We start from the raw sequence: 72,089 nt of genomic DNA on the forward strand, positions 1-72,089 counted from the left end.
AGCAATTGCGCGTGCAACAAGGAAAATGGTTTCGCCCAGAAGTAGGCCTACAGTGTAATTCGAAAAACGTTAACCTAAACATGCGTATGCCCAGAACGAACGTTATGAAATGCCGTGAATAACGTGACTTTTCCAGTGACACCATAAAAATGTTGAAACAAACAGGTTGCCTCTTTCACTGAGAATCAAGCGGGGATTGGAGAGGTGCATATGCCCAGACGAACGCTGTGAAATGCTGTGAATAATGTGACTTTTCCTGACACCACAAAAAATATTGAAGCAAACAAGTTGTCCTATCACTGAGAATCAAGCGGGGATTGGAGAGGTAATTCGAGCACGAAATACAAAAGAGCCGTTTTTTATCGGTAGCACGTACTCTCTAATGCATGAGTGCGCGTAGGTGGAATGGCTTAAGTTTTCTGATTCCGACAAAGCAGCGGTATGAAAGTTCTAACTAAAAAGAAATTACCGTCGTGCAAATATATCTCACCCTTTCACTTGTCAATAAGGTTTCAAAACAATTGCGTATTTAAATGTAATTTAAATATGAATAAGAACAATGCATAATTACACTGTGTTGCTTGTGAATAGACGCGTGGTCGTAATTACAATTTGTTAACAAGTTTGATAAGATGTTTAAAGGCTGATAGTTTCGAAAGAAACTGTTTGAGGTTGCGTCGGTGGGGGTAACAAAATAATTTGGATATATCAACAAAGTTGAAATGGTAAATTGGCCACCGTAACGATTACAAAAGCTGACGTTTCGAGCGAAGCTCGGACGAAGGGGTAACGCTCGAAACGTAAGCTTTTGTAATCGTTACGGTGGCCAATTTACCATTTCAACTTTGTTGATATATCCAAATTATTTTGATAAGATGTTGTTAGCCTTTTGTCATTTAACTGGCCAATGGAAAAAAAATACGCCCCCTTTTTTCAGTATAAAAAGGGTTCATACGTATACCGATCATGAGAGTCATTCGATCACAGATCGCCCTACAAACCCACCATACAAAATTTCTCGTCTCTCTCGTCCTCTAAAAGGCCTTTAAACGGTACTTCCAACGACAATTGCATAACTTGCAAACAACCTGTGCGACCCAGGCAAGAGGGTCTCCAATTTGATGGGTGTCAAAAGTGGAACCACAGAACCTGCAATACTGCGGGTATGTAATTGTTGCCACCCATTTACGTATGTGTTTTCGTGTTTTTATGTTGTTCAGGACCTGGTCCGGGTTGTTCAATTGGAAATCCTTAGTTGATGACAAATTATTGTTATTACCACTAATAGGGATATCAAGACAAGCATACCGTACTGCTGTTCAGACTGACACAGAAATAGAATGGCATTGTGAATCCTGTGCTTAGAGTGGAGCATCCCTGGAGAGCCTATTGCTGCGAGCTCTAGACTGGAAAATTCATTGTCTACCAGCTGCAGCCCTGAACCCCTCCACCCACTGACAATCGAGGTATCATGAATTTCGGGGGGAAAATCGCTCGGGCGCTTAAACCCTTTGAAAACAAGGCTTCCACCCTTGTCTTTCTTTTATGCATTACATTGACGACGAACTCAGACTTATTCAAAATCGCTCAAAAAAAACATTTTTGAGGCAAAAGGACGACTATACACCACAGGTAAAGTAATTCAACGTTTATTTATTAATGATTTATGTACATAGTCAGCAATATATCACTATAGGTGAGGCAAACGGTAAATCTGGTACATTCACTATAAAACAACAGTCGGCTACACAAACAGATTGTATGGGCCCCCTGTGGAGTCGCAAAATATAAATTGTTGATAACCTATCGACTAAACTAAGCGGCCTCTGGCAGATATTGAAAAAATTTTGTAGGTTTTAATAACAATATATAAATACATACGTACTGGTAGACATTCTACAACAATGTCAAAACGCAGATTTTTTGTTTTCCTCTTCGATACGAATTAGCCACCTATTTCCCTCAGAAGATGTGTATCAAGATAATTTGCGGAAGCAGAGCGCCTATAAATATAGTCAGCGCGAATCTTGTATTCGTCGATTTCGAGAGCAAAGCGCCTAAAGAAATTGTCTGCGAACCTTTTTTCGCTTCGTTTCGTTTCGCAAACTACCATAACCCGGCCGTTATTGGTATTTTGCGAAACAAGGTGTAGTGTCGCAAAATCTTTAACTGTAACGGAACAGACTCAGATATACAAGAAGACTCAGTTTACACCGAAAGTAGACCGATCCAACGTATCTAAAACGTCATTCGGCTTAGCAGCCAAGCCTGCAATATCCATGGATACCCGGATATAACATCCCATCCTGACCTATTTAAAGTGCAAAGTCCACTATAACAACGCAACTTAATGTACAAGAACTAAAACAATGTTCTAGTCATAAACAAAGTCAGCATCTCTCTTTGGCTTGGGTGTTCGAGTTGAACGTCTCAATTCCATTACTGAGTCGGTAGGACCACTATCTGCGGGATTCCTATCATCTGAGAGTGTAGATCCGAGTTGATCCAAAGGAGGCATTGCTGCCCCAGCTAACTCTTCCAACTCCAAGCAGCCGTTGTCATTGTCAGCATTAACTGGTAGCTCTATGCGTGGAACTCTACTAAGAAACTTCATATTACGAGTGAGATGTTGTTGTGCATGTTGCTTGGCATCAATATACTCACGTAACTTCCTCTGGTATTCCTTGTACCTCTCTTCAGGGTTGTTCTGATCCATTTCTGTTACTGTTGGCGACTTTGTTGTTATCTCTCTGTTGAGAAACAGTTTAGCCGGGGTCATGTTAGTCCCTGCATGAGGAGTGGATCTGTAAACTTGCAGGATTGTGGGCAGAACCTCTATCCAGGATAGACCATCTAACTCTGCTGCTCTGATACTGTGCTTTAGGTACCTATCAAATCTTTCGACCTGCCCATTTGCTTGTGGAAAATAGGGTGATACTCTTCTGTGCTGTATTCCATTTGCCTTCATGAAGTCTTGGAATTCCTCAGCTACGAACTGACATCCATTGTCAGTGATCAGAACTTTTGGATTTCCAAATCGTGCAAATATATCTGCAAGTGTAGTGACTATACTCTCACTTGTAATACGCCTCGGGCCATTTACTTCTGTAATCAACAACAGTCATGATACAATGAATATATGAAGTTCATATATTTTGAACCGCCGTATTAGATACGTATGATGCACGATCCTCGCAGTAGAGAGCGCTATTTATGCAATAGCGAAAATCAGACCTGTACGGGATTCGAACCACTGACCTCTGCGATACTAGTGCAGTGCTCTACCAATTGAGCTAACAAGCCAACTGGGAGTAGGCCGTTAAGTTGATTCGTAATAAACCCGTGATAATAAATCAGATACAATGAATATATGAAGTTCATATATTTTGAACTGCGGGATTAGATACGTATGATGGCTTGTTAGCTCAGTTGGTAGAGCGCTGCACTAGTATCGCAGAGGTCAGTGGTTCGAGTCCCGTACAGGCCTGATTTTTTTCAGGTCTGATTTTCGCTATTGCATAAATAGCGCTCTCTACTGCGAGGATCGTGCATCATACGTAACAATCATGATGTAGATCTCTCCAGGAAATGGACCTACCAGGTCAAGGGCACACTTCTCACAGCAGTAATCGGGAAGAGGAGTTGCTGTATTAGGTGTGTCTCGTCGTAGTGGCTGAAGGCGCACACATGTCTCGCAATTTCGGCAGAAGTCTTCAACGTCAGAGTCCATCCCCGGCCAGAACAGGATTCTACGAAAGCGTTGCTTGCAGGGCACAATACTTTGATGAGCCTCATGTGCCAAGGTCAATGCCTTTTTTTTCTGAACTTCTCAGGAACATAAATTCGTCGACCTCACCATCGGTAGGCCCTGTGCAAAGCTCAGTTCATCTTTAAAATGTTTCCATTTATTATCTACCAGGTTCTGGGTTCCATCAAGTACGTTCACCACCTCTAGTAATTCAGGGTCAGACTCTCTAGCCTCTTTTATTTCATCAATTCAGAGCAAAGCATCAGCAGTTTTGACAAAGTGTACATGCTCCTCAACAAAACTTGTTTCTGTAACAGTAGTGTTCAAAGGTGACCTTGACAGTCCATCTGCAATGTTCTCAGATCCAGGTTCATAAGTGAGTGTGAAGTCATAGTCCTGACATCTCAAAGCAATCCGTTCAAGGCGAATTGATTGAATACGCCAAGCAGTGGTTTATGATCAGTCGAGACGACAACGTGGCGACCATAAATGTAGGAATGCATCTTCTGCAATTCGAACAGCACAGCCATTGTCCCTCGTTCGATCTGTAAATATCTCTTCTCTGTAGCAGTTAGACTTCTGGACGTATATGATATGGGTATGGGCTGCCAACATTTTGCAGCAAGACACACCCCAGACCGACTGGGCTGGCATCTACTACAAGTTTGGTCTCGGCTTCCAATGAGTAGTGTGCAAGGCATGGTGCTTTAATCAGAAGCTCTTTAACTTCCTCAAAGGCTTTGGATTCTGTTGTACTCCATTTCCACACCCCACCCTTCTGCGTAAGATATCGTAAGGGAGTGATCACTGTTGCAAGGTTGGAAACAAACTGTGTAAGGTATCTAATACTTCCCATAAATGATCTCAGTTCAGCTTGGTTTTAAGGTAATGGTGCATCTGCAATGGCTTTTACCTTGTCAGGGTCAGGCTTAATGCCCTCAGCAGAGATGACGTGTCCTTGAAATTTCAGCTCAAACATGCCCAAGGCACACTTGTCTGCATTGAGACGAAGGCCACAGTCTTGAAGTTTATCCATAACTGCACGAAGATTCTTCCAGTGTTCTTCTGGTGTTTACCCATACACCACAACATCATCAAAGTAGCTAAGCACACCTGATAAGCCTTCACACACTATGCTCATGACCCTTTGGTACACCTCTGGTGCTGACGCAAGTCTGAAGGGCAGCCTTTTGAACTGATACACTTCACCTGCGGCTATGAACGATGTAATTTCTCTCGATTATTCCGCTAGGCGAACCTGCCAACATGCTTTCCTTAGATCCAGAGTCGAAAACATCCGAGCCCCACTCAGTTGCCGTAACAGGTCTTGGATTCTAGGAATTGGAAACCGCTCTCTTATCACTGCTTTATTAGCTTCCCTGAGATCAACGCACACTCTCAATTCTCCATTCTCCTTGTAGACAATCTGCACAGGTGATATCCACGATGCTCCTGCCGCTTCTTCAATCACATCTTCTTGGATCATTCGCTCTATTTCTTGTTTCAATCTCTCCTCTAAGGGTGCTGGGACTGGCCTTTGTTTTTGTACCTTGGGAGGGACATCTGAATTGATTTTAATTTTGTACTCATAATTCTTAAAGTCTCCGAGCTCTTCCTTGAAGAGATTTTCATACTCCTGATAGATCTTCTCCCTCTCCTTGGTTGGGCTCTCCCCTATTGCATGGATTTTTACAAGGTTGAGGGTGGACAGGGCGCTTCTTCTCAACAGGGGGGACCTTCCACATCGATCACATACACTGGCTCCATTACTTCCATCTTATTGCATCTCAGTTTAGCATCAAATACTCCTAAACACTTGAGGTCTCCTCCACCAAAAGCTGAGAACTTGACATTGGATGGGTTAAGAGGAATGTTCAGGTTGTTTCTAAACCATTGTTTAGGGATCAAGGTCTTAGCACAGCCAGTGTCAATCATCATTTGAACAAGTTTACCCTTGATTTCAACATCAGTTTCAACACCCAGCCCCTCATTATTAGTAGTATACCAAACATATTCAGGGTTAGACTTATCTGACTGTTGCTGGACTGGCTGGCAAAACGTCGTTCGGCTTAGCAGCCAAGCCTGCAATATCCATGGGTACCCGGATATAACACAAGGCATCTAGCGAGGACAGTTTTCGAAGAGAGGGAATAATTTCTTGTCGCGTCTGTAAGCCTGTCTTTGCTTTATCTAGCAAGACAATTTTCGGGAGCAGAGCGCCTAAAGAAATTGTCTGCGAACCTTGTTTCGCTTCGTTTCGCTTCGTATCGTTTCGTTTCGTTTCGCAAATTACCGTAAGCTGGTCATATCATCACCAAGAAAGAAACAGCTGTACTCAACAATATATATGAGAGGCGGCTAATAGCACAGCTGGGAGACTTTTATCAAGCGATTCCGGCTGTCGGATTCCATCAGCTCTTACAGAAAGTTCTACAGTTGCGAGACGGCGCTGCTAAAGTTAATTGAGGACTGGAGGGCTATGCTCGATAAAGGGGAATTAGTTGCGGTAGTCTCAATGGATCTTTCTAAGGCTTTCGATGTTACGTATGATGCACGATCCTTCGCAGTAGATAGCGCTATTTATGCAATAGCGAAAATCAGACCTGAAAAAAATCAGGCCTGTACGGGATTGGAACCACTGACCTCTGCGATACTAGTGCAGCGCTCTACCAATTGAGCTAACAAGCCATCTGGGAGCAGGCTGTTAAGTTGATTCGTAATAAACGCGTGATGATAAATCAGATACAATGAATACATGAAGTTCATATATTTTGAACTGCGGTATTAAATACGTATGATGCACGATCCTTCGCAGTAGATAGCGCTATTTATGCAATAGCGAAAATCAGACCTGAAAAATATCAGGCCTGCACGGGATTCGAACCACTGACCAATACATTCATTGTATCTGATTTATCATCACGGGTTTATTACGAATCAACTTAACGGCCTGCTCCCAGATGGCTTGTTAGCTCAATTGGTAGAGCGCTGCACTAGTATCGCAGAGGTCAGTGGTTCCAATCCCGTACAGGCCTGATTTTTTTCAGGTCTGATTTTCGCTATTTCCTAAATAGCGCTATCTACTGCGAAGGATCGTGCATCATACGTATTTAATTCCGCAGTTCAAAGTATATGAACTTCATATATTCATTGTAGCTTTCGATGTTATTCAGCACAATCTACTTTTAGCAAAACTGAAAGCTAATGGTGTGGGAGAGAGAAGTTTAGTACTCTTCAAGGATTATTTTTCGGGGAGATAGCAGAGAGTCAAGATTGGGGACACCTTTTCCAGTTGGAAAGACGTTAGAAGAGGAGTTCCGCAAGGAAGTGTTTTAGGGCCTGTGTTTTTTAATATATTTATCAACGACTTGTTTTACTCGGTTACGCAAGGTAAATTTCACGCATATACGGACGATCATCAGTTATACTCTTCTGATGTCGACCCAGTAGCTCTAGAGAACTCTATTTGTCGGGAAGTGAGAGTTGCAAATAAGTGGTATCGCAGCAATGGAATGATTGTAAATGAGACAAAACACCAGGCTATAGTCTTGGGAAAAACAGGCCACTCCTTCTCTTTTCCATTAAAAGATTCTTTGGATATATTTGGAATAAATATTGACAATAGGTTGCCTTTTGATAATTATATATGAACTATTTGTAAGAAGATAAATGGCCAGTTCAATGTAACGCTAAGATTTCGTAAATTTATCTCTAAAGATACTCTACTAAGATTGTATAAGGCTTTTATTATGCCACATTTTAACTATTGTTCGTCTGAATGGCACTTTTGTGGTGCGCGTAGTACTGAGAAGACAGTTACTTTAAACAAGCGAATTCTTTGAGTTATCTTGCAGGATTACATCCTCGGAGACCCAGGGGCAGTGAGTCGATTTCAAGTTAAGGGCAGAAGAGCCCCTGGGGACATTGTCTTACAAGACTAGTTCCAAACGGTCGCAGTCGTTCTGGCATCTGATTGGTGCCAGAAAATCTTTGTGTTTTTCTGCCCAATCAGAGTGAAGTGTCGTTTGGAGTCCCTTCGTGTGTTTTAACACGCACGTATACAACAAGCTCTGTTGCACGCTATGTTTGTCTCGGCCGTGCGACGAAGCTTTGCCCGAGGTGAAAAGTTTCAGTCTCAGCACGCAATGTAAGAGAAATCGATCAGATTGTCCGCGAAATCTTACCAGAAATTATACTGAATACTTTCGCAGGTATCACAAGAGAACGTGTTCAAAAGTTTGCGAGGTTCGTATAAAACATAATGGTTGCAGGCATTGATATGTCGCTTTAAACGTTACATGAGATGTAAGCTTAAAGCTTTCAAGATTTTTTGTGCAATTTGTTGTGACTGAAACTTTTCCAATCCCGTGAAGTTATTTCGTCGCACGGGCCACGTAGGTATGTCAAGCAACTGGCGCTTATGCTTGCGTAGCTTTCTGTGCGCGCCAAACTCTAATCGTTGCCTTTTAGTAAAGTCTTTACAATATGGCCAAACTTGCAGATAACGTCAAGTACGTGGACGACCTTCAGCAAGCGCTTAAAGAAAGCTTAGTTGTGTTTCCGGTTATCTAATTAAAATCTGAACAAAAACTAATCATCGAGAACATCGTGGAAAGGAGATATGTTTTCGGACAGTTACCGAAGGGGTTTGGAGAAAGTTTAATCTTTCAACTGCTGCGTTGAGTGTTCAAATTCTTGAGCTCGAAAGGCCACGGATTCTCTTCTAGTCCCTTGGTCATTGTCATTTCACCTCTTTTATCGATTGTTGAAGACTAAGTTAATTACCTTTGATCATTTGGAATCGATGCTGCTTTCATCGGGGAAAACAAAACCAAAGACCAAGAAATATTGGATGGAAAGGGTGGGCTTGCTTTATTGTAAATGTCAGCTTAGTACAGGGTTATCTACCCACATCTAATAAACAAAAGTTTCCACGTTTAGCTTTTATTTTTAATTTTTCAAGCGACGATTAGATTAAATTTTGGCCGGGCGTGCACAAAAAAATGCGTAAGCGCCAGTTGCTCGACATACCTGCGTGGCGCGTGCGACGAAATAGCTTCACGGGATTGGAAAAGTTTCAGTGACAGCAAATTATACAAAAAATCTTGAAAGCTTTAAGCTTACATCTCATCTAACGTTTAAGGCGACATATCAATGCCTGCAACCATTATGTTTTATACGAACCTCGCAAACTTTTGAACACGTTCTCTTGTGATACCTGCGAAAGTATTCGGTATAATTTCCGGTAAGATTTCGCGGACAATCTGATCGATTTCTCTTACATTGGGTGCTGAGACTGAAACTTTTCACCTCGGGCGAAGCTTCGTCGCACGGCCGAGACAACCATAGCGAGCAACAGAGCTTGTTGTAGATGTGCGTGTTAAAACACACGAAGGGACTCCAAACGACACTTCACTCTGATTGGGCAGAAAAACACAAAGATTTTCTGGCACCAATCAGATGCCAGAACGACTGCAACCGTTTGGAACTAGTCTCGTAAGACAATGTCCCCAGGGGCTCTTCTGCCCTTAACTTGAAATCGACTCACTGCCCCTGGGTCTCCGAGGATGGCAGGATTATAATTCTCCCTATGACTCTCTACTTAGCAAAGTTAACTCTATATCTCTGTATAAAAGACGCCTTCAGACTTTCTTAATTACATTGTACAAGAGCTTGTTTTTTAACTGCTATCCAGGCTATCTAAGGAATATGTTTAGTTTCCGGTCTGTATCCTATAATCTACGCGGAAATTATATTTTGTCTCTACCCTCTACAAAAACTACTACTTATGGTCTTCACTCCTTTTCATATATGGCTTCAAAACTATGGAACTCTCTTCCGGACTCTTTTAGAACGTCTGACTTTTCTGATTTCAAGCGCAAGATTCTACAGTATGACTCTTTTTACAATTTTACATTTTACATTTTAGTACTTTAGAATTATAATTGTAACTCAAAGATACTAGCTTATCCTTTAGCTACTCCAAATTCGAGATTAAATAAAGTACATGTATGTATGTATGTATGGATGGATGGATGGATGGATGGATGGATGGATGGATGGATGGATGGATGTATTAAGAAGTGCCCAGCCTCGAGTAAGGGCCCACCGCCCTTGAGGACCAAAAATCTAATAAGGGCACAGAGTGCTTACCGTATTCGAAGAAATACGGTACTTACATTGCCGGAAAGCAATGTTTGAGAACACACTTTCCTTTTGGGGTGGAGTTCCTGTTAGTGTTTAGAAAAGATTCGCAGTTCACTTATTGCATCACTTATGATATTTTCACTTACAAAGTATGGTTTGAAAATAACTTTCATCGTTCGATAATGAAAGTTCTCTATTATGCTATCGGCTTCTGTAAAGAGAATCAAAACGTTTTTATCTGAACAACATGCAACAAAAAGAAACAAGAATTCAAAGGATTAAATGGTCGACAAATTCAAACTCACTGTCGTCCATTTTGTACGCCCAAACCCAATGCAGATCTGTGCATGTGCATGGATTTACTGCTGGACAAAAAACTGTGGAAAATCAGGACTGAGCCACCGGGCCTCCATTGCGCAGGCCTTTGTGGGCCGCTGGGCTTTTGGACTACCAGGCCGCTGGGTCGCGGGCCTGCTTTTGGCAAAATCCCTTCCACAATATAATTCTTTTTATGGCCAATACATCACTGAGGGTGTTGAAGAGTTTTACCAAAAAACAAATACAAAACAGTATACCTTGGCACAGTGTACAGTATTTGGTGGAAGATCACACAAAATCTACACTCCTGTATGTCACAAGCCTACATTTTTTCATCAGTTAGTCATTTAGGACAGATATATACCTGCATAAACAAAGACAGAGCTCTGTGAATGAGCATTAAAGGTTTAGATACAAAGTAATCTATAATTACGTATATATACAACTTGCACAATCCTTTGAAAAATTATTACTAATACTCTGTTGTAACATTGACTTTACAAAGCCAAATATTTTTATGTTTTTTTTTTTCATTCATTGGTAAACTTCAGGGTTATAAAAAATTAAAAATTAAACGTGTTCAATTACATTGTATAACAATCAAAATTATTGAACAATGAATGAAACATTCAAACATTGTGTTAACATAGTATTTGAGGTGTACATCTATTTGCTTGTTTCCAGAAGATACCCTTTCCCCCTCCTTACCCATGGAAGATCATTGTGAATTGTGATGAAGAGGGGGTTCTCAAAACCCTAGTAGGAAAGTTTCAAGCTAACCTAAGATTCTTTGGGGGAAGGTCGGTTCAAACCAAAAAAACCTCCTATTGGAGGAGCATGAATATTTTTGGAACAACTCATAAATTATCACAAAATATCCAACTCAGTCTTTTAATTATCTAATCAGGTTGCATTAGCCTGGTTGCTTCCCAAGGGCAATGGGAGAAATTGAATTACAGTGTAGTGTGACAGGGAAGAAGCTGGCTGGTTATAACAGATTTAAACCTAATCCACATTGTATGCAAACAAAAGTTACTCATTGAAATATTTGGTACTTAATTTTTTTTTAATTACATATTTTTGCTGTCTTTTTCAATGAGGTCTCATGTTATCAACGTGAAATGTTCATTTACTGTCAAAACACACCCACACCGTAATAATTAGCAACCAGTTTCCTTCCTCGCAGAGAAAATTGAAAGTCCTATTTCGGCTTTTTACAGCGTAAAGAAAAACGAAAATAAAACTTGAATTTCATTTTCCTACGCAATCACTGTTAATCAAGGAGACTCGAAAATCAACTGGCACTAAGGAACACAGATTCTACAGCCACTCGGAAAATGAAGAACTGATATACAGTACAGCAAAAATCTGTGGATGGGTAACGCCCTATGCTCACTTGAAACACCTCATTCTCCTCGTTTGTTCCAAAAAAGTGACCATCTTAGAAGAAAAATCAATCCCGGGGGTAGGACTCCTATATGAATCAAACGGGGATACCCGTCCTCTCACTTTGGGGTGTAGATTTCAGATTTTGGCCTCGGTTAGGGATTTCAGGAAAAAGCGCCATCATTTTCAGCGTTTAAGGTTTCATTTAGGATTGCAAGCGAAGAAACTGCCTCCCGGTTAGCTCAATGGATAGAGCGCTGGACTGTTGTGCGGGACGTCGAGGGTTTGAGCCCCAGCCGGACCAACACTTAAGGTCTTAAAATAATTGAGAAGAATTTGCTACCTTTCTATAACATCAAGAAATGGTTAGATATTCTACTCTTCTCGGATATGGATGAATAAATGGAGGTTCTGTCTCCTGCAGGGTTGGGGTAGGAGATGTTAATTTCCCACACACGAGATTACTGTGTGATGGATGTCCTCCCCTGGTGTGGGATGGGTGGGAAGGTGAGATCGATAGACTGAAGCGGCTGCCAGAGGCGCCTGATATGCTGACGTCTGTTCTCAACCTTACACTGCACCCGTAATTCAGCCTCTGGGCTGCAAGTGGTCAGATATAACTATATTCATATTCAAACATGGTTAAAAATTCATTTTTAAACCAGATTTTTCTCTTAGGGGTAAAAAGAATGTGTGACATTGGTATCGTTCTGGAATAAATTTCAAAATTTTCATTTAGAAAAATTTTGAGGGACCTACTTGCAATTAAGAGAGTGTCTCTGTAAAAGCGGTCCGGTCGATTTTGCTCCAGACACAGATTTCCCTCATTTCTTGTGTGCTGTAAGACATTCATGTACCTATACTAAAACCACAATCCGTTTGATCGGATCTCTTTATTTTTCAAAGTTTTACGGAAATGAAATCTCACTCGAGCGTAGGCCTGTCGTGACACTTTTCAAGACTTTAATTTGAGACAACTTTGGAGGACAATTTAAAAAAACTACAGAACTCAGCAAAAAACAAATACCACAGCCATGTATATTAATTCTATCTTATCCATCGAGGCGACTTTCGTGAACATCACATTTCAATCAAAGTAACAGGAAGACTTGAATGACACCTTATCGGTTCGTTTAAGTCACACACGCGAAAACCAATAAAATTTAAGGTAAATTTTTGAAAAAGTGAGGCGTTCTTAACTGATCCAACTAACATAGCTAGGAAGAACACGCCACAGAAAAGGTAACTACAGAAAAAAAACTTTGCGGCACGACCTTTGGGAAAACTTTATAACTCCACGAACTTACCTGATTTTTGGCAATCTCCGAGTTTGGCCGCCATATTTGAAGGACTTGTCAACATGAAGCGTGACAGATATAAACCAAGCAGGTAGATCTAAAACCGTCTGAAATACATACGGAAGCAATTCAAATGAACTTTTCTTTCAATTCAAGCGGTAAAATTTGCAATTGTTTGTTAAACTTACCATTCCTACATTTCCAAGAGACCATTTCTTCCAACAATTCAAACACTACAACTAGTGTTCGAATTCCCCTCGTCGATTCCACCATAAGAAATAACCTGTGTCACCCAAGCTTCGACTCGAATGTGAATTACGAATCACATAACACAACTGCTTCATCTTCGAGGCAATATCAGCCTAGTTTTTTTATTTTCTGATCGACAAGAACGACGATCACGAAGCGATTGCCATGTTTACCGAATAAACGAACCGCTGACCAGCCGCTAAGTGAAATCAGTACGGCTCAGTAGTGAGGGGGAGGGTGTGGGGTGGGTGCGGGCAGATTATCACAAGATTTTTGGGAACATTCGAATATATACTTTAAAGCATCATAATATACATTACGATTCTCAGTCTTTGTGCAAAAGCATGCTTTGTGTTGCAGATCTAGACAACTTTTGTTTTGCTCCGGGTTTTTGAAACGAAATACATTTCGTTTCAAAAAGGATCGGCATCAGTTCATATATTTATAAACAAATCTTTACCATGTACGGTAAATAAATGTGTTCAGATAATCGAGATAACAATTGAACCTCTTGTATCGCATCAGTGGTAAAGTTTCTTGTCTTTGCTCAACTCCGAAGAGCGTGGAGCGGCAAAGACGCGACACAGGAGTCACCAATCTCGCGGCTTCTCCATGCTCACAGGATACGCGTGACCTCACTATATTAAAGAAAAATAAGAAACTGCTCGCAGTCTTTATTCTGTTTAACTATTTCATAGGAGTGACGCGAGTCTCTTCAATTGAGTGAGAAAGTCACAAACCCATTCTTTGCCTAGCGAGCGTAACCACAGACCACTCATGAATTGCTCCCTTGGCGCGGAAATCAGTGAAATCGTATCGAGTATACAAAGTTAGAGCGAGTTCCTTTAGACCTCCCGAACTCGTATCGCGTTTGCATCAATTATAAGTACAGGAAGAAGTCTTAAAATCTGCTAGATAAATTTGTTTCATACTTTCTGAGAAGTTAAAGAAATTCGGGAGCTTTCCTACAAAGAAACTAAAATGGTAGGTAACCGACTTAGTTTTTGAGATAATTTACAATAACTGAAACTTGAGTGTCTGTTTGTGGACCTTACGTCTTGCCCAACAATATAGTTGCAAAGATGTTTATAGTTTGCCCACACGATTAAGCTCTTTTCTTGTAACCTGTCATCGTTTCAAAAACACCACGGCAACGGAAAACCTTCCCAAGCCTCCTTAAACACCGTTGTTGTCCAACCACACCTGCATTGTTTTAAACAGAGAACACTTGCGTCCCATGTATTTGCCCAGTGGTTGTTTTGATGACATTCAGGCCACACCTCATAAACTTTGTGATCCCTCATGGACCCCAGGTCAGCCAGGTTAGCGGAGAAAGTTTGCTCCAAATCTCAACACGAAACATGCTTATAAAGAATTGTAGAGGGTAACTGAAATGAAAAAGAAAAGGCGTCCTCCGCAGTAGTCTTTCAAATTTCTTTTTAGCCAACAGGGAGTCGTGCAGAGGCATGGGGCGAAAGCAACCCAAAATTAGAAGCAGGCCGAGGAGAGGAGCTTATTTAGCCGGCCTTTACCATGTTTTTGTATATAAAAGCGTGGTACACCAAACATTCGGTTTACTTATAAAACTCTTTGTCGTTGTCGTATGAAAAAAAAATGGACAATAAATTTGAAAATGAAAACGGAATAGGAATATAGAGGCAGGACCGATACAACGTAGATAAGTTTTAAGACGGAGCACTATATTTCGGCTGGCCAAACCAGCCTTCTTCAGGTGCCTGAAGAAGGCTGAAGTTCTTCTGGTGCCTGAAGACGTTGTAGCGGTCTTGCCTCTATATTTATATTCGTTACTTTGGGCCGATTAGATCATGGCTGATCCAACGTACAAGAGTAGGATTATCGCTCACGGTTGCTTGCTGAACATTTCAAAAAGAATAGGGTTTAGTGATAAAAGGTCAGATCGATTAAAGGTATTAGCTGAGACTAACACGACTCACTTAACAATTTTATGTCGAGCTTATAAGTGGAAAACACTAAAAATTGTACATTGCCGGCTAGTTTTATTAACACCTTACGTAAATGACATTGGTTACTGCCGCGGAAAATCAAATTTTTTTAGAGTCAGCTTTGTATATAAAGCAATGATTTTGCATGCATTCTCGGGAACAGCAGAAATGACTTAGAAAAGACATTCTAAGTACAGTGTTCATTCCGTGCAATGGGGCATAAATAAAAGGTTCTCGTAAAATAGACACCTTATTTTATACCACAGAAGACAAGCAAAAAGTAATGTGGGTACTCCGGTTAAAAATACATCGATAACTCTATTAATTAATACCAGTCCTGATTTAAAGGAAAAAGTTATGTGAACAAAATAAAAGTAGTCTGTACCACTAAGCATGCCTTCACGGTTTAGACTGGGAGTCCCAAAGTTTTTTAAGCATGTATTCTAATATCTTATGACGATAAGCCTCCACCCACCCCACCCCACACCGTTCTGTTTTCACTCAGTGGCTGGCCAGCGGTCCGTGTATGACGTAAACATGGCGATCCCTTACTGAACTCCGTTCTTGACGATCAGAGAATCAAAATACCAGCATGATATTGCCTCGAAGAAAAAGCAGTTGTTTTATTTGATTCGTTCTTCACATTTGAATCCAAGCTTGGGTGACACAGGTAACTTCTCATGGTGGACTGACGAGGGGAATTTGAACACTAGTTGTGTTTGAATTGTTGGTAGAAATGGTCGCATGGGAATGTAGGAATGGTAAGTATTACGAATAATTTCACATTTTGCTGCTTGAATAGAAAGTAAAGTTTATTTGAATTGCTTTCGCATGTATTTCTGACGGTTTTAGATCTACCTGCTCGATTTGTGTCTGCAACGCTTCATGTCGATAAGTCCCTCAAAAATTATGGCGGCCAAACTTGGAGATTGCCGAAAATTAGGTAAGTTCATGGAGCTATAAAGTTTTCGTAAAGGTCGGGCCGCAAAGTTTTTTTTCTGTAGTTACCTTTTCTATGGCATCTACTTCCTAACTATGTTAGTTGGATCAGTTAAGAACGCCTCACTTTTTCAAAAATTTACCTTGAATTTGATCGGATTTCGCTTGTGTGACTTAAGCAAATCGATAAGGTGTCATTCAAGTCTTCCTGTTTCCTTGATTGAAATGTGATGTTCACGAAAGTCGCCTCGATGGATAAGATAGAATTAATATACATGGCTGTGGTATTTGTTTTTTGCTGAGTTCCGTAGTCTTTTTTAAATTGTCCTCCAAAGTTGTCTCAAAATGCCGCTGTACATGCACTGCAGGCGCAAATGTAAACCTGAAATCGAGGCTATCCCTGTATAACACTTGAAAAAAAACAGCGCGAAAGTTTCGTTTTAGATTTGTTGTTGGCTCTATAAGCACTATGAACGAACCAAAGCTCCACAGAAAACATAGAAGTCGAGGGAAGCAGTCTTCAGTTGTAGCTTGTAATAATTTTGAATATCTAAGCGACGGAACACCATCGAAAATTCACTTCTTTAAGTTCACTTCTTTAATTCACTTCTTGAAGTTTCCAACCAAGCCATCGCTTCGAAATCGATGGTGCAATTTAATTAAGCGGCAGCACTGCAGAGACGACTTTTACGTGAAACCTTCAACGGTCGTATGCGGCCATCATTTTAAGGAAAATGACCTATGCAAACCTCCGCGAGGAACGCGGTACAAGCTACGACTAGGTATGTTTTTGTATGCCCATAAGACTGCCCATAAAATGTGAGCTTTTAGTGAGCTCTTGAGTTTTATGTAAGCTATATAGAGCGTTTGCACATGACGTCACAAATTTCGCGGGAAATTTGAGTCGCCATGTTGGTGTTCCACATCTTTTAACATGGCGGCAAATCCCCTGAGCGATTGTGCTAACAACTTCGATCCACATGTGAAGAAACGTTACTGTGAAAAGATATCTTGCATTGGTATCGATCCTATTTTAATTCCAGACAAAGCATTTGATCCAGACTGTTTGCCACGGGTCGAATCCATGGATTTGGTATCATTTTTAGTGCTTGAGACAAGCTACTACAGCAAGGATCAATTTAAAGCTTTTCGGAGTTTGCAAGCGTATAATCAGCTAGTTTCAGGGTTTGTGAGCTGTGTGAAAGGGCACAAAACAGGAAAAAACTACATTGTCACTGGAAAAGTCAGGCACTCGCAAAGAATGAACGATCCGTGTGTTACATTGTGGATTATAACTGAGGAAAATGGTACTGTTCTCTTCACACACTGCGTTGGATGTATGGCAGGACAAGGAGAGTGCTGCTCGCATATCGCGAGTGTGCTCTTCTACATTGAAGCATGGAATCGTATGAACGAGAAGCTGTCATGTACACAGGTGAAATGTAGCTGGTTGATGCCTAAGGCCATCAAAGAAATTCCCTACGCGCCCGTTTCGGATATTGATTTTCGGTTAGCAAAGAAACTAAAGCAAAATCTGGATCACACTATCAACAGTTTCACAAGCGATGGAATTGCAAAGAGTGGGGAGGCGGCAAGAGTTTTGATTCCTGTGCTAGACGAGACCGATCTCAGCAATTTTTATACTGAGTTGAATTCTTGCAAAACAAAGCCTGTGTCTCTGAGCTTGATTCATCCTTTCTCTGAAACTTTTGATTCAAGGAGTAGACATATACCAACCATTCCCGATTTATTTGACAAAAAGTACTTAGACTTAGAATATCACCATCTGTTGGAGGCATGTTCAAATGTTAACATTCAAATCACGGTTGAAGAGAGGAAACTCATAGAGGAATGTACCCAAAATCAATCCCAAGGTTCCAGTTTCTATCATTTCAGAGCTGGTAGAGTTGGGGCATCAATTAGTAAAGCAGAAGCTCATACCAATCCAGCACAGCCCTCACAATCATTAATAAAAACAATATGTTACCCAGACATTTTCAGGTTCAGCAATGCAGCTACAGAACACGGTTGCAAACATGAGACCATTGCAATTAAAGCATATCGGATGGTCATGAAGGAAAAGCACACCAACTTTCATGTTAAAACTTGTGTTGCATTTATTTAAAAAATATCCCTGGTTGCATGCTACACCTGACTTTCTTTGTTATTGTGATTGCTGTGGTGAGGGGTGCGGGGAGGTGAAGTGCCCCTACTGTTTGAAAGATACAGACCTTCAAGTTTACCCTGAGAAGTCTAACTCATGTTTGAAGTCAGAAAGTGGAATCACAAGTCTTAAAACAGAACATGCATACTACTACCAATCACAACAGCAAATATTCACTACTGGATACAATTACTGTGACTTTATTGTTTGCAGTTTTAATGAACAAATTTCTTTCTTTTGTGAAAGAATTCTACCAGATATCTGTCACTGGAATTCTGTTGTTCCCAAACTAACTCACTTTTGGAGATATTGTGTTCTGCCAGAAAAGAAATGTGTCTCAGCCATCATCTGTCCTCAGTTCTGTTTGCTTTTGCAGAAAGAGTACTACCGATGCTGTTGTGACATGCAGCAACCAAGCATGTCTCATTTCTTCTTTTCATTTAACCTGCTTGAAAGTCCAAGAAGTACCCTACAAGTGGTTTTGTCCTCTGTGCCAAAAAAATGCTGCAGCCAGAAATGAGAAATCGAAAGGCAAACAAACAAAGGAAATTTTGGATGAAGCTCTCAGACTGGACTGCATATGTTTATGCAAAAGGAAGCCATTGCCTTCAGATAAACTCCTGAAATGTCATAAGCCAATGTGTGAAAGTGGACAGTTTTTTCATTTGGCTTGCTTAAACTTCAAAAGGATGCCCAACAATGCCCTTACAACATGGGAATGTATGGGTTGTAAATCAGGGAGCAAAGTCAAGCTAAATAGCAAGGAAGGTAAAGATGCAAAGGCTTTTTTACATGAATGCAAGTTGGACGATGATCACTGGAATTTCAACAGGCCTTACTGAAAAGTCAGCATCCCTTGCAAATCTCAATGAGGAAGATTACAAACTGATTTTGTCCCCACACGGCTGGCTTGATTGCAATATCATTCATGCAGTACATGTATGTCTTAGAAAAAGTAACCCTGGAGTTGAGGGACTGCAGAGACCAACTTTGGGCCCCTGCAGAAACTTTAATCAGGTCAATGGTGACTTTATTCAGATTTTACACACTGGGCAAAATCACTGGGTGTGTGTAGCATCGGTGGGGTGTGGAGATGGCACAGTGAATTTATATGACAGTCTATACCATAACATCATTTATAGTGAAATAGAAGATCAGGTTATTAATCTTGTTGGACAGGCAAATTTTACTGGCATTCAAGTGGTTCCTGTTCAGCAACAGCAAAATGGCAGTGACTCTGGGGTATTTGCTGCTGCCTTTGCAACTTGCCTAGCCTATGGTATACCTCCCCAAACTATGCAATTTCATATGAGCAAAATGAGAGCACATCTGTATCACTCCCTAAAGAATGGTCTATTGCAAATGTTTCCAACATTGTAATGACTTAAGATATGAAACTTCTTTTAGAAACAAAGTCGAACACTTTGACTGGTCTGTGGCAAGACTTCTTCTAACATTTATTTATCTTGGAATGAACAGAAAGTTGAATCAACAGTGAATCTCCCCAAGTTGTTCAAATTACAAAAACATAGGGCTAAGTTAGTAAATTTTATGGGAGGAATGGTTTGTTGTAAGCTGAAAAGTTTCAGGGGAATAAGGGATGGATTATTTTCCTCACTTGCAACTTCCGGCCACTTTAAACCTAGCATACTTCCCAATTAAGCTAAATTAAGCCACAGATTTGTTAATTACATAAAGTTGAATTAATAAAGCTTACTCGAAAGGGACAACAGATGGGCAAAGATTAGTCAGAGCTGAGCAAACCCTGATCATCCTGTCAATCAATGGACAGTTTGCAGCATTGTTAGAACAGGTGAGGTAATCCAATGGTAGAGTTGACTGCAAAATAGTATATTTTTGCCTCAAAAGTCCAATGACACGCTCCACGTGTATTCGCATGTTGGCAATTCCCCGTGTCCTTTCTACATCGAATGGGTCTAGTTGGTTCTTGCCTTTTGTGAAGGCCGGGGTACCTGACTGTGCTTGGTAGAAAGCAACACTTTCACTAATTGTGAACCCTCTGTCAGCCAACACTACGTCACCGGGCTTGAGGTTGTCAAGAAAACCACACCTCTCTGTTAGGTATTTATCAGAAGTCCGTCCTCCCCATGCTTTTGAAGTAAAACATACTGATCCTTGAGGTGTGATTCCAATAAGTACTTTCACTGTATTACGATGCTTATAATTCGAAAACGTCTGTGCTCTTGCAAGCAGATTGGAAGGGCGTTCTATAGAAATTTCAAAACAGTCTATTATGATTGTTGTTTTCTTTCCGAAAGAAAACTGGAAACACATTGGCATTGTACGCCACAGCTCATCTCTTTCTGGCCACCTAATGAGGGGAGATAACCTTACATCCAAAACAGTCATCCATGTAGTAAATTTTCTTGAAATAGTTGAAAGAGAGACCCCAAACCGAAAGGCGAGGTCCTGTAGCGGAACATTCAGTCTTAGTTTGATTAAAACCATAACAAACTCTTGAAATAGTGTCAGTGTTTTGCTCTTTCGACTTACAAGCGGGCTAACAAAACGAAAAGTGATGTCAAGAACATCAAAACCAGACAAACCAGTGTAAAACCGCACCCTATCTTCATTGTTTACAAAGTACTCTTCTGTAAAAGGCTGGACGACTGTCTCCTTCATTAAGTATTCAAATTCATCAGTTTGTGTTGCTGCATGAGTTTGGGTTTTTACATTAAAATCTGAGTTTACTGTCTGAGTTCCAGCGTCAGCCGTTGTTTGTTCACGATCGAGCGATGCTTCTCTTCCATCTTCTATTTCACTGATGGCTTGCCCAGCATCTGTTGCTCCATCTTGTAGGAGGTTTTCACCCAGCACAAGCTCCTCGTAAAAAGGTATTTCTTCAATAATCTCCCCCGGCTCGTCAATTTTGAGCATTTTCTCTGTTATCGTTGTTTCAAGAAACTCAGATCGACGTTGTCGTCTTTCGGCAGCTCTTCGAGACCGAGCTTCTGCTGCCTCAGAGTCTTTCAGTTGTTGTTTAGAATGCCCAAGGCACAAAGTAGGGCACCAACTTGATACTTCAATAGTTTAAATGATACTTCAAGATTACTTTAAGCTTTGGTGTTTATATTTTTCAGGAGCAGAGCCATCCATATTCCATAGTCGTAGAGTTGTGCGAGGTTGAACGACGATATATTTCGCAAGTCCTTGCTCCACTCACATCCCCGAGAGGCTTGATCTCTAGACAAAACTTCGTACGTTATTTCGTGGTCACTTTTGGTGTTCGAAATCAACGATATCAATGGCTGTTCTTGTTTTGAAACGTTGTCAGGCTCGACGCAGACCACTTTTCTTTGATAAATAGCTTGACATCTTAGGACAAGATCAGCCTTCTTGCCGCCACATGGCTGGTTTTCTACTTTCAATATTTCTCTTAAATATTTCACTGTAAGCTTTTGAAAGTCCTCTATCTTCTGAATTGTGTCCATCAGGCAGCCTTCGCCACATTTTTCGACTTAAATATTTACTAAAAAGAGCTCTTATAAGTTAAAAAAATCAAGATTTTTACACGCTCGCACTTGGTTTGTTTGTATACTACGATGATATGATACAGGGTTAGCCTCGTTTTCACGCTTGAAAGTATCTGCAAACATTCGAACAGCGGTTATCAGCACAGAACGCGAAACTGGAGTATTTAAGTCTTGAAAAGTGTCACGACAGGCCTTCGCTCGAGTGAAATTTCATTTCCGTAAAACTTTGAAAAATAAAGAGATCCGATCAAACGGATTGTGGTTTTAGTAGAGGCACAAGAATGTCTTACAACCCACAAGAAATGAGGGAAATCTGTGTCTCAAGCAAAATATACCGGACCGCTTTTAGAGAGACACACTATTAATGTTCAATTTGGTCACCAAGATCTGTCTGTTAAGCTCTGTTAGTAAGCATACTGCAAAACAAGGTGAAGATGTTACACCAAGTAACATCAGTTAATGACCTCGGTACTCTTTCGCCATTGAATGTTGGTTCAGCTCTCGAATAATTTTTCCATTTCTTACACGAATCATACGGGGAGAAGTTGGTGTGCGTGTGCCAGACTGTTCGGCGAAACTCAGCTGACGATTTTAACACAAAGGTCGGCATGTTAACACGATACCTTAGGGTTGTGTTAGACCCTATACCATATGCCATATTCTGGGGCCATAGAGGGTTTTGGAAGGCGAAAGACAATTTTTATACACCCGATGGCGTTCAGTTGAACTCTAGGAGTCAGCATAAGCTGCATCATAGTCTCAGAGGGGCAGTTCTGCGATCGATACGCCTTTCGCCACTTTCTCCGTCTCCGGAAGGGGTCTGTTAAGATTGCATTCTTTTTCACATGTTTTGCCAGCTCTAATTTGTGTCCTATGCCGAGCCTTTGATGCATTACTATTAAGTATAAGTAAAGAGGTGCACATTACTTTTACATTGACGTACGCGTGAAAGTTTTCGAGAGATATTAGCTATTACGATCGAATTTCCATGAAAGATCATGATAATATTCCAAGGATCTGGGGTCATCAAAATTAACTGACTTCTGGCATATGGGAGAAAGGCTTAAGCTATCGGAAAGTGATTGTAACCCTACGGTTCCAATAGACAATGGCATATAATTAAGTGCACAAACTTTCACATTTAGCATCAGAATGACTTACTTCAATGGTTTTGCCCTGAACGGCCCCTTGTTTTTTTATAATATACTGACTCACTGCAGACAATTAAAAAAATTCGCCTATTGATACGAAAAACGAAAAGCAAGTAAATCATCAGGGCAAACCGCGTGCACAAGTTAACTGGGCACTAGGGTAGTGGAAAGAATTCCGATCCGCTTAGGTTGCTGGGGCAGGATTGAAATTCAGTACACAAAATGCAAATGTAATGGAGAAAAGTTTGTTTATTTTTGTACCCGGCGAGAGGTCCGTAAGAAAAAAAAAAGTGCCCGAGCTCTTGAGTAGGGCAAGAGACCAAAGGCCGAGGGCTGATCCCAGGACTAAGGTCACAGTTTTTCCCCTTATGGACCGCCTTTTGGTAAATAACTCATATCGTAATTGCGCTGGTTTGCTATTTTCCGCTTTGCCGCGAACGGCGCGGAAATATTTCGAACTGCCGTAAGCATTGTAAAAAGCTGACCGGTTACTTGCGCGCGATTAGTCGATCAGATTCGAGGATTTAAGATTCCGTCCAGCAGAGGTACTTTCAAAAAAGATGAAAATAGCTCCGCATTGTTCCAAAATTCCACCATGGACACTCACTAGTGCTTTCTAATTTCAATACGAACTTGACTTTTCTATTAAGCGCGCGCACTGGTGCCTTCTAAAATTGACGTCAATTTGACTTATCTGTGACGTATCAAAGTCTGCATAATGATTATACTTCTCTACATTAAAAGTTGTTAGTTTCCATACACGGTTCAAGATGGGAAACTGTTTCTCGTGGTGTACTCAAAACAAAGATTGTTCTTCCTCGTCAGGGCGAGACAAAAATTCTAAAGGGAAAGGGAAAGGAAAGGGAAGAGGAAAGAGAAAGCTTTGCAGAAACAAGAATTCTTCAAAGAACTGGCCATCCTTAAGGCGAAGGCACAGCCTTTCAATTACCTCGGTACAATCCATCACTGATAGCGATACACTTGCTGGGGAACGATGTGAGTCCACAACCGAGGAAAATCAAAGAAACGTGGACGCAACAGTCATTGGTCACGCTACTCCAATTCTGGTGAACCAAATGACTACCGATATTGAAACGACCATGTCGAATGCCAGTATAATTGTTGTGCAATCCATAACAGACGAGAGTCCCTCAGACGATAGTAGGCCTATTACCGGTAGCGAATCAAACGCCTCGTTGTCACATTCGACTGTCGTTAAACAATCAACGAGCAATCAAGAACTTGAAGAGCAAGATAATGATAAAGTATCAAAATCCTCTCCTCCCCCGCCCTGTCCATCACAGGACCAGGAAAGCCCTGCTCGAAACAGCCATTTTCAGCTTCTTGAGTTTCTTAAGATTCGTCTGGACATGGCGGCCAATAACATGGAAATAAACAGGTTACTAACTAATGTAGACCGCGCATTGGATAGAGCATCACGGTCTCGTATACTGGGATTCAAACGCATGCATGCTGCGGCAGAGTCAAGACGAGCTGCTCGGGAAATTCAGGAGGAAACTGGTACTGAGGAAGAAGGGAGTGAGAACGACCACGGTGATGAAGGTGATGAAGGTTACGAAGAAGACAACGACAGAGATGAAACCCCGTTTTCATCTTCCACTCCCCCACCCATTCCAAGAATCTGCTGGCAGTAAGCTATCAGTAAATCACTTCTCCTATATTTGAACTTCACTGAACTGAAACTGTGTGCTAAAATGTAGTAAGGTCGAAAAGAATGCGGATGGAAGTAATGGAAGCTGAATGATAACAGGTAAAGGTGTCGTGGTAAGACTTCTGATGCTTAACTCTTAAAACTTCATTACTAGATTAGAATCGGAATTCACGCAGATACGATGGTAAACGTTGCGATGGAAATCGATAGCGACCGTTTTTGTCTTATTTCAGTCCACTGCATTATCCAGAGCAAGCGAACGATCGAGCTAAACAATTAACAAGCGGCGAATCAGCCTTCCGCGCGAGAAATATGCGTTATTAACCAAGCATGAGGTCTAGATGCTGGAGATTAGCCGAGTTCTTTTTTCGCATTTTGAACATGCGAAAAAAGAACACATTTTGCATGCGAAAAAAGAAAGAGGCGGGATCGATGCAGGTAATCCCGAGGGGGAAAGATTGGCCCATCTTACCCGCTCGGGTAGCCAATCAGAACGCAGGACTCGCTTCATCTTGCCCACTGGCGCTGCGAGCGATGTAATGATAAACAATTACTGGATGAGGTTTTTGTGATATCCGGAATAATCAAGGTCGAGGTAAGTGTTATCAGCCGAAGCCTTCGGCTTCGGCTGATAACACTAACCGATAACACTAACCATAAAAATGCAAAAAAAGAACTCGAAAAATATCCAGCCATCCTGACCTTACGCTTGGTTAATAACGCATATATATTCTACTCTACTAATATGCAGCAAGTGCTTAGCTTATGTTGAAAATACTTCAAATTTCGGCCGCCATGTCGGAAGGCCACCGTCAACAACAAAATTTACCAATAGTACCACTGATCCTATTCCATTACAGCCACAGATCCTTTTTCTTTTGTTCATGGCTGCTAATATATTTGCTTTAAGGAAAACAGCTGTGAAGAACTTATGCTTCCCGAGTTTGGTAACTACGACCTGCATGGAAGAAATGTAAGGGTAAACACAACGGTAACCTTTTATTATTTTGTAGTTCAATCTCGAGGAGATGGTGAGTTAACTTGGGTATTTCTCCCTTTAAGTGAGAGCTTTACGATCACTGGTTACTCTAGTGAAGATCACATTCACTAATTCCCTTTTCAACGTATGTCAACTGAAATAATGAAATGCTATTTTGAATATTGAAATACAACTTATAAGCACCCTCTGTAGCCTAGTGATCATCATTATCCTTTAATTTTTGCAGATATCGATGATTGTGATCCAACCATAAAAATCAGTGTAGTCAGATTCGCATGTGTAAGTGTTCGAATAAAAAGGATTTTGAATCGAAGAAGGATTGCTATACAAATCAAATTCTACACAGGTCAGATGAGTGACATAGTTTGGCGCAAAGTTTATAGCTAACTTCTCCCTCCCAACAAGTCCTTCCTAATTTAATGATCGCTTAGAATTAGACTAATTTGATCTTAAGTTAAACCTCGGCAGGCAAAAATTTCGACTTCGTCGCATGTTTTCATAATTTACTAGATGGCCTCTTTTATTTCTGTAGGGGTCGATGAAGCGTGATTTATCCATAATGAACCTGCTCGGTAAGCGCAAGCCTTGCAGAAATTTTACCCTGCCAGTATGCAATAGGGGGTTAGTTCGTATGAAAAACGACGACTTATATTTGCTGCCATATCTAAAGACCACATTAGTTTCGATCTTCGAAATGTATAGGTAAACTTAATTTATTTTTCTCATTAATTCTTAGAGAGTTGTTAACTTAACGTTCGTATTGTTCTCATTAAGCCAGAACTTTTGCATAGATGAGTTCCACTGCACAAATGTGTCAACACTCCTGGCCTATACTAGTGTGAGTGCAAACAGGATTTGAACTTTACAAAAGAATGTGATACTATCTTGTGTTTTAACAACTGAAAATGCAGAGGTATGTGATTATTTTTACACGACAAGTTTATAAAGGGGGTAGTTTTTTTTAAGAAAATGTGGTGCTGTGTCAATGGGGTGGTATCACAAGATAATTTGGTTTTATCGACTTTGTTTATGATGTGAACTGGCCACCGTAAAAGAGTTTCTAAAGCTGACATTTCGAGCGTTAGCTCTTCGTTTGTTCATTCTCTTAGACGAGAGGCTAGCGCTCGAAACCGGTCAGCTTTAGTATCTATTTATGGTGGGCAATTCACATTATCAACTCAGCTGATCAGTTTCTTTTTGGATGGTTTTTTTTGTTTTGGATTTTAGTCCGCAGACATTATCTGTTCCAAGATGTTATCTCTTTCCGAGAGCCAAGCTCGAGGAGAACTATGAGTTTGGAAGAACAGGTAATATCCAAGGACAAATATACGAGCTTGTTTTTGGGCCAAGTGGAGGCTGCTATGTTTACTATAATTCAAATATTTTGAAATGTGCGAATGAGAAAAAAGTTTACGAATAGCTCACCTTTTACGGTTTGGGATCTTCGCTTTTCAGTGTTCTCTGATTCGACTTCATAAACAAACAATCATGTCCTTTTTTCGTTATTAACGACACAAAGCTTCCTTATCTTGAATCAAGTTCTAAACGAAGACCTTTCGCAGTGGACATAAGGTTTTTAAATTGTGGAATATCACTCAGGGAATATTCGATTTTGCGTACAAGCAGAACTATTTGTTGGATTATAAGATTAATTTGCACGAGTTTATATCGATTCTTTGTAATTCGCGCGCAAAGCAAGTTTTTCCAGGGAATTCGGCGCCGAACTCTTCCAGGTAAACTAGATCGCAATTATTGGACCAAACGTTCTCTAATGGAATCAAAATTAATTAAAGTGCCTATAGCCCCCCAAACTTTTTTTGACCATATTAAATCTCTCTATTGCACTGAACAAAATACCGCAAAAATTTTTGTGTTTAGTTAAAGCCCCGATTTTTTATGAATTTTCAAAGTCGTGGAAAAATCGCATTTTTTCAAAACACTGACCTAGGCACGGAATTATCAAGATGGGTCTGGGTCGAGCACAGTTTGTGACGTCATTCCAGGCTTTTCAATTAGTTTGCTTCAAGGACTGGATGAAGTATCTTGACGGATATGCCTGATAAGTACGTTGTTTTCGGTTGTAGCAACACTCCCAACAAAGAAAAAAGAATAGCACTTCATCCGATACCTTTTTATGGGGCAGATGACCCGGAGAAAAAAAGTGAAGAAAGAAGTGGGTTGACTTTGTGCAATTGAAGCGTGCACATTGGAAGCCCACAAAATACTCGGCCATGTATTCCAACCACTTCCGAGAAGAAGATTATTCAGTCATGTTTTCTGCTCTGACTAGCTATAGCAAGACCATGCAACGAAGGTTGCGAAAAGATGGAGTTGAAATTTGCGTCTTTCGGGCTGATCACGCGTGGAATCAGTCGGAGGGAGCGAAATCAGCTGAAAGCGAGCGAAGTAAGAGAAAGGTGAGAAAAATTTACCCGATCAGGCTTTAACGAAGGTTTCATCTCGTTGGGAACGTATAATATTGACTGAGATTGGATCGGATGGCCTGGAATGACGTCACTGGCCCCAGTCTCTGGTTCACTCGGTCGTTTGAAAACTAACTCGACTTTGAAAAGTCATAAAAAATCGCGGTTTTAACCAAACACAAAACTTTTTGCGGCATTTTGCTCAGTGCAATAGAGAGATTCAATATAGCCAAAAAAATTTTGGGGGGTTATAGGCACTTTAATGTTTGTCTTCATTACCCTTTAAAAGATATGTAACGTTTATCCAAATTTTATTTGTCAGTTTGAATGGGACTATGAAAGAGAGCAGAACAACGCGTTCACCTAAGAAACATGACGGAAAAAGGTACTGAACACAGTGCTTCGTGTGGTAATTTTTCGGTGGCGCTTCATTGAACAGATGATTTGAGATAAAACTGAGGTCGAGGAGAAGACGGCATCCGTGGAAATACTTTCTGATGTTGTACAGAGGTGGGGTAATTCCAGACGATATCTTCAAAGAGTGGTGACTGCTGAGTCTCAATTATTTCATGATGCGAAAAGTTTGACATTGTTATAGGTCTAGAGAACTAAGTTGATACCTATTACATGTAAATCACAATTGCAAATATTTCAGAGTTTGCTCGATAGCTTGCTTTGTAATTATGAATTTTCTCGTTCTTCAACAGTGATATTAATTTGTCGATAGTTCCTTCTTTAAATACTGAGATTCTCGAGAAACATTAAATGAGGTTAGTTTATTAGATGACTCATTTTGATTTTTAATTAGTACAATTCTTAAAACTGAAGTCACTATTCCTGCTGAATTCTCTGTAGTTTTTATTTTTTGTTAAAGAGCGATGGGCGCCTTGTATACTACAATCCTGAGATTTGTAAGAATCAAAACTGCGAATACTTCCATTGAACTATCTTTAGTAGTATTAATAGTAATAGTAATCAAAGTTTGATGTCTTAACGTGCGGCTTGGTTACCCATATTGCCCGAGCCAGAGGCTCATGTATGAAACGCAAGACAACAACCCACACATCCCACCCCAGGGGAGGACATCCATCACACACTAATCTCGTGCGTGGGAAATTAACGTCTCCTACCCCTAACCCTGCAGGAGACGGGACCTCCATTTATTCGTCCCTATCCGAGAAGACTAGAATATCTAAACCATTTCTTGATGTTATAGAAAGGTAGCATATTCTCAATTATTTTAAGACCTTGAGTGTTGGTCCGGCTGGGGCTCGAACCCTCGACCTCCCGCACATCAGTCCAGCACTTTATCCATTGAGCTAACCGAGTGGAAGTTAATGACAGACACCTCAAGAAGTTTTATTCGGAATTATAAACACTCTAAAACTGCGTGCAATGCAGCCATAATGTATCTTTGACTCCATGAATACCGGAACGTTGTCTTGACATTGGAAAGAAAGGGGCCCAAAAAACTTGACTGATTTGGTTGACGCAGTAAGAGACACAAAAGTGAAGAGAGCTAGATAGATAGATTGATAAATAGGTAGTTTATTACCAAATAAAATACATTGCAGCCATAGGCTGAATTGCGTACTTTTCACAATCTTATATAAGACTATAGAAGACTACCAATTTAAGACCTAAATAAAATTATCAATGTAACAAATATAACTAATATACAGCAGTGGAATAGCTAAAAATCTAGGTTAGCACACGCGCACATGGCCGGGATAAATGAAGATTTAAAACGATCAGTGCGAAAGCGCGGCATGTTAAAAACGCGCTGGTGTCTAGTATTGTAAGCTGAAAGATGCCTATCTGGCAACAAATTATGTAATTTGTGAGATGGATTTGAGACAGACAAAAACAGATCCGTACATAATTTCATGCGTCTGTCATAGAGCGAAGCCAAACCGTGCCTTTCTAAAGAGTCATGGTATGACAGTTCTGGAGAAAAGATGGATAATGCGCGTCTTTGAACCCTTTCAATGTCATCACTAAGATACGCAGGTAAAGTATGATGGAATATTTGTGCGCAGTATTCCAGAACAGGACGTATAGTTGTACAATAAAAATTAATTATGTCATCCGCTGGAACGCGGGCTCTCTTCAGGAGGACTTAAAAGTATAATCGTTTGTTTGCTCTTTTTATAACATCATTGACGTGGTTGTTCCACTCAAGGTTATACGAAATAGTCACGCCTAGGATCCTAGCCGACTCTACCGTCTCTATTTCTTTGCCATCTACCAAGAGGGGAGTGAAATGGTGTTTCTGCCTTTTGTAGTCGATGACCATAACTTTGCATTTGTCAGCGTTAAGCTGCATCTTCTGTGCTTTGGACCAATCTTCCACCACTTTAACAGCGGTTTGGGCGTCACCTAATGCGTTACGCGGGACGATTTCTGCCACCGTCGTGTCATCAACGTACTTCCAAGTTTGAACCTGGGGAATTCTTAGATTGTTTATCATTAGCAAGAAGAGCCATGGCCCCAATTTTGTCCCCTGAGGTACACCAGCTGGTACGGGGCCCTACTCAGAGAAACAATCAGATAATTTTACGCGTTGGTAGCGATGCACTAAGAAGTCGACTACCCAACGTGCTACACCCCAAGGGATATCAAGACTGTAAATTTTGTGAGTGAGCTATCAACGAGATTTTATATAACTCGTGTCAAACAGATATTAACGCAAGTTTCATTGATATTCACCTTATAGAGGCTCCACTAACAGGAGCCACCAAGCTCACAAAACGAGCGTGCAAGAGGTTTGTAAGCGTCGCCAACCTCTAGCTCACTCATTTCACCCACCTGTAACACGCTGTTAATGAGAACCTGCTCTCAGACTTCCGACGATTAGTTAGGTCTGAAGACCGAACTGAACTCATCAGGAGAAGGGGATTAGGGAGGGTGGCGAGGAACCCAGTGAAAAGCGCAGTGGGTGAGGTAGCCTAGCTACATAACTTTCGCTCTTTTAACCTTTGCTGGGATATTGACATAAGCCCCTGAGTCTACTTGCAAACTATGTGGCATAATGTTTTTTAAATAATTAATATCTTTAACCTTTCACTGAACAAAAATAACTAAGGGGTTATCCCAAGATCGCGAAAACAAATAAAGTCCCACAGGAAAGTCACATTAAATATCGAAGGTAGTTAGTTTGATACTTTTCTTGAGATAATTTACCCATCCTCGGATTAGTTTTGAATCGAGGGCAATCTCCGGTAAACTGAACACAAACCAAAAATACTACGCTGCCTTCACGCGACCACGCGTGAAGGCAGCGTGGTCGAGTGGTCAGCGTGTCGGACTTGCGATCCGCTGCTTCCGGGTTCAAGTCCCGCCCTGGCCACTACCTGGATTTGTTTCACGGTAGCCCCGAGTTTCAAATCCTCGGCCATGCTTCTAATATAGCCAACTGGTTTGCCTTCGGCCAGTTGGGATTCTTAATGTTATTTTCAATTTGAATTATTTGTTTCTGTTGTTTGGTGGAAAACCTGTAAACTAGCTTCTAGCAAAGTGTTTCTCCACCTTAAAAACTGTTTTTTTTTTTTTAAAAAACTATTAGAACATAACTAGCAGAGTCGCGCAGTCAAATTATATTGTTCATGTAACCACAATAATATTTTTCATGTAACCACAATGGCACCTTTCCACTTTTTCACATGAATATACCCCAAAATATTGAATTTTTTTCCAACACGTGCGTATATTCTCAACAACAAAAAGCCGGCAAAAAAAGAGGTTCCTTTCGTTTGCAAAAAGCAAACCGGCGTTAACAGAGAATTTTTTCACAAATGCCCACAAAAACTGTACGGTTTGTTTTCCGTTATAAGTAGAAGGATTTTAAGTTTACTAATAAATAACCAGCGTACCCTTCAGTAAATCCTTTAAACTCGCATTATGTTCCATGGAACTACAGCCTATATATCACTGCCAAGCTAGTAAAGGAAATGTCGCCGTAAGCACATGCAAGCCTTATTATGCAAACTGGCCGAGCTTGCTTGTCTGAATTACAAGCCTTTGTGTTGATGCGAAAATACAAACAAACTTGTTTCACTAACGTTTTAGTCAAGCCTCCGGTGTTATCACGCTAAGGGTACATACACGAGGGAATTAACGCTCGATTGTTCCTTGTATTTTTTGGCTTCTGTTGCGTAGTGAAGCATCACTCGCTCAAAATTGTGATTTACTCAGATTCTACATTTGATAAGCTTTGCATTGATGTTTAATGTGCTGTGGTTTCTGTAAATAAGCTTGGGTGAAACATTTCAGTGTATGGTTTGTAAAAGGTCAAAATTTAAATGTATTCTTTAAACCCACGAGAATTCATTTGAATTTAATAGTCAACTCAAATCAAAAACGTTTTCTGTGAGGCAATTTGATATAGCAGGTTATTAATAGGCAAGTTTTAATGTACTGAAATTACAAAGTAGAATAACAAATTATCATAGTTCACAATAAACGTTTTCTGTTCATCTATTCCTCTAAATTTTAGAGGGGCTTATAGTTATTAATAAAGTTATCTTTGGTATTTTCTAGTGAACTTTGAACTATGGGTTTGAATGAGGCAGATCGAGAAGGCTTCTAATTGACAAACTTGAAAATCCTAGACTCGACATTTCAAGATGTGCCATCTGTGACAGAACTCCTTAAAAGTTTGAAAATTCATTATATACTGATATTTTTATATCATTACAAGTGATTAATTTCAATTTACTCTAAAGCTAGATCCTACAATATCACAAGCACAGCTGCATTAATATAGTGTCCCTGAAAAAACTACTAGTTCCAGATAATCATACACTCACAGTGAAATATTTTTAATGTTGGCATGTTATTGAGTTATTTAAGTTCTACTTTGGAGCCTGCATGGCATGACAATGTTACAGGTAATAAATCAGTGTAGCATTTGCGTTGTGCCAATACCCTTTCTTCTGTGTGTACCTTTTGCCTACCACTCCCCTCCAGAATCCAGTTTATAGGTTCCAACTTTCCTTAGAGAACAATTTTGATTAAATTTAAAACCCACAACACCTAGAATCTCCACTAACCCTGTAAGATGGTATAACATGAAGCATTTAGGAAATTAAATTAAACATTTTCATCCTGATACCACAATTTCGATAACTTTGAAGTCTTGTAATAAATTACAATGAGAGAATATCATCCGCATGTTAAATTAATAACACAATTAAATTAAAGACATTCCAGTCTTAGTCTTACCTGCTTTTGATAGTTTGAGTGAATGTGCAAGGTTTCTAAACAGCGCTATCTCATTAATTAAATCATGTAATCGACACCGAAGTTAAGTATTCTTTCCGGTGCAATTCCTGAATTTAATAGTTGAAAGCGTTAAAGGCAGGAAAAGCACCGGGTCGAAAGCGCGTTCAGAACGGGAGCTGTGAGCAAAATAAATTCGTTAGTGAAGAGTTTGACTAATGGTCGTGGGTCGTGGGTCGTGGGTCGTGGGTACAAGTCGTGGGTCGTGGGTGTGGGTGTGGGTGTGGGTAAAAGTCGTGGGTGTGGTTAATACTTAATAATGAAAATAACCATTTAAAATATTAAATATAATAATACATAAATTTTATACAACCCTGTCATTCATTAATTTAACTGTTCTTTCTTCTAGTTATTTTACTTTGTTTATTCAATTTACCCTACTTTACGTCTATTTTTATCTGTTATCTCACTGTCAATGAAATTAGTTTCAGTTTCGCGACGCATTCCGAGATCTCGTTTGATAATAAAGGGAAGAGAGATAAATCTTGTAATTACATGCTGTATACACGTTTTTCGAGCTGTGCGGTCTGCGGTCTGCGGTCTGCGTTCTGCGTTTTCGAGGTCTGTGTTAACGAGACACCTGAGTTGCTTTGTACGATTGTACCAAAAATGATTTCATATAGTAGAAGTACTATAACGTTAAAATTGCGACAGCGCTCGTGAATTCTATATTTGCGGCTAAAGTCAGGGGCCAAGGAACAGAAATTCCGAGATCTCGTCTGACAACATCAATGACAAAAGAATGATAGATAAATCTGGTAATTACACACTGTATACACAAAGGAAAACTGATTGTGCACAAGAATAAAGGCTGATAGTTTCGAAAGAAACTGTTTGGGGCTGCGTCGGTGGGAGTAACGAAATAATTTGGATATATCAACAAAGTTGAAATGGTAATTGGCCACCGTAATGATTACAAAAGCTGACGTTTCGAGCGTTAGCCCTTCGTCGGAACGAATGGCTTCGTCGGAGCGATTCGCTCCGACGAAGGGCTAACGCTCGAAACGTCAGCTATTGTAATCATTACGGTGGCCAATTTACCATTTCAACTTTGTTGATATATCCAAATGATTGTGCACAAGTCGACTGACTCAAAAGGCACACCCATAACCTCTGCCAGACTGGTAACTCGACAGTGGAGGATCGTAAACGCGATATCAGCTGTTGTCACACTACAGGGTTTTGTCCTAGGGAAACTCAGATTTGCAAGTGTGACCGATTTTTCCCAAAGTAAATTACCTCCGGAAAGTTTTATCGTCTGGGGCTTGAAAACCGCAAGAGAACAAAAGAATGTCCTGTGGATTTCCCTTGACAACAACCCTAAAAAGCAGAAAAAGGGAAAAATCAAATCCCAGAGTAGCCGACCAATGGACGCTCGTCGGCGATCGCGCTGGTGACAGATCCGGAATTATCGTGTTGTGAAACTAATTTAATGTAATTACAAGATTTATCTCTCTTCCCGTCGCGAAACTGAAACTAATTTCATTGACATGACAGTGAGATAACAGATAGAAATAGATGTAAAGTAGGGTAAATGGAATAAACAAAATAAAATAACTAGAAGAAAGAAAAGTTAAATTAATGAATGACAGGGTTGTATAAAATTTATGTATTATTATATTTAATATTTTAAATGGTTATTTTTATTATTAGGTATTAACCACACCCACGACTCTTACCCACACCCACACCCACACCCACACCCACGACCCACGACTTGTACCCACGACCCACGACCATTAGTCAAACTCTTTCGCTCTTGGTGCAATTCCTTTATGTAACGCAAGTCTTAAATACAGGAATTGAACCGGCCCGATTGGTCGACTTCCAGCGGTGAAAAATGTAAACGCCGAACGCGATAACCTTTCTTCCTTCAGCCCAAAGCCTTCGATCTTCACTAACGAGTTTGACTAATTTACGTCTATTTTTATCTGTTATCTCACTGTCAATGAAATTATTAGTTTCAGTTTCGAGACAGGTAGAGAGATAAATCTTGTAATTACATTAAATTAGTTTCACAACACGATAATTCCGGATCTGTCACTAGCGTGATCGCCGACGAACGTCCATTGGTCGGCTACTCTGGGATTTGATTTTTCCCTTTTTCTGCTTTCTAGGGTAGTTGTCAAGGGAAATCCACAGGACATTCTTTTGTTCTCTTGCGGTTTTCAAGCCTCAAACGATAAAACTTTCCCGAGGTAATTTACTTAGGGAAAAATCGGTCGAATTTTTGATGGTTTGTAACTTTGAAAGAATACAACAGAAAGACTGACCAAGGCCAGTTGAACACTTTTAAGGGGTTGAATTACATAATCATTGGTTATCCAAAAGTGTCATTTCGTCACTAGCAGTTTCCATGGCAACGCTTTCTTAGGCTTATTCAGACGCATTTTTTTGCTTGTGGCTTAAATAATTCGAAAACTAACCCGGTGACCCCCTGATTTTTTTCAGTGATTGCTTTTGGCACTTGAAAAGCAAAATGCACAAAGATTTTTAAAAAATTCTACGGGGCGGAATTTCAGAAAATCTACAAAAAGGACAATTTTCACACATCACAAATTTCCTTCCGTAGAATTTTCTAGTTTTTTTTCTGATGATTCCTTTCGACGTTATTATCATATTGGAACAATAAAAAGAAGGGGTCACCGGACTTGTTTTCATGCAATAGCTTTCGTGAGTTTAGCAATTTCCACGCGCGTTTTAAAAATCTGGATTCTTTCAGATCGACATTTGCTCATGATCTGTTTTAGCTACCGCTGACAATTGCGTGTGCTCGCGCGAGCACCTACGATCTGATGTTTACGAACGTTTACTGTTAAGAAAATCATTAAACAGCCGTCAAAGACAGCCTTCCGAGCTCATCTTAGAAATCCTACACATGACTTCTGGCTATATCATATTATTTTCCTTTAAGTTTCAAAGTCTTCTTCCACTTCAGGTAGATTATCCTTCACTTGAGTTCTTCTTTTTTCGCCGTCGCAAGATTTCATATCGGTTGAATATTTCTTTTAAATGTGAAGTGAAGCAACCTTTACTTCTCCGAAAATCGTCTTCGTTATCTTAGTTTCTATCTCCTGCATTCATAGTGGCCGCTCAACACATCAAATACAAGCTCTTAGGTAAACTTCTCACAAAAGTAGAAAATATTCCACGCGCCGCCATCTTTGTTTTGAATTTTCATCTTCTGATCTCGCGCTTCTTTCGCACGTTTCTCTCGCGCGCGTCACGCAAGAGTGACCTGTTCCCCGCGCGAGGAAACTGGTACGAGCCACCTTAAGCTTAAATATCGTTTAACGTCACGAGTCCAATTCTCGCCCCAGTCGCCGGGAAAAATTTTACACTTAAATTTAGCGTTTTTGGGGCGCTAAAAATCGACCAAAAAATCTGTTTCATTCATTTTTAACTCTCAAACCGTTTATTATACACATGGAACTAGCTATCAACGAAAAAAAAATTTCGTGTCATCTACACTTGAAAGCGACATATCAATGACTGCAACCATCGTGTTGTATACAAACCTCGCAAACTTTAAAACACGTTCTCTAATGATACCTGCGAAAGTATTCAGTATAATTTCCGGTAAGATTTTCGCGGACAATCTGATCGATTTCTCTTACATTGTGTGCTGAGACTGAAACTTTTCACCTCAAGCAAATCTCCGTCGCACGTAGGCATTTATAGATTATGCTAGCATAATTTTTGGCATAATTCGAGCAAACTGGCATAATTTCTGCCAAGTAGCAATGCTAGCATAATTTGCGCATTTTGATAATTATCAGATCATTTTTGATGCCATTATTTGATAATTTTTTGTCTCTAGTCCCAAGCACTTGATGACCTTAATCGATATTTAAAGTTTTAGTTAAACTAGTAGCATTTGTAGTTCACTGTGAAGCACTGAGCCCGGGTCTAACCTGAGCCACATGTTTATTTGAAATTCATTGTGGTTTGTTGCGTTTCTTTCCTGTAGACGAACGGCTTCTAGTTAAAAAATATATATTTTGGACTTATTTGCATTTTTTCAAAGAGCATAATTTAAAAAAACGGTGGCATAATTTGGAAAAAAGAGCATAATGTCAGCATAATTTGGCCAAAAAAAAGCAATGCTACTAGCATAATATGCAATCTATGAATGCCTAGTCGCACGGCCCAAACAAACATAGCCAGCAACTGAGCTCTTAGTATTTGTCCGTGTTACAACACACGAAAGGACTCCAAAGCACTCTTCACTCTGATTGGGCAGAAAAACACAAAGATTTTCTGGCACCAATCAGATGGCAGAATGACTGCGACCGTTTGCAACTAGTCTTCTAAGACAATGTCCCCAGGGGCTCTTCAGGCCCTAACTTGAAATCGACCGACAGCCCCTGGGTCTCCGAGGATGCGCACGTAGCTACTCCGCGCTGTGAGCCAGTCCATGACGTCATACTTTGCTATTGACACAGTGTAGACATCCCTGCTGAATGATCAATTTTGTCTCCCGAGGTTGCGAAACGAAGTTCTGAGGTCTACTGTTCTACTAACCTACCGGTATACCGAGGATTTTTGGTGGTAAGTAGAGCTTCGGTTGAAAATTAACTTACTAATTTACTGAATCTTAAATCAGAATTTCATCATTGATAATTGACTGAATGCAAAATACTTGCCGATAAGCCTGCATGCAGGGTAATTAGGGAACGTTCGATTTAGTTCGAATCAGAAACATGTACTAATTCAGTCAATTGTGGAGGGTTTGATGATCGTTCGAAGAAATGTGACGAATGCACAGGTAGATGATATAAAACTGCCTGGCCTTTAATGGCGACTAATCGCCATAACAAGTGCTAAGGTGAATAGAACTAGAGTACGCTCTGTGGAGCGATAACTCGGGCTCAGCGACTAGCTAGAACAGTTACAGCGATGTCCAGAAAACATGCGCTTGGGCATGAGCAATGCTAACCTGAGACTTAAGTTAGAGCAATGCGTGCGAACGTTTTTAAGCGAGAATCTGATGGAGCCGTTTATCTTCCATGAAAGAACTGGAGAAGAGCCAGTGATGATAGATTGTACTTCAGGATAACTTATGTTATTTTGTATTCTTATTACTCTGCCAAGTTTATTGCTTGTTATTATCAAGAATCAATTTTCTTGGTATAGGGGTAGGACCTGCAACGGTTTGGACATTTTTTCTTCCAATGGGGGAAGGATGTGCTCTGAAAAGGGGGGGGGGGGGGGGGGGTTGTTCACTATTGAAGTAACCTTCAACGCCAATGGCCTGGAAGGCAAGTGACGGCCACGTGCCTCTGGCACGAGCTCTTAAGGGGGTCTGGTGGAAGTGAAACAACTTCGTAAAAAAAAAAAAAAATTTCAATTATTATTTTAGAGCGAATTAAAAAAAAAAATTAAGAAGAAACAAATGCTGCTCAAAGGAGGGGTGCAACCCCTTCAACCCCTCCCCTGGATCTGCCTATGATTATCACCTCTCAAGTGGCAGGATAAAATTGGTTGTGTAAACAGGGCTTTAAGACGGTTGTATGAAATCCAGGTTTGTAGATAATTTCAATCTTTACAGAACTTTCTTGAAAATCTGTAAAACTACCCAGAGCAAAAGATAAATGGAACAGTTGCTTGCAAATGGCAGTATTACTCCCATCATAGTGGAGTATTTGGCAGGATAGTTAAATATAACTGACTGTAAGCTTGTCTCATGCATTGGAGCTCTATATTCATTTAAAGGGTCATCATCTTCTTTATTTCTACTTACTTGGTCATCTTTCAAATTGCCTTCAAGTACAGTAAGACTTTCAGTGATTACATTAATGTTTGATGTGTCTTGTTGTTTCTAATCATTAAGGTTGAAATCTTCATGCAGCTGTCAATGTCATTAATATTTATGGCAGTTTCTTTGTCTTGTTGTGACATTTGTGGTCGTACTGCTTTAAAGTACACATGCCCTCTAAACTGTAATTTTCTCTCGGGTTTTAGCATAAGTACACCAGGTCTTTCAAGGGGGCATAGAAGTTGTTTACAAGCCTGATCACATTCTACTGGCACATCGCAGATTGCACATTTAATTTTCTCTGTTGCCCTTTAGGCATGACAACAATCTTTTGAAATACTATTCTTTACGCTATTAGTATCTGTTCTAATTTTTCTAATGAAGCTAGTTGTGTAGGAATTTTATCAACATACATGTGATTAACTAGGGCTTGACAGGGGAGTTTTCCTCTTATGACTTTTGAGTGACATGTCTTGCACATATATTCATTACCATTGAATGATATTTTATTGTTCAAATAACCTTCAGAAGGGTACTTGCTATGTAAACACTTTATGACTGATTTTCTATAAATTATTCTTTTACAGACACAACAAATTAAATAAGGACCCCTTATTTTGCAATGAAAATGTTTAATACATGCATCTAGGTTATTTTTGATTCTTGGTGTGTTTTTGATGATTTTTTTAATTTTGTCTCTTTTTTGTTGCATCCATGTCTTCTTTGAGTGTTTTCTTTGCAATTGGTTCCATAGTGTCATAGTTGTATTTTTTTCCTCTAGTTTTGCAAAATATTTCTCCTTACATTTTCAGACATTTCACTTGAACAGTATACAAATTGTATGTCATATATAGACTCACTCTGTAGTGTATTCTGATTGAAAGTAATAATTGCATCTATGAGTTTATGTATACTATTGATGTGTTTAATGTTTTAGTAAAGGTGTACAACTGCATAATTCAGTAGAGAAAACAAATATTTTATTCTCGTACTTTGTTGATGAATACAAGCAATACAGTGTGTGGAAAGCCACTTTGAAAATCCAGTATTTTGATCATGGTTTTGTAAAGTTAAGTTTTCTAAGCTTGTCCTGCTTTGAGCTGAGTTACATGATAATTTACCTTAGCACCACAAATAGCAACGCTGTTCATCAGAAGGTGCGACATGGGTGTTGATGCCTAATTTATTATAAAGATGATTTCCATTTTGTATGATTGCTTCTAAAATATTTGATTTCCAGTAACTGCATGGCAAAATGACAGAGTAACATAATGAATAAAGTGCTGTTGTAGAACACAGCATATTGTCACAGTTGTATTGATTGCTATATATAGTGTTACTTTCTTTCTCATTGTCCCTTGTTATGTCAGATTTAGTAATATGTACCCCTTTGAGTTCAAACACAACAGTAGATTGATATAAATCCTGAAAGTGTTGTACTAAGTTGTGCATAGATGGCAAATCTAATAGTACACATGTCCCTTGAGGATGATTGCTGCCATAAACATCCCTTGCTTGAGAGTCAAACACTTTGAAATTACCATTATCAGCACATTAAATAATACCAACAGCATTACATTGTAAAGTTAAAATGAATGATAAGTACTGTTGTGATATCAGTGATTCAAAAGCTCTCTCCAGGGACACACAGTACTGATATCCCCCAAATGCAACCTCATCATGTACATAATGTAGCTTTCACAATATTCAGCGTTGTAATTTTCTTCCATCACTGTAAGAATTGTTGGCATCAATAAAGACTGCCTGGCTAATGGTGACAAACTAGAATATAGTTGATTTCCAATGCTCATCATTTCTATCAAGTCATCAGGACAGCTTATTATATTAGTAGCTAGCATATTATATCACACAAACCCATTGGAACACATTGTTGTCCAGCATTTTGTCAGATTACAGCAACATTACCTTGACTGTATGGTGCTATAATTGTTTTCATAAGGTCAACATTGTGCTGATTAGGACCAGGGTTTTTGTGTATATCAGTGCAGAGCTTGTACTTGGTACAATTACCTATGTGAGATGCATTCATATATTCACTTATTGGCAAATTGCATGAAAAAAACTGCAGTATTTGACATCCTTCTTTGCATGTACAGTTGTAGTCCCTTACCTTTTGTGACTGAACTTCATTAAATAGTACCGTTTTCGAATGGGTTTCTTTCTTATTTTTCCTACAATCTTACCTGGTATTTATTCATTTTCTTGAGAACTCTTGCATATTTTCTAAAGCAATATATTTTGGACAACGTTGTAGATTTCTGCTTTTCTTAGATAGACGTCTGGCCAAATCTTTTCAGTGGTGTTCTACCTTGTTGACGAGTTCGTCTAAAACCGTGGCATTCACATGCAACACGAGTACACTTAAAATAGACATGTTTTGCATAAGGGGATCTGAATTCTTGCACTTTTATTGTCACCATAGCATCAGTATGCTTGTGTACATTAATTTGATCAATAACTCAATATGCGAGAACAAACATGCTAAAATATTCCTATTTCCATAGAACAGTTAAAGCCTGGAATTGTTTACCTATGCATGTCAGAAAGTCTTGAGTCTCTTTCTGATTTTGAAAGTCTTTGTAAGGCTTATTTATACCAGCTTTAGACACGGAATTAACCTAATTAATCTAGTTATTATTATAATTATATTATTATTATATATATATAGGTATGTGTAGTGTTTCTGTTTGGGGGGGGGGGGTGGTATTTTGTAAGGGAACCTGTCCCTGTTTCTTGGCCTTCCCCTCAGCTTTGTATATGTGTTAAGTTTGTTGCAAAAATGATTAAGGTAAAGTAAAGTATGTTACATTCCTCAAGAATATTTAAGCTTAACATGCTTTCTATATGAAGAACTCATCAAATATAGGCTTACACCAATATTAACGAACACAGGTAAAATGCTTACTGTGATTTTAAATGCAATATTGAATCTTACTTTGCAAGCATCCAACACTACAAAAAGAAGCAAAGAATATTCTTGGAGAAAGCTACGTACACGAAATAAGTACTTTTCCAGTTGTTTCGTAGACTATCTTTTGCTTCATCAATCATCCAATATGGCGACTTACGGTGGCTGGTACCAGTTTTCATCTTTTTGATGGTTTGTAACTCAGAAAGAATACAACAGAAAGACTTATCAAGGCCAGTTGAACACTTTTACGGGGATGAATTATATAATCGTTGGTTATCCCGAAATAGGTGTCATTTCGTCACCAGCAGTTTCCATGGCAACAGTTTCATAGGCTTATTCAGACGCATTTTTTAGCTTGTGGCTTAATTCGAAAACTAACCCGGTGACCCCCTGATTTTTTTCAGTGATTGCTTTTGGCACTTGAAAAGCAAAATGCACAAAGATTTTTAAAAAATTCTATGGAGCGGAATTTCAGAAAATCTAGAAAAGAGGCAATTTTCACACATTAAATATTTCCTTCCGTAGAATTTTCCAGTTTTATTTTTCTGATGATTCCTTTCGACGTTATTATCATATTGGAACGATAAAAAGAAGGGGTCACCGGACTTATTTTCATGCATAGCGTTCGTGAGTTTAGCAATTTCTACGCGCGTTCTCGCGCATTTAAAAATCTGGATTCTATAAGATCGACATTTGCTCATTTGTTATAGCTACCGCTGACAATTGCGTGTGCTCGCGCGCGCGCCTACGATCTGATGTTTACAGACGTAAATTCGCGTTTACTGCTAAGAAAATAATTAAACAGCTGTCAAAGACAGTCTCCCGGGCCCATCTTAAAAATCCTACACACGACTAGTCAGAGCTGAATCATATCAAACTGTTTCCCCACTGCGATGGACATTTGATTTTGTCGGTTCCAGCCTGGCGCGGCCGCTAACCCAGATGCCCTCCTGAGCAAATTTTCAAAATGGCGGACAAGCCAAAGAGAGAGATAAGAGAACCAAAGCGATTCTGCAACGAATACTCGGCATACACCCCTGTTAAAAAGGTCACTTCACAGAGAAAAGATACAAAATTGTATGATATTGAAGTCACAGAGGTTGACAAACCAAACAAGAGACTGAAAATTCACTACATTGGCTACAGTACACACTTCGATGAGTGGAGACCCTTCGGGGTTCTGTCCTCGTGTACCGGTTCACAAGAGCCAATCCAAGAGACCAAACAATACACAATAGCTAACCGATAACTCCTAAACAAAGAAAGAACAATGGTAATTTCCTTGTGAACCGGTACACCAGGACAGAACCCCCTTCGGGGACGGTGAAGCATCTGAATATTTTCCTTCGAAATTGTATAGATTAGTAGGCTGCAACAAAAATTTATTGGACGACGTTTAGGGTAAAAACAGCAATCTAAACTGAAAAAAATGTATTTATTCCGACTCTTTCGGAAAATAACTTTACAAGTCTTACTTGTTTATCTCGTAAGTAAACGATGGTGAAGCGCTTTCCGAGCTACCCGATTCTTCTCCCACTGCTTTCACGCTTATAAAACAGGAAACGAGCAAAAGGAGGAAGGTGTGGCTGTTTTGACTAGCCATTTGACGAGGTTCAATCTGCTCCTTGTTCGACAATTTACATATCAAAACAAAGGAAATTTGTTCCTCTCTTTGATTTTGGTGGTACATTTTCAATTTGCGCTTGCGTAAGAGAGAAATCGCCCAAGACTCCTTGCTCGGTCTTGTTTTGACCACGAACGCCTTCTTAATTTTGACGGACCCGCTCGGGAAAAGTTGAAAATGACGAGGGAAAAACTTTACTTTGTAGTACGAAAATACACAAAATGGAAAGCCATGATATTATAGTTCAATATTTCGGTGGTACATTGTCAACTTAATACAGAGAGTCGGCAAGATGATATAACATCCAAAAATCGCACTCGATTTGAGTGGGCCGATGAAGTGGGCGTGGTCACGAAATTCAGTAAGAGACTATTTGTACCCCGTGAGTTTGATATGATGAAATGCTACGTCAGAGGGTATGCGGTCAACAACGCGGGCTCAAGTGTCCTAGATCTAAAATTTCGCGAAATTAGCGGAAAATAACAAGGGCTGACTTTCAAGATCGTGGAACTCCTAATTCCAGAGTTTTTAAGGAGAAGATTAATTTTTGAAAATTTGTAGGGGGTGTACCAAGTTTTTGGAGGTTGTTCTGTAAAAGAAAAGCGGCAGAGAAAACGACGCCTCGAAGCAACAGAATAGGAAATCATCCATGCGAACGACTCAAATCCCTGTTTCCTCGGCAAAACCTAGTGCAGGCGTATACGTTATTCAGCCCTGTCGGTGCGCTATCAATTCGCGGAGCGACCCTTTCCATAAACGCTCCACATCTTTTAAAGTAGGTCTACCGCGAACGGCGCGTGGATCTGTGTGTGACCTGAACGTACTGATAGAAATCGCCATGACTTTCTCTTCTCCTTTGACTATAACACGTCGAAATTACGAAATTATGTATGTCAAGCTTCTGAAACAACCGCCTCCCGGTTAGCTCAATGGAAAGAGCGCTGGACTGTTGTGCGGGAGGTCGAGGGTTCGAACCCCGGCCGGACCAACACTCGGGGTCTTAAAATAATTGAGAAGAATTTGCTACCTTTTATAACATCTAGAAATGGTTAGATATTCTAGTCTTCTCGGATAGGGACGAATAAATGGAGGTCCCTTCTCCTACAGGGTTGGGGTAGGAGACGTTAATTTCCCACACACGAGATGACTGTGTGATGGATGTCCTCCGCTGGGGCGAGATGGGGGGGTTGTTTCTGTATTACAGAGGGCCATGTGTTAGAAAACTCTTTAGTGGGTTAATCATATATTTACCCTCTTAAAATAAGGAATATTGTATTGTATTGTATTGTATTGTATGATCGAAAAACTTTGAGCCCTCGCTTCACTAAGCGGTAGCGCCTGCGCATTAGTGACCTATTGCAGATTTGACGCACAAACACGAACAGCACGTTCTGACTCGGAGCTGAGCCCGAGTAAATAGTATGAACAGTTCATCTATCCCAAGGCTTCAGGTATATGTCTTCAGAGTAAAATTGATAAAAAAGATGTAAATTATACATCAAAATGATTTTAATCGATGCACTTATGATAGTCAAGTCGCTCTACAGCCATTGCGGTGCAATTAAAATTTACATTTCTCTAAGAGAGTTGAATTTCTGGATTTGTGTTTATATTTCTGGCCCCAGTTGTACGAAGGCTGGATAACGCTCTCCACCGGATAAATTTCTATTCGGTGGATAACGCAGTACGTTTTGTCATCACTTATCCGCTGGATAGGCATTTATCCGTTGGATAGCGTTATCCGCCCTTCATACAATTGGGTCCGGGGTCGGGTCGTTCAAAGCTGGAGTATGCTAACAGATGGTTAGTGTGAAATCTCGGATTTCAGATCTGAAGGATTTAGAAGAACGTTCAGTATAATTATTTTTGTTTACAATTTGGTGATTAAATGCTCTAAACAGAATAGATAAACTTATCTGAAAAAAGGTTTTTGCAGAAAGGAATAAAGAAACCCGGATTAAAATTTGACCTCGGATTAGCGCTAATCGGCTTTTGAACAACTAGGCCCAGATGTGTAAATCGACATTTTATGTAAAATCTGTTCATTCTCAGAATGCACTCAGCTTATGAGCAGCTGCCTCAGGTAAACTTGCGTGACCATGTTATGTACCTTGTTTTACATTCATTGATTTTGTGTGCCAATAATGCATAAGGGGCAGCTATGGAAAAGCCATTTACGGTGAGATTGCTCCTCTCGTGTGGTACATATCTTAATTTGTAACTTCTAACGGACCACACTTTCTTTATGTTTTATAGGAGATGGGTTCAGATGCCATCAAGCTGTTGATATGTGGCAGCGGTAATGGAGCGCACGCATTTGCCGGCATAGCGTCCTCTTTGCACGGAACTGAAGTTCGTGTGCTTAGCCTGTATCAAGATGAAGCAGAGCGTTGGAACGCCAGCATGCAGACTAAAGACCTTGAAGTCATCTTGCATCGGAAGGGGCAAGATACAACTTCTGTTACGTCGAAACCTTCAATGGTAACCAAAAACGCTCAGGATGCCATGCAAAATGTGGATATTGTCGTGTTTGTACTCCCAGCGTTTGCCCATCAGGTCTTCCTGGATGCCTTAAAACCTTATATAAAACCTGGCACAATACTTGTTGGTATGCCGGGAGAACCGGGTTTTGAGTTCCAAGTTCGTCACGTGCTGGGCGAGACAGGACGGCAATGCACTGTAATGAATTTTGAATCTTTACCGTGGGCATGCCGTATAACTGAGTTTGGTGCTAAATGTGAAGTTCTTGGCACCAAGGAAACTCTACTGGGAGCCTTGAAGGTACGTGTACTTCATATTATTTGATGATATAGGGGTGATTCTCGTGCTTGAAAAGGAAAGCAAATATTCCAAGTCGTGCAGTGCTTTTGAGAAGAACGTTTTCAGTATACACACAAACCTCTGGGTGAGTGTTTGTATGAAGAAAATACAGTGACGAATGAGATTAAGCTTTGCATACCACGAGAAATTGTTTCATGATTAATTTGTCAAACGGGCACCCTCTGTTGAAAGTCTTGGAGCCTGGACTATATGTCTGGCACGCCTCGATTCTTTGCTCCCACACTCTTTACATTGTCACCCCGTCAGAAAACAGTGCTCTTATATTGAGCGTTTATTTGACTTAAATCTGAAATACCTGGTTTTGATTGTTTGAAATTAATCATTAGCGAGGTCTTAACCAGAAAGCAAAATCCTGAAGCCGAGAAAAAAAGAAACTGAGATTTTTCTAGGACCCTTCTCAAGAGCACCTCAACAGAATTTCCCCAAAGTACTGAAATATTGATGACGACTGTGATGCCTCGCCCACTGTTTCAAAATTCTGTCCTTCGCTGAACACGTGCGTGAAAATTGTTTGACTGCGATGAGGAAAAGTTCTTTATTGAGCGCTCTGAGTAGAGCCTAAGAGGAAATGATAATGATAATAATAATAATGATAATGATAATAGTAATAATAATACTTGCAACAATTGAAAATGTCAGGCTAAAACGATTTAAAATGTCTAAGATGAGCAGTTTTTACATTTGTAGCTGGTCTTTAAGTTTGAAAAATCAAATGATCTGAACTTCATGCGAAAGTCACTCATGTTTTTTGACTGCTTAAAATGTGACAGGAGCTGATTTCATAACTGCGATATCTTATAATTAAATGAGTTACGATAATATGTACTTATTGACCGATTGGGAGGGCCATGACCGAGAGCCAAATATTTTTCCCGTCCGGCCAAATCAAACTCAGTCAATAAGCATTTTATGATATGGCCACTAAATGTTGAAAAATTTTTTCCAACTTAATAGGATATGATAGAAGGGCGCTCCCGGGACAACCACAAAAAAGATTTACAATAAAAACTTTTTCTGTGTTGTTTCTAGTCAGAAAAATAAAAAGACACGAATCATAGAAAAACGGGACTTATTTCATTCTTTCCTTCTTTTCCTTTAAGTTTTTTCCCCGTCCGGCCCTACACACGCCAGCTTTCACTATGGTTTTCTATGGGTCATATGATAATACTGATTATGATAAAGCTGAACAAGATAATGACAACTATTTCTTAATCAGGCCCATTTTCCTTGGTACATTTCGAGAGTGAGACAAGAAATCCATCTTACCTCCTATACTCGAGAGAATGCATAGTTGCAATAGACAATTTGGAATCATAATCTAAGTTCTTAATTAAATTTTGCACGGCCTTTAACGCTTAGTAATTAGCAAATTATTAATCAAAGTCCTATTGATCCCTAAAAGAAGTGGATTTCAGTAAGCACCAGTTTTTTTAATACGTCTTGGAGCTCCAATCTTGGTATAAACTTTGCACGAGGTGTCGTGTCATCAATGTAGAGCCTCGAAGAAGAAACTTCAGTGAACAAAAAAAATTTAAACGATTGATGAATATGTTAAACAGGAGTGGCCCTTAGAGAATGCCTTAAGGAACACCACAATGCTAGTCCATTAACCTTCACTGGTTACTTCCAATCATTCAAATAGGGCGGCAAGTATTTTGTAGCCTCATCGCCGACGCTGCCATTCACCTCAGTTAAAGACGTATTTAATTTGGTGGAAAAGCTTCATTTCGGAGCTGCAACACAGTTTTAGTCGTAACACAAAATCCATTTTCCACAAAATCCATTTTCCGAATGGATTTTGAAGACAACAAATCGCTCTATCCGTATTGTTGCTGTTTACCGCCCTCCCAACTCTTCTGCGTCGGTATTTCTTGATGAGTTTTCGTCGTATCTTGAAAACATTGTCATGTGTCCTGAACCTCTTATTATCGCTGGGGATTTCAACTTTCACATGGATTTGGTGCATAGCAATTGTGCTATAAGATTTAAAGAGTTGCTGGAAACCTTCAGCCTCTCACAACACGTAACGATGTCCACGCATATTTCTGGGCATATTTTGGACCTTATCATCACTCGATCCACCAGTGACTTAATTTTGGGTCCCATTAACGTTACCTTACCCATCTCGGATCATTTTTTTGTTGAGTGTTCTATTCGCTTCCCAAGTTCATCAATCTCTACCAAGTCTGTGTCATATCGCAGGTTAAAGAACATCGACATTGATACATTTAAATCGGACATCACCTCGTCTGTACTTTGCAGTGACACACACTGGAGCAACCTTGGCGATTTATCCAAGCAGTACTCCTCGACTTTAACAGAAATCCTGGATAAACATGCTCCCATAAAGACAAAAACTCTTGTTACTCGTGCAAAGATCCCTTGGTTTAACGCTGATGTTCTCCAGTGTAAACGTAATCGTCGCAAGGCTGAGCGGAAAGCTCTTAAAAGTGGTCTTTCGTCAGATTGGCTTGCTTATCGTAAAATCTGTAATAGATATTCTGCTCTTCTCAAGTCTACTCGAGTTTCTTATTACTCAGATTTAATTGGTCAGTGCGCTGTTGACTCCGGGAAGTTGTTCAAATTGGTTTCATTCCTTTGTAAGGGTCCTAATGTTAATGATCTACCACCTCATGATGACCCAGTTCTACTTGCGAATAAATTTGGGGAATTCTTCGTTAAAAAAATTGAACTCATCAAAGATTCCATCAGTGATATTGAATTAAATCCTCCTTATTCTGATACTGCTGCTCCAGCTGTAGAACTTGACAGTTTTTCGCCGTTATCAGTGGAAGATGTTTGCAATATAATCAGTACATCGTCTAATGCCTCATGCTCCCTGGATCCAATCCCTACATGGCTTGTGAAGTCTTGTCTTGACGTCCTTGCGCCCTCCATTACTCGCATGGTAAATTTGTCTATTCGCCACGCCTATGTTCCCGATGATTGGAAAACTGCAATTGTGAAACCTCTATTAAAGAAACCGGGTCTAGAGTTAACTTATAAAAACTTCCGTCCGGTAAGCAATCTAACATTCATCTCCAAGATCGTCGAAAAGGCGGTTCTTTCTCAATTGTTTAAGCACTGTGAATACAATGCTCCTCTGCCGAAGTTACAATCAGGGTTTCGAAGATTTCACTCTACCGAAACTGCCTTGCTTAAGGTTCAAAGTGATATTCTTATGTCAATGGACCATCAGGAAATTACGCTTCTTGTGCTACTGGATCTAAGCGCTGCTTTTGATACAATCGATCATCAGATTCTCCTTAATGTTCTTGAAAGCGATTTTGGAATCATTGGCTCTGCCCATAAATGGTTTGCGTCTTATCTGTCTGGCCGAAAACAACGTGTTCTCATAAACGATCGAACATCAGATGATTTTCATTTGAACTGCGGTGTCCCACAAGGCAGCTGTATGGGTCCTATTTTATTCATATTATACATATCTCGACTATATCACGTGATCGCTAACCATCTCCCCTCTGCTCACGGATATGCCGATGATACACAACTTTATCTGTCGTTTAGACCCAATGACATATCTTCGCAAGACCACGCCATAGCTGCTCTTGAAGCCTGCATTTCGGATGTCCGCTCATGGTTGATTTATAACCGCCTGTTAATTAACGATTCTAAAACCGAATTCTTAGTTGTTGGTTCCCGCCATCAATTATCAAAAATCGCAATTGATTCCATCACAGTCGGTAATTCTACCATTCAGCCTCTCAACTGTGTTCGAAACCTGGGTTCCTGGTTTGACTCCAATATGTCCATGTCCATTCACATTGGTAAGATCTGCAGCAAGGCTTTTCATGGATTGTATAAAATTCGCCAAATTAAGAAATTCCTCAGTCCTGAGTCCACGAAGACTCTTGTTCACGCATTTGTGACTTCGCATTTAGACTATTGCAACTCCCTTTTATTTGGCGTACCCAAGTACCAGACAGAGCGTCTTCAGAAGGTGCTCAACGCCGCTGCTCGACTAATTTTTAGGATTCCCAAGTTTCACCACATCTCGTCCGCCCTATATAATCTTCACTGGCTTCCTGTGGCTTATCGCGTCCATTTTAAGTTGTTACTTTTAATTTATAAAGCTTTAAATAACCAAGGCCCACTATACATAAAAGAATATCTGCAACCACACAGTGTCAAGGGTCATCAGCTACGTTCCTGCGATCAGGGTCTCCTTATGGTCCCAAGAACTAACTTTAAGACCTTTGGTGATCGTGCCTTTGCCCGTTCTGGACCTTTTCTGTGGAACGAACTGCCGCTTGAAATTCGAAACAGTCCGAATGTAACGATTTTTAAGTCAAAGCTTAAGACACATCTATTCAAGCTGGCTTACAGTTTGTTTTGATATTTTGTCGTTTATCATTTTGATATTTGTAGTTAATATGTTGTAAAGCGCTTTAGAATATTTTATAATTTTAGCGCTCTAGAAATGTAAATTATTATTATTATTATTATTATTATTAACACGCAGTCTTCTTTTGTTTCGCTCATTTGTCGTCAGATCTGACTTGCGTAGTTTAACCGATTAACTAAATTAGTTGATGACTAGTAGAAATTCGTCCGATAAACGAAAGGTCAAATGCAAAAAGAAATCAAGTCGGAAGCCTTCAACTCAAGTCAGTCTGCAGGTTTCAAAAGTGGCTTTTCACTTCGCTTTGTCGCACTATGAAATTATTTGAATTATTTAGCGGTAGAAAGTAATGGAATAAACAAGATAATTTTGTTTCATCAAATGAGTTAATGAAATATAAATTGGCCACCGGAAAGACTTTCTAGAAACTCTCTACGGTGGCCAATTTACATTATTAGGGAGCTTAAGCAACCACGACGAAAGGGACGACGACGACGTCAAGTAATCGCGGAGGGACTGGAACGAGGACGTCGTTTTTAGCGGGAAAATGAAACTTAAGCAGTGAAGTTGCTCAAGGACGACGACGTCTGAAATTTTTGTTTATTCTCACTTCGTCAGTTTAAGAAATGATATCGTTCAGAGACCTCCAAAACCTTCTTCTTAGTCATGGATCAAATTTTCACCTATATCGGAAGTTCGAGAGTAGGTTATTCAATTCTTGAACATCAAAAGTCCAAGGAATAAGCGTTAGCTTTATTTACAATAATTTACGCATGATAAAAGTTTAAAATATAAATTTTACGGAAGTTATTTGAGATTTAAATTCAGTTCTAAGTGTTGCTGGTATAAACAAACCTATTTTGCCCAAGGCTTGCCTGATTTTCAACATGCTTTAGCCTGATATGTTCTACCTTTGATGCTCCTTCCTTTGGCGGGCAAACGACGCAAGTCTGTCAATTTAATCAATGCTAGCTAGCGATCGGCACAGATCAGTCGTCGCGCTTCACACAAGAATACTATTTTTTCCCGTGTGATTTTGTCGGAATAATTTTTATGGCTGTAAATCTAGATCTTTATCAAACATTTTGAAAATAGATTCGCAAAACCCGAGAGGTATTCAAACTCATGTTGACACACCGATCTGAAGAATTCTTTGCTGTTTAAAGCGTCTCGACGGAAGAACAGCAACACGCAAAATTTTTTAGTAGCAATAAACCGGCAGTTCCATACACACAGCTTTTGACCGAACGCAGAGGTGTATTGCACTGCCATTTAAACCTTTTCATTCAATAAAAATGATAAACAGCACTCTTTCATAAAATATACTCAAATAAATTTAAACCTAACGTGGTCGCTTTCACCGCTTGACTTGACATCTGTTGTGCGGAGGAAGGAAAATGAGTTTGTGGGTTTTCGAATTTTATTTGTTTAGAAAACTGAACAGCGAATACAAACTACAACCGGCCATAGACTGTCAAAAAAACAACAATAATATCTGTCAACTTATACTCTCTCAAGCTCTCGAAGAATGCTCAAGTGTATTACGGGGATAAATTCTTCAAGTATTTCAACTCATACCCGGTCGATTTCAATCTAATTTCGCCAAGGCATATGTCAAGGATCGGCGGCCATTTTGTCACCTCACCTCACAAGAAGTTTCAGAAGTCAAGAGTGGCGTACTATTCAAACTGTACGGCTTCCTTCAACCCGGTTGCTCTTTCTGTGGTTAGAAGTGGAGACATTCATCCTCATCCAGGACCTCACAGACAATGTAACTCAAGAAACCCTGGTCCACCATTGGGAAAGAATACTCTTAAAATATCTTCCTTTAACGCAAGAAGTATCGTCAATAAAAGACTGGAGCTTCAGAGTCATGTAGCGCTGATGAACCCCGACATAATTGCGATAACCGAAACATGGCTTCATGAGGGAATAGCCGACAACGAAATCCTTCCATCTTCATATAATGTTCTTCGAAATGACCGTGGAAGTAGGGGTGGCGGTGTACTTTTAGCCGTTAAATCTAATATATCATGCTCAAGACGTCCTGATTTGGAAGAAGATATTTGCGAACTCTTATGGGCCGAAATTCCACTGAAAAATTCTGGATCGTACTTCCTAGGAGTATTCTACCGCCCTCCTTCAAGTGACATGAACTATCTAGAAGGCCTTAAAAGGTCACTAGAAAAAGTTACAGTGGTATCCGATCACACTAATGTTGTTCTTTTGGGTGACTTTAATTTTCCGGATATTGATTGGGACTTGATATGCCCTTCTCAACCAAATGTCTTATCAGACTATTTCTGCGATAATATTGTGAACTTCTATGGTTTCTCTCAATTGATCGACGAGCCTACGCGTCAAGATGCTATCCTAGACCTTGTGATATCTAATCGTCCAGAATCACTTAAAAACATCCAAATTTTGGACGGAATTGGCTCTTCAGACCACAATGTTGTCTCTCTCAAGTTGACATGCAAAGTCACTCGTCCATATCAACGACCAAAACAAATCTTTGACTACAAAAATGCTAATTGGGATAACTTTCGTCTTGAACTTTCAAATATCCCATGGGACGCTATATTGAACGACGATGACACAATGGAAGAGGTTTGGTTAAATTGGAAGTCTGCATTCTTTAAAGCCATTGAAAACAACGTTCCTTCGAAGAAAATAAAATCAAGACAAAATGTGCCCTGGATCACTTCTGATATACGCAAGCTTTTCCACAAAAGAAAACGCCTTTGGAAGAAAGCCAAATCTACCCAGCTTGAAGTTGATTGGAATAAATATAAATCGTTAAGGAATAAAGTTAAATCAGAACTTAATAAGAGTTATTACCAACATGTTCACTCATTAATTGATTCCAAAAACCCTAAACGCTTCTGGTCTTTTATAAAATCCAAAACGAAAAACAAATCAATACCTGTCACTATGAAATGGTCGGATCGTGGTGTCACGGCTTCTACTGGCAAGGACAAAGCAGAGTTATTTTGCAAATTTTTCGCGTCGGTGTTTACCCGCCCTGACCCAGCTACCGATGTCGATGAGGATGCCCATTCACATGGTTCAGGCTTCGTTATACCAGACCTCATGTGCTCTAGTGCTAATGTGGGAGAGCTTTTGCTTACCCTTGATGTGAATAAAGCCACTGGCCCGGATGGTTTGTCTGCACGTTTGCTCCGGGAGGCAGCCTCTGTAATTTCTGATCCACTGTCAAAGTTATTCAATATGTCTCTGAATAGAGGAAAACTACCTCGTGACTGGAAGTCTGCCAACATCACCCCAGTTTACAAAAATGGTGGTAAAGAATATGTTTCTAACTATCGTCCAATTTCTCTAACATCGCTTGTAGTTAAGACCCTAGAGAAGCTAGTCACAAGACATATTATGGCTCATCTAGAAGATCATGACTTGTTAAGCCCTCATCAATATGGCTTTCGAGCTGGTTTTTCCTGCACATCCCAACTTATTCGCCTATTTCACTCCTGGGCATCAGCCTTAGATAAAAACAAAACATCAGATGTCGTCTTCTTGGACTTTGAGAAAGCGTTTGACTCAGTCCCACACAAACATCTCATCTCTAAGCTTGGCCGATATGGTATCAATGGTCAGATTCTCGAGTGGCTAGGTGATTTCCTGCAAGATCGTTCCCAACGTGTTGTTCTGGAAGGTGAAAGCTCAGACTGGTCCATGGTTTACTCTGGTGTCCCTCAGGGAAGTATTGTTGGGCCAATGTTGTTCTTGTTGTATGTCAACGATATACCTGAGAACTTATCGTGTTCAAGTGAAATGTTTGCCGATGATACTCTATTGTTTAACTCAGATCATCCATCATCTGTTCATCAACCTGTGTGTGAAAGCTTGTCTCAGATCGTAGACTGGTGTAAAAAGTGGCTTTTGAAACTTAAAGCAACTAAATCCAAATGTATGAAAATCACGAGATCTAGATCTGTAACACCTTGCTCGTACAACATCAATTCAATCCCACTGGAACAGGTTAAAACACACAAACATCTTGGAGTCATTATATCATCTGACTTATCTTGGAAACCGCATGTTCTCTCTGTTGCTGCTAAAGCAAATAAGATACTTGGCCTACTAAAGCGCACATTTGGGAAAAGCTCTGAAGCAATATCAATTGGATACAAGTCTATGTTCGGCCAATTGTTGAGTATGCCTGTCCTGTGTGGAATCCACATCAACAATATCTTTCTGATAAGCTTGAAAGAGTGCAAAGGAATGCTTCCAGGTGGATCCTTGGTAGTTCTATCGACTATAGTGAACGTTTGAAGTATCTTGGCTGGCCAACACTCAACTCGCGTCGTGAATTTCTTAGTTTAGTGCAATTATTCAAATTCATTAATGGTTTTTCAAGAGTAGACTTATGTAATTACTTAACTTTCTCCAATAGTCGGACGAGATCTACCAACAATGTCAAAATCTGGACGCCTTATGCTCGAACAAATATCCTCAAGAACTCTTTTTGGTATAAATATATAAAAATCTGGAATGACTTGCCAAGTGACATAGTTAGCTCTAGCTCTGCTAGTAAGTTTAAAAAAAAACTGAAAGAACACATTTTTAAATAATATCAATAATATTGCACCAATATCCATTTATCAATTAACTTGTTTTTTCAATAATTTTTACCTTTACATTTTAGTTTTATTTTTATTGCATATTGCTTTTATTCTGGGGGCTGCCGTCAATGAGAATTTAGTTCCTCTCTGGCTTGACCCTTTTTGCCTTTTTGCATCTCGATGTTATTTCTATTGTTATCTGTCTGTATTATTATTATTATTATTATTATCTTATTATTTAGGCAAATGAAGTTATTATAAATAAATAAATAAATAAAGCCGCACCTTTTGATGAGAAAAACTGCTTTGAAGTTCAGAAGTTCACGACGACGTGAAACTGGTCCATCTCAAGTCGTCGACGATAAGACGACGACGGAATTCTTGGTTCGCGCTTGCGCAGTGACGTTCTCGCTACTTCCGGTCGTCGTCCTCCGTTCGTCGTCGTGGTTGCTTAAGCTCCCTATTACTCAGTTGATGAAACCAAATCACATTTTTATACTTCCACATCGATACAACACCACAGTTTCTTTAGAACCTTACCCTCTTTATTCACAAATGGAATAGACAATAGGCATTTCAATCGCTAAGAATCAGTAAGTGAAGAACTTTCGCTCTGTGAGGTTGAAGGCTGATTTAGTCGCTGTTTTTATTGTGATGTACATTCTCAATAGAAATGAGTACCTTTTGGCATGCATGCTTTTCTTTTGAAGCTCTTAAATTCTACTCTCAATCGAGAAGAAGCATAGAAAAAGGTTTTTTTAGTTTGATTCTTCGATTGACATGCATATTTAGATATCTCATGTAGAATATTCATAAGGTTGCGCACGAAATTTGGACGTACAAACGCACGGATATACAGTCACGCTTTCATAACAAAATTTTCTATGGCGTGGTAGTGTTAACACATTTTCCTACCTGCAGTGCTACGCTTCGTGAACTGCAAACCCACTTTTAACTTTTGTTTTGGTGTTTTGTCTCTGAAGGAAGGGGAGGGTGTGGCACCCCAGAAGGATCCGGTATCAACATTGCAATATCTCCTAGGACCTCTTCCCAAGTTGATTGTCTCAGGTCACCTTGTGGGTGTTCAGTTAATGAGTGTCAATGCCTACTTGCACACTTCAATAACCTATGGTCAGTGGGTAGGGTGGGATGGGAAGCCACTGGCTGAGGCACCTTTGTTCTACAATGGCTTGACCGAGTCAGCAGCAAATATTCTCTCCAGTGTCTCTGATGAGGTTGTGAGTATTGCCAAGGCTTTTGGAGAGAAAACAGGAGCAGACATGTCTAACGTAAGGTGTTCCATTTTATTTTCTGATTTGCATTTTATGTTACATTCAAGTTTGGAATTTCTCACCAGACAAAAAGAAAAACGGTCGTACCCATGTATTTGTCGAAAATTGAATCCCTGCCAAGAACGTAATAGTCCTGGTCAAGTTAAAAGAAGCTTAATGAATGACTGTTACAAGTCGTAACTAACCCCGACGATCTTACGGAACGTCGTCATTATATACATATTTCTCGTCCGTTTCATTCACGACCACTTTATTCTCTCACTTTCACACGACTGGATTGCATTACAATATAATTTCTTACTCTTACATGTTCATATTAACGCTCTCTACTCTACACTACAAAGAACTTCCCAACAAAGACTGCGAGACAAAGACACACAAAATAACGATTGGAGTAACTGCGACTGGAACCAGCAATTAATTTGGTAGCTTTAATAACAAAATATATAATTTGGTGTTTTTTTTTCATCGCGATTATTTTCAAATGTGTTTTTTAAAAGGCCTTCTTTAGCAAATTGCGACTCCCTTTTATTTGTAATTAACAATTCCTCTGCGAGTTTCTAATTACGATTCGTGAAATCTTAGGTGTAGATCTGCACTCCGTTTTGGTGGGTAATAGAACATATCTTTGTAACATTACAAGGAAGTTTCAGTGTGCAATCTGCAGTTAATTTGCATGATACTTTTCTGAGCGGTTCCTTTAACTCATAACTAACGTAACCCTTCTGTTTAAAAGCTATCTCTTGCTCTATTATTAGCTCTGTATTGTCATAATGTCAACTATTTGGATACAATCTGTTACAGGTGGAGCACATTTACTATTGGTACATGAGGTGTTATCCACAAGACATCGCTGACAAGACCAATCTTTACACTGCAATACAAACAAATGCTGCCTACCAAGGATTAAAGCATCCAGTAAAGATAACTGAGGATGGAAAATTCCTTCCAGATTTCACCCACCGTTACATGACGGAGGATATACCTTTTGGCTTGGTTGTTATCCGGGGTATTGCTGAAATCATTGGGCTTGAGACACCGAATATTGACAGGGTGCTTACTTGGAGTCAGCAGCAAATGGAGAAGGAATACCTGATGGACAAAAAGTTGCAAGGGAAAGATGTCAGCACTTCCAGGGCACCTCAGAGCTATGGGTTCACTACTCTTGAATCCATCCTGTAAACTTGCTTGTCGATGTTACCTAAGATTTCAATGTCGAGATTAATATATTTGTCTGTTTCATTGTTCAAAAGTCATCTCGAGAAAAGTTTTTCAGGAAAGATAAGAAAAAAGGTAGTGAGCTGTTTTGATGTAAATGACGATAAAATTTCCAATAAAGTTCCAACTAACTCCAGTATTGATATTTCTTTCATCGCTACGTTTTGCGAAAAACGGGGTATGCATTAGTCTCCTCTCGCAGCCGTTCTTTGTCTTGGGATCCCTGTGTCTCCCTCCCCACAAGCGGCTGCTCGTGTTGACCAAACATTCCATTCCCTTTGTTTCCTTCAACTACTGAGCCTTGAGCAGTTGTTCGGGATGCGTAAGTATTGTTATGCAACATTTGTCGCCACCTCTTTTTCTTTAGAATCGCTTCGGGAGTAGCGTAAACAACTTGAAAGAAGCCCTTCTCCACGTCTGATATTTCTTTATCGGTGTCAAGATGACTGAGACTTACACAGGACATCCCTAATGCTCTCAAATTTTGTATCTGGTCGTCGATAAGTGTAAGCAGAGGCGATAAAACAAGGACAATGTGACCCGATTCTTTAGTCAAAGAGTCAAACACTCACTGCCAACTTTGAAAAATTAAAGATTTAACGAAGCCAATTGGAAGATTAACAAAGACGTCCTGCTTCTCTGTAACCGGTTTTGTAATTGCAACTTTGATGTTCATTTAAATCGGAAATTTTGAAAAAATCACTGACAACGCTGAAAGCTTCGCTCATATCCGCCATTTTGAAAAGCATTGGCGAGATGGATATATTATGAGCCTTCCAGATTTCGGAAGGCGGCACTCTGATTGGTCATTCGGCTGGAATGGTATGTTTGGTCAACACGAGCAGCCGTTTGTGGCGAGGGAGACACGGGGATCCCGAGACAAAGAACGGCTGCGAGAGGAGACTAGGTATGGATTGTTGCGTAACAGAAAACTATTGTCAAAAACGTTTTAACCCTTCTTCAATTTGTTTCACCACTCGCTTTGATCATCGCCATTGTACTAAGCCCACTGCCAATATGTTCAGCTTTTTAACCTTATTGCTGTGTTCAACTTTGCAACTTAATTATGATACTAACTGAAATCTTTACAGTGGTCCACTTTCCCTAAATGTTTCAAGGTAATCAGTATAATAACAAGTATTACTTTACTTTGTTCAGCTTTTCAACCTTATTGTTGTGTTCAACTTTACAACTTATCTATGACACTGCCTGAAATCATTTCAGAGGTCCACTTTCCCTGAATGTTTCTGGGTAATCAGTATAATTACAAATAGTACTTTACTAAGGCTCAAAAGAACTTTATTAATTCAAGATTATTGCTATAACGTAAATTTAGTTGTTAACGTACCGCCACGAATCATTACGATTGAAATATGTACATCATTGTTAGTAGCCTTCTAATTCAAACTTAAGAAGAAAATGCGAGAATCGATGAGTCAAACTGAAATTTTCATTAAATCTGAAGAGGTACGTATTACAGATGAATTATGTCCTGCATTTTAAATCATGGTCTAAGAATTCAGGCCCTTGTTATGGCCATTTGACGTAGTATAAGTTACAAAACAGCACAAATTTTGTTTCGTCTATCATTAAATGGCATGGATGCGTTTCGAATACGAATACGTTCGTTTTGTCGACTCAGTACTACTGCTATCTAAATGCACTGCCTGACGGGAGAATATTCCTGTAAAAAAAAAATGCATAATGAAATAACACTCATTGGTCTCTTGTTAAAATATTTAAGGGCAAAATCAGGTGGCTCACGTGCTTTTAAAGCCGGGTGGAATCGAAAACTTTGTTTGAGTGCCCTGACGGCATTTCATTTTATCATTAGTGCTGGTGGGTGATTTTTGAGTTCCGGCTACTTCATGTGAAGATTGTCAAGGGACCTATCTTCACACTTTAAGGTGATATCAAACGCCCTAAATCTTTTGCAGAAGACGCAATAGAGGGCTTCGCTATCGCTCCTGTTTCAAGTTGACTTTTAAGCACATTGGTACCAACCATGCCACGTGTTACAATATGCACGTGATTATATGCACTTTTAGTGTTTAACTAGACTGAGATCGAGTTACATCTGTTTTGTTTTACAACGCTATATGCTAATGAATGATTGATTAAATGGATCTTGAAGCATGGGGGGCAGCGAAATAGGATAACGAATCCTTCGCCTACCACTTACAGAGTCGAAAAGACAGTTGAAATCATCTTGGTGTAGCAACGCCTGACTCAGAAACGGCGCCTGAGGCGCCACCACCTGGCTCTTCGCAACAGACACAAGCACCACAGGGAGTTGTGCAACACCCGCCTTTTGGCGCGATGACCGGAATAATGCTTCATGGAAAATTAGTTACGACTGAGAATGTGGCGGACAACTGGAAAGTATGGAAACAAATGTGGAGCAACTACATGGTCATTACTCAACTCGAGATGAAACCGCCGGCGTACAAAGTCGCATTGTTTCTCCACTGTATCGGTGTTGATGCGTTAAAGATTTTTAACGGCTTCCAATTCGACAGTGCAGATGATAAAAATGACCTGAGAAAGATAATACAAAAGTTCGACGAATTCACCATCGGTGAACTGAACGAAACCTTTGAAAGGTACACTTTCAACTCCAGAAATCAACAGGAAAAGGAAAGCATCGATGCTTATGTCACCGCTCTTCGCACACTAGCGAAAACATGCAATCTTTGTGACTGCATGCGTGATTCGATCATTCGCGACAGGATCGTCCTGGGCATTCAAGATCACCGCACTCGCAAACGGCTCCTACAAGAACGGAGTCTCACTCTGGCGAAGTGTATCGATCTTTGCAAGAGTTCTGATGCAACAAATTTGCAATTGAAAACGATCTCGGGCGCCCCGAACGAAGATGTTCCCACTGTGTAAGATAAACACCCGCCCTCAAGCTACTGTGATGACAAGTCTAAGAAAAGCCGCGCGGGGAAGACGAAGACCTGTAAATTTTGTGGCAAAGCACATCCTTTCGAAAAAGGAAAGTGTCCAGCGTGGGGTGCGAAATGTACAAAGTGCGGTGGCAGAAATCACTTCGCAACAACCTGCACAACTCCCAGATAGAAAAGTGTACAACTTGAGAGATGAATCCTCCGATGACAGCGACGTGGAGTACATTACAAGCATTGTTGCACAACCGGAAATGATACACGCCGTCGCGCAAGAACATGATTACCCAAAAGTAATCTACACTGAGATGCTTGTGGGCAAGACAGAAGTGAAATTTCAAATAGACAGCAGCGTCTCGGCGAATGACATTTCCGCCGATCTTGTGGTTAATAAGAAGCTTGAACCCACCACAAAGACACTACAAATGTGGAACGACACAACACTAAAGCCACTGGGTTCCTGTCGATTAATTCTTCACAATCCAAAGAATAAGAAGAAGTTCTCAGTGGAATTCCTTGGCGTTGACAGTCACTCATTGGAGTAAAGGCAGCTCAACAGATGGGTCTAATTGCTGTCAGCACTCAAAACTTGACGATCGCAAAACCACCTGAACGACCAAGGGCAAAGGTTAAGAGTGTGCAGACGGCTGACGAAATAGTAGCAGCCTACCCAGAGGTGTTCCAAAGAGAGCTAGGAGCAATACCAGGAACAGTTCACCTTGAAGTCGAACAGGGCGCAACTCCCGTCTTGGCACCTCCACGTCGTGTCCCAACATCACTCCAAGTGAAACTGAGGAAAGAACTGGATCGACTACAGCAGTTGGAGGTCATAGCTCCAATCGATGAGCCCACTCCATGGGTTAGCAGTCTGGCCGTGGCTGTGAAGAAATCTAGAGCGCTGAGAAGCTGTATCGACGCCAGGCCACCTAACACCGCCATGAAGAGAGAAAGGTATCGGCTTCCTGTACTTAAGAACATACTCCCGGAGCTCTCAAAAGCAAAAGTATTCTCGACAGTTGACCTCAAGTCGGGATACTGGCACTGTGTCCTTTCCCCCGAGTCCAGCGTCCCCACGACCTTCGCAACACTCTACGGAAGGTACAGATGGATTCGTTTGCCCTTCGGTCTCTCCCCCTCGTCCGAGATTTCCCAGAATCATTTAACTCACGCACTGGAAAACCTACCCGTCGTCCGCATCGCGGACGACATCCTCATTTATGGCACTGGAGAGATCGACGAAGAGGCCACCGCAAACCACGACAGGAGTCTACGAGATCTCCTTCAAAGGTGCAAGGACCGCGGCATTGTCCTTAACCCAGACAAGATGAAGCTGAGGATGAGCGAGGTAAATTTCATGGGGCCTCTCCTGACGAACAAGGGCCTGAGGCCTAATCCCACCAAAGTAGAGACGATCTGGTCGCGATTTGCCCCGCTCTTAGGAGTTTGCTTGTTTTACTTTGAGTTATTTTCGGCAACTTGAGACATCTTTCGCCTGATTGGCTGTTGTGATCTCTTTGGTCTGGTCTGATACAACACTCAATCAAGGGCGCTCTGTTGGGTGCATGACTAACGGCATTATTGTGTCACAATGAAATGTCACTTCAGCAAGTTTGTTGTAAGAGACATCTCTACAAACATGAAAAAGGGAACTGTATGCCACCTTTCTATGCACGAACTTTATGATGGTTTCCGTAAACAAGGGAATAGGATGAGTAGTGGAGAGTATATTGTTTATTTACTACGTGTAGTTGCATTCTTACAACCGGTGTGAGGCGAGGAACGTAAACGTGGAGGTCCTCTTATTACTGTCATAGTTACCAAGACAAAAGGTAAAGGAAACCGAGTCACGATGTAATGATATATATGATGGATGAGAGCGCGTTTTAATGATTTGAAAGGGCTTCAAATTACCTTATACCTTATAACCGAACAGAAAGCACTTGAGTATGGGAGAGATCTTCGCAGTAACGAGCACTACTTTTAAAGCAGTAGTGAAAATGAGGCCTGCAAAAAAATTAAGGCCTGTACGGGATTCGAACCCATGAACCCTGCGATACCGGTGCAGTGCTTCACCAACTGAGTTAACAAGCCATTATATTGGTTCTTAATAAAACGTGAAGTGATGAGTCAACGTTTGTGAATGAAAGTCATATTTGAACTGCGGTTAAAGAACGAGTATGAGAGCTCAACTGAATACCAAAAGAGGAGTAATAATAGGTGACCATATTGTATTGAAGATTTTCAGCGGAAGTCCACAGAAAATAAATCAGTCGATAACTCAGAAGGCCTATGAGAAACTTTCTGCTTTTTGTTTTGCAGAATCTTCTAAGTATGAATACCGAAGAAAGTCAGGAAAGTGTTTCTATCGGTGAATTTACGAGCACTATGGAGAGCGCAGACGCTGTGAGCCAGGATTCGTGGGGTAATTTGCCTGACATTGAAATTCCTGCGGTACTCAAGTCTCTTGAGAGGAATGGCGTGAAATTTGGAGGCGTGCCTTTCATTAGTACAACAAGCTAAACACAAGTAGTCAAGGACCGGTCTGTTTACTTTGGGGTCGACACAATTGTCACCACTCAGAATATCCTACAGGGCTTTGATGCCGCCGGTATCGACATAGTATCCCCAGTGTGCAGAGAAAAACATCCAACAAGACTTGGGTAGTGACCTTTGTATCACCAGCGGCGAAAGAAACGGCCCTGGAAACCCCTCAAGTCGAAATCTGGGACTTACCTGTATTTCTTGGCGATTGTGAAAACCGCCTGGCGCTTGTTAAAATCTACGAGGCGCCGGCGGAACTGCCCGATACAGTACTGATCGGTCGCCTTAGCTACTATGGTCGAGTTCTCAGTTTCCGGCGGGATGAAATCGCAGAAACCATCAATAATGGCGTCCGAACCGCCCGTATGTCCATTCTCAGGCCTATTCCATCAACCATCAACGTTGCCGGAGAAATCATACGGGTGTGGTATCCCAATCAGCCGAAAACTTGTCGGAATTGCGGGGACTCAATCATCTAGCGAGGGAATGCTCATCTGTAAGATGTTTTAACTGCGAACAACCTGGTCACCGTGCCGAAAATTGCAACGAAGCCGCTAAATGCAGTGTTTGTAAATCGGAAGACCACCAATAGTCCATTTTACAGTTGTGTGCTTGGTTGCCAAGCCTTTGAACGGGAGTGAAGCTAGGGATGACCTTGTTATGTAAATCACTTTGTTATCATGCTAACTAGATACAGGTCTCTATCCCAACAAGGTCATCTTTAGCCTCACTCTGAATCAAAGGCTTGGCAACTGCCCGTTTGTACTCTTTAGTGCAAACATTGAAGTCACGCCGAGAGTCGCAAAAACAGAGGAAGAAAAAGAAAGGGAGGACAGACAAAAGGCTAGAGATGAGCGGAACAAACGTATGAAAGAGTAAGAGGAGCAGAAACGGAAGTAGGAGGAGCAAAAACGCAAGCAAGAGGAAGAGAGTCGCAAGCAAGAAGAGAAACGACAACAACAACAGCAAAAACAACAACAGAGGGACCAAAAGAGCGATAAGGATAGACAGAAAGAGCGTACAAGGGATTCAGACGGCGAATACGAACGCAGAAGGAGGGATGATCGAAGGGAACGCAGAGATGATCGAAGATGGGAGAAAGGCAGAGAAGATCGTGACTACCGCCACGACCGAGACGAGCGAGATCGATCTTCCCGTCGCTATTCTTCTGAGAGCGAAACCGAAGTGGATGATGGATGGAGGAAAGTAAGATATAGGAAGAGCCGATAAATCATTTATCTAACCTTAATCAATGAATAGACTCGTATATTTCTTTAAATGTGCGAGGACTTGGGTCCTTCGATAAAACTAGGATCATTATTCAAGAAATCAAATATTCAAATTGCGACATAGCACTCTTGCAGGAAACGCATATCTCGTGCAAAAAACAGGCAGAAAAATTTGAAAAGCTTTGGGGCATATGCCTATGGTCTTTTGGGACAGGCAAGTCTGTCGGCGTTGCAATCCTTTTTTCTCCAAGCTTTTATGGTAAAATTATTCGCTTTTTGACCGATTCAGATGGGAGAGTTTTGAGTCTATTAATCAACCTGAATAATCTTAAACTTAATATAGAGGTTTTGCACAGCAGCCATGTTGGATGGCAGGGACAATAGATTATTTTACCCATGGGAAAAAAATTTCTTTCTTCCGCAAAATATTTTCATTGTTCCAGCCATCTAACATGGCTGCTGTGCAAAACCTCTATTGTAAACGTTTATTCCCCCAACGCCATTTTGGACCGGAAAATGTTTTTCTCGTGTCTGCATAATTATTTTCTCCCCCAGGGAGATCTGGTCATTGGAGGGATTTTGATTGTGTGGACAATGTTTTGGATAAATTGAATTGCTCTACTATTCCGAAATCTGCTCAAAAACTTATCCGATCTCTTTGTGCGGTCTCGCTTTCGGATATCTGGCGTAGAATCAACCTACGCGAGGTGGTTTTTACCTGGTCAAATAAAGACCGAACTCAAGCATCACGAATTGATCGTTTTTTTCATTACTAACGGCTTAATCTCAGCAGCTAAGTGTAACATTCTACCGTGTACGCTATCTGATCACGATTTTATCAAACTGGAACTAACAGCTAACTCTTCTAACCACGGTCCTGGGATCTGGAGATTGAACACTTCTCTACTCTCCGATGCTGATTTCAAAAATAGTACGTCCAAATTGATTACCGATTTCAAGTCTAAAATCCCCGAATTTGCCTCCTTGCGCGGATGGTGGGATGCTTTAAAAAAGGAAATTCGCAGAACTAGTATTTCTTACAGCATTCGCAAACATAGAGCTGTAAACGCAAAAAGGATCCTAATCACTAAACAACTAACTCGAGCTAAAAATGCTTTGCACGCTAACCGCCTAAATGACTCGAATGTAATTAACGACTTAGAAAGCCAATTGTCCTCTTTGATTTCGAAAGAAGCCTAAGGTGCCAAAATTTGCTCCCGCGCGCAGTAGTTCGAGGAAGGCGAGAAACCGACAAACTATTTTTTCCGTCTTGAGAAAAAACGAGCAGATTATACCTTTGAATCCCTTTTTGACGAAAATGACGTTGACAGGAATTCACAAAAAGACCTCGAAAACATTCTAATTAACTTCTATAAGAACTTTTTTACCGAGGATCCTCTTAATTTGCAAGTCTAAACTGAAATCATTGAGGACCTTGAATTTTCGCTAACAGATTTTGAACGTAATTTATGCGCAGGTCTCTTTATTGAAAACGAGTTACTCATCGCCCTGGAGGGCCTTCAGACTGGCAAATCGCCAGGTTCTGATGGCCTCCCAACAGAATTTTACATTTGTTTTTGGAACGACCTAAGTGATTCTCTTCTTTCCGTTTTAAACGAGGCCTTCCGTGCTGGCTCCCTTGCGGATAGCCAGTACGAGGGCCTCTTACGCTTGATTCATAAAAAAGATGATCGTCCCCTCGTCCAAATTCGGCGCCGGATTTCTCTATTAAACACAGACTATAAATTAGCATCCAAAGTCATCCATTAGCATCCGAGCGACTGAAAAAAGTCATGGGTCTTATAGTACACCAAGATCAAACCTGCGGCGTTGTCGGCCGCACCATTTTTTCTAATTTGGCCTTGCTTCGTGACACTATCGATATGATTGACAAGACTGTCGAACCAACCATTCTCTTGATCAAGAAAATGCATTTGACCGTGTCGATCATGAATTTATGATGCGCGTTTTGCAAAAATTCGGCTTTGGCCCCTCTTTCTGTGGTTTGGTCAATCTTTTTTACTCTAAGGCCTAACAATCCCGAATAATTGTTAATAGCTCCCTGTCCCCCCTGTTTTTCTTCAAAGGGGTGTTCGACAGGGCTGCCCTCTCTCACCTTTGCTATACGTTTTAATTTCTGAAGTTCTCTCCACCCAAGTACGTAAATGTAAGGACATTGAAGGTCTCCTGCTCCCTGGAGCCGGAGGCCTTCAATATAAAATCTCTCAGTACGCTGACGACGGTACATGTGTAGTGAAATCGGAAAGATCTCTTTTTTCCTTGCTCAAGGTAGTTCACCAGTTTGAATTAGGCTCTGGCGCCAAACTAAATACCTCAAGTCTGAAGCAATGTGGCTTGGGGATTCCCCTTTCGGTCTTAAGGTGAAGATCTTGTGTGTTTTCTTTTCTAATGGCTTAGTCAGTGTTAATGACGATAACTGGCGGGCCAAGCTTAAAAAACTGAGCTCAGTCCTCAACTTATGGAAACAAAGAGATCTTTACATATGATACACGATCCTCGCAGTAGATAGCGCTATTTAAGCAATAGCGAAAATCAGACCTGAAAAAAAAAATCAGGCCCGTACGGGATTCGAACCACTGACCTCTGCGATACTAGTGCAGCGCTCTACCAATTGAGCTAACAAGCCAACTGGGAGCAGGCCGTTAAGTTGATTCGTAATAAACCCGTGAAAGTGATAAATATACAATGAAATATGTGAAGTTCAAAATATATGAACTTCACATATTTCATTGTATATTTATCACTTTCACGGGTTTATTACGAATCAACTTAACGGCCTGCTCCCAGTTGGCTTGTTAGCTCAATTGGTAGAGCGCTGCACTAGTATCGCAGAGGTCAGTGGTTCGAATCCCGTACGGGCCTGATTTTTTTCAGGTCTGATTTTCGCTATTGCTTAAATAGCGCTATCTACTGCGAGGATCGTGTATCATATGTATCTAATACCGCAGTTCAAAATATATGAACTTCATATATTTCATTGTATAGAGATCTTTCTTTCGTGGGAAGAGCGCTAATTATTAATACACTAGGTGCCAGTCGCTTGTGGCATGTTGCCAAGATTATCCCCCCACCCCATTGGGTACATGATAGATTTAAGGCAATCGTTTGGCCCTTCATATGGAGGGGCAAAATGGAAAATGTTAGCCGCGATCGTTGCTGTAGGCCCCCAGCATCTGGAGGCCTCAATGTTGTCAATTTTGAAGTCAAGTGCGCTAGTTTGCGCCTCTCAAACTTTCTTACTCTTCGTGATATCTTTGGCACCTGCAAATGGCATTATTCAGCCCGTTATTTTCTAAGTCGTAAATTAACTATTCTCGACTCTCGTTTCTGCTTTCCTAGTAATCTCTGTCCCTCCGCGGCTTCCCCCTCTTACTTTTATCGAATCTGTTTGAACAGTTTTCGCTCTTTACATCAGAGGGCCGGCACCCTGCCTGACCTCTTGACCAGTAAGAGCCTCTACTTGTTGCTTCTCGACTCCGTTCAAGCTGCACCCAGGTGCTCCAGTTTCTGGGAGTCTGCTATAGGCCACCCCATTAACCGTTGGGCCTGAGTGTGGCGAAAATCCAGGCTAAAACTTATTGAAAACAACAAAAATGACATCATTTGGCTGCTAATTCAGAGTTATTCAAGTGCGATACTTACTCAAATCCTGGGGCTACATTATCGACGATAAGTGTGCAATATGTAATAAGTCTGAAACAATTGAGCTCTGCTTCTTGGAGTACTCTAGAGTAGTTAAGGTCTGGAAGCATTTCTCCCCCCTTTTCTACACCCTACTTGACTCTCCTTTTTCCATTTCCCTTGCATCAATTTACTACCCATTTTCTCCCGACCAAAACTTCACTGGTATATTTCTCTCGAATTTTTTAAACGCAACTATTATCTATTGGTGCTGGTTCGCCAGGAACTGAGCCACTTTCAAGAATTCTCTTCTAAAATCCGATTCAATCATCAACTTGGTTAAAAAAGACGTTAAAACTAGAACCCTTAGCAGCAATACCTTGCAATTTTGGTCCTTTAGAAACGCTCTTTGTTCTATTGATTCAAATGGAAACCCTTCCTTCTTTCCGTCTCTTGCCTCCCGTTAAAAACATCCAACCCGTAGGAGGAGTGCTTACTCCGGGCTGTAGCCTGTACGCTGTTTGCGCCCCATACGAGTGGAGAATCTTGAAATATTGCCTTAAAAGTTAGTCAAACAGAAAACTTGTAAATAAGAATCCTTGTAAATAATTACCATCAATTCTTACAGGTGGGCGCCTACTCCGGGCTGTTGTGGCCTCTGTGCGGTTCGTGCCGCCTGTAAGAGAAAACATCGTTAATCAATTAGAACCTCAACTCTGTAAATAATTGGACAACTTAACTTAGATTAGAACTTGGAGCTGTAAATAGTTACCATTGACAAAATAAAATCGCCTAGCCCCCCAGGTTTATATATTTTTACAAGAAGAAAAAAAAAAAACTAATGAAAGACCGTTTGAAGATAAATATCTACAAAACTAATGAACGGAAAAACAAAGAGTAATCTTTTCATACTAATCTAACAATATGGCAGATCACCTGAGTGCAAAGGTTACTTTTAAAGGTTTTTTTTTTAGGTGGCAAGATTGCAAATAACAAAAATATTTCTTGCCATAAATGGAGGCAACGTGCGCCCTTTAGTAATATGCAATCGTTTACACCCTCGCTAAGGAACATTCCCATACGAGGGAACTCATGTTGTGGTGGTTTGACAGATGTTCTGCGCTACTATTCGCTCCAAATTTAGGAAAATACTTATTAATTCGCCCTTTCAACCGCATTCGCATCTCTTCTGGAGTGTGTAAGTCCTCATGCTTATGTTTCTGTCTTAGCCGGGCTGACGGCTTTGATTGCTTTGATTCTAACTTAAGTCTAACAAAAGACCATTACGCAGTCATAAGCCTACGAAGTACTTACTGACATGTTTTCTAAATTCGTAAAGTTACGAAAGACTCCCTCCGGTAGAGAGGTAATGGTACTGTTAGACAGTTGCCTTCAAGAGAAGAAGAACGATTTTCTTAAATGCAGCAATAATATTACTTTCTTTCTCAAAGAAACCTCAGGATAAGACAAATAGATCACAATAAGACAAAACACGCCACGTACAGATACCGGAGCCTCCCGAATCGGGGAAAGGCATGCACTGCTACAGACGTTATTCTGTTATTCTGCAATAGCCTGAAGAAAAATTTAGGAGTTTTCTGGGGTATAATTTGAAGTCAAAACTCCAAATAGCGTATGCATCATAAAATGCGTCATTAAGAGCTACTGACCGTAGATATCGAGAACCCGCCGACAGTTGCAAAATTTCGTAATTCATTTTACTTTTTCTAAAGGACCCTTTTAATGAACTTCTTTTGAAAATTATATCAAAACGTTCCATCACGCGTTTTTTTCTACTTAAAATCGAGAAGTTCAAGATACGCCTAAATGGCCGTTGTCCCCTCCCCCGTAAAGCAATGAAAAATTATGCAATTTCGGCAACTTCGTACGCTACAACGCGATGCAATCCCGCTTTTAAATTTTGTGTGCTAACGGTTGTTCCTTTTATCTCTTTAGAATGATTAATTTCTTGTTATGTTGTTACGTTTGAGGCTGAAGAGTGACCCGTTGAAATAAAGTACTTCGCGTCTCTATTCATTTCTTTCTTTACCTCTCCCTTAAGTAAAGACGACTTTTTCTGGTTTTGACAAAGTAAAAAAATAAGGGTATTTTAAGTCTTTTAAGACCCAATATCTCCGATGACCAACCACTTCTGATCATTATTCCTGCATAGGTATTGAAAGCCATCACTAGACTTCCAAAATCAGTAATAAAATTTGGGGCAACTGATTTCATAACCCGTGCTGACGTGAGATTTACATCTCACTCCCGCTTTTTAGTGTATCATCAAAATTCCGTAAACCACATCTCTGTTTTATAAAGTTAAAATAACTTGAAATTTACAAGAAATTTCCCAGAGAGTATCGTTTAGATATGAACGAGGAGAGAATCTTTGAATAGCGCAAGTTGAGCCCTTTTTGAGAACTTTTTTCGCAGCCATATTTGGATCATTCTCGAGGAAACGCAGCAGTTGATAATGAACATCAAGGGCACATGTAGTCGAACTTTCTGAAAAAGGAAATCTAGGAAGAAACTTGATAGTACATACATGTCGCTGTGGTGCCTCAATTGCAACTTTTGGCTTAATTTTTGATGTCATTCGTTAGATAAGTAGCCATTATGTCCACAATGCACCAGATTCGATTTGCTGCGTTACCTTGTTAAAATATTAAACGCGGTGAGAGCTCTCGGAAAGATCGATCAAAATGATTTTTTTTTCAGATAAAGATGAAGTTCTTAGAGAAAAATCCGGGTCTAAGTCATACATAGGAGGATGAAATTTAATAACGTATTTTTGATACCATGAGAGTTCATTGTGGATTTTAAAGTGGTTAGAGTTACAACGCTCAAAATAAAATGGCCTCAGGAGAGTTAAATCATGTAAAACTGCGTTTCAACTTCAGTGAACGACTTTTCTTTGCTGTTTTCTCCACTTGACCCAAAACGGTACACCACCATTTTTATCCTTTGAATCTATTACTTACTTCCTTTACATCAAGAAAAATTGAACAATTTTCTGAGAGAAGGCGTTATGTTTTTGTATTCATCTTCGATGTGGATAACGATTTTTTGAGCATCCACTGTGATCTATCTTCGATCGTGTCTAAAATACGACTGGTACATGATGCAATTAATTTAAAAAAAATAGAAAATTTCCCTCGCGTGTATCGGTATGCTCTCGTGTGTACTCGTCTGTCACTCGTATGCCACTCGTAGTACTCGTGTGGTGTTTTAGGTGGCTAGTACTAGTTTCCTCGCGCGGGGAACAGGTCACTCTTCCTTCACGCGCGACAGAAACATGCGAAAGAAGCGCGAGATATTAAGAGACGAAAATTCAAAACAAAGATGGCGGCGCGAGGCTTTCTTCTACTTCGTTAGAAGTTTACCTAACAGCGTGTATTTGATGTGTTGAACGGCCACTGCGCATGCAGGAGACAGAAACTAAGATAAAGAAGACGATTCTCGGAGACAAAGGTTGCTTCACATCTAAACGAAATATCCAACCGATATGAAATCTTGCGACGAAGAAAAAAGGAGAACTCAAGTAAAGGATAATCTGCCTGAAGCGGAAGAAGACTGTGAAACTTCAAGGAAAACAATCTAATATAGCCAGAAGTTATGAGTAGGTCGTTAAAGATGAGCCTGGGAGGCTGTCTTTCAGGGCTATTGAATGATTTTCTAAGCAGCAAACGTCTGTAAACATCAGATCGTTTCAGATCGTAGGTGCTCGTGCGAACACACGCGATAGTCAGCGGTAACTATAACAGATCATGAGCAAATGTCGATCTTCTAGAATGCAGATTTTTACATGCGCAAGAACACGCGTGGGAATTGCTAAACTCACGAAAGCTATTGCATGAAAACAAGTCCGGTGACCCCTTCTTTTTATTTTTCCAATATGATAATAACGTTGAAAGGAATCGTGAG

At 40.3% G+C, this 72,089-nt stretch overlaps 3 protein-coding genes and 1 pseudogene across 18 annotated transcripts in view; 3 read left to right on the forward strand and 1 right to left on the reverse strand.

The window, feature by feature from the left end:
• LOC111324037 (ubiquitin thioesterase OTUB1) overlaps positions 1 to 13,338 on the reverse strand; it is a 24,697-nt gene extending 11,359 nt beyond the window's left edge. The window contains exons 1-3 of one of the 2 annotated variants that reach the window (XM_088726098.1): positions 13,086 to 13,338; positions 12,907 to 13,004; positions 1,634 to 3,105 (exon numbers count right to left, since the gene is read on the reverse strand). In XM_088726098.1, the coding sequence (XP_088582224.1) occupies positions 2,375 to 3,105; positions 12,907 to 12,961 (786 nt within the window). In that variant the 5' untranslated portion in view covers positions 12,962 to 13,004; positions 13,086 to 13,338 and the 3' untranslated portion in view covers positions 1,634 to 2,374. Of the gene's footprint in view, positions 1 to 1,633; positions 3,106 to 12,906; positions 13,005 to 13,085 lie in introns of those variants that run through there. The other variant, XM_088726099.1, reaches the window with a different exon arrangement.
• On the forward strand, positions 387 to 1,559 carry LOC148728557 (uncharacterized; annotated as a pseudogene).
• Positions 13,339 to 15,616: 2,278 nt separating the features above from the next.
• On the forward strand, positions 15,617 to 28,732 carry LOC111324036 (uncharacterized). Of its 15 annotated transcripts, none has more exons than XM_088763397.1 (8): positions 15,621 to 15,871; positions 15,963 to 16,053; positions 23,684 to 24,629; positions 25,441 to 25,503; positions 25,757 to 25,876; positions 26,305 to 26,443; positions 26,758 to 26,837; positions 28,276 to 28,732. In XM_088763397.1, exons 1-3 carry the CDS (start codon positions 15,869 to 15,871, stop codon positions 24,511 to 24,513), a joined length of 924 nt encoding a protein of 307 aa, XP_088619523.1. In that variant the 5' UTR covers positions 15,621 to 15,868; the 3' UTR covers positions 24,514 to 24,629; positions 25,441 to 25,503; positions 25,757 to 25,876; positions 26,305 to 26,443; positions 26,758 to 26,837; positions 28,276 to 28,732. The 15 variants fall into 15 exon arrangements, with proteins under 15 accessions (XP_088619515.1, XP_088619514.1, XP_088619527.1 ...); XM_088763394.1 differs by having other exon boundaries at positions 25,757 to 25,809; XM_088763398.1 differs by having other exon boundaries at positions 25,757 to 25,809; positions 26,309 to 26,443.
• An 8,893-nt stretch (positions 28,733 to 37,625) lies between these two features.
• LOC111324069 (tauropine dehydrogenase) lies at positions 37,626 to 57,980 on the forward strand. Its single transcript, XM_022927557.2, has 4 exons — positions 37,626 to 37,784; positions 45,804 to 46,328; positions 56,318 to 56,623; positions 57,431 to 57,980. Exons 2-4 carry the CDS (start codon positions 45,807 to 45,809, stop codon positions 57,806 to 57,808), a joined length of 1,206 nt encoding a protein of 401 aa, XP_022783292.1. The 5' UTR covers positions 37,626 to 37,784; positions 45,804 to 45,806; the 3' UTR covers positions 57,809 to 57,980.
• Positions 57,981 to 72,089: the final 14,109 nt, after the last annotated feature.

Source organism: Stylophora pistillata, chromosome 6 (assembly GCF_964205215.1).
Source record: "Stylophora pistillata chromosome 6, jaStyPist1.2, whole genome shotgun sequence".
Taxonomy (NCBI): Eukaryota; Metazoa; Cnidaria; class Anthozoa; order Scleractinia; family Pocilloporidae; genus Stylophora; species Stylophora pistillata.

What these genes read in the sequence shown, in the direction of transcription:
- LOC111324069 (XM_022927557.2), top strand. Translation starts at nt 45,807, where the DNA reads ATGGGTTCAGATGCCATCAAGCTGTTGATATGTGGCAGCGGTAATGGA. An exon ending in CTCTACTGGGAGCCTTGAAG is followed by an intron (nt 46,329 to 56,317) that starts GTACGTGTACTT and finishes TTGTCTCTGAAG; the next exon opens with GAAGGGGAGGGTGTGGCACC. An exon ending in CAGGAGCAGACATGTCTAAC is followed by an intron (nt 56,624 to 57,430) that starts GTAAGGTGTTCC and finishes AATCTGTTACAG; the next exon opens with GTGGAGCACATTTACTATTG.
- LOC111324036 (XM_088763388.1), top strand. An exon ending in TGGAGATTGCCGAAAATTAG is followed by an intron (nt 16,054 to 17,092) that starts GTAAGTTCATGG and finishes TTTTAATTCCAG; the next exon opens with ACAAAGCATTTGATCCAGAC.